At 38.5% G+C, this 72089-nt stretch overlaps 2 protein-coding genes and 1 pseudogene across 4 annotated transcripts in view; 1 reads left to right on the plus strand and 2 right to left on the minus strand.

The window, feature by feature from the left end:
• The window catches only part of LOC143568608 (disease resistance protein Roq1-like), an 8496-nt gene extending 4474 nt beyond the window's left edge, over nucleotides 1–4022 (plus strand). The window contains exons 4-5 of one of the 2 annotated variants that reach the window (XR_013141597.1): nucleotides 1443–3726; nucleotides 3967–4022. Coding sequence is in view for 1 of the 2 variants with exons in the window: in XM_077054724.1 (XP_076910839.1) it covers nucleotides 1443–1964 (522 nt within the window). In the remaining variant the exon portion in view is untranslated. Of the gene's footprint in view, nucleotides 1–1442; nucleotides 3855–3966 lie in introns of those variants that run through there. The other variant, XM_077054724.1, reaches the window with a different exon arrangement.
• A 1791-nt stretch (nucleotides 4023–5813) lies between these two features.
• Nucleotides 5814–11861, minus strand: LOC143568609 (uncharacterized). Its single transcript, XM_077054725.1, has 11 exons — nucleotides 11695–11861; nucleotides 11388–11609; nucleotides 10464–10559; nucleotides 9673–9761; nucleotides 9434–9562; nucleotides 9236–9350; nucleotides 8687–8771; nucleotides 7880–7989; nucleotides 7606–7757; nucleotides 7223–7319; nucleotides 5814–6164 (listed from the first exon to the last, which is right to left on the minus strand). The coding sequence occupies exons 1-11, from the start codon at nucleotides 11773–11775 to the stop codon at nucleotides 5871–5873; spliced, it is 1470 nt and encodes a 489-aa protein (XP_076910840.1). The 5' UTR covers nucleotides 11776–11861; the 3' UTR covers nucleotides 5814–5870.
• Nucleotides 11862–30576: 18715 nt separating this feature from the next.
• On the minus strand, nucleotides 30577–54923 carry LOC143568607 (protein TRANSPARENT TESTA 9-like; annotated as a pseudogene). Its single transcript, XR_013141596.1, has 21 exons — nucleotides 54557–54923; nucleotides 52542–52593; nucleotides 52338–52414; nucleotides 52079–52212; nucleotides 51897–51993; nucleotides 51691–51748; nucleotides 51446–51554; nucleotides 51234–51357; nucleotides 50224–50410; nucleotides 49829–50125; nucleotides 43838–43926; nucleotides 43695–43765; nucleotides 42553–42663; nucleotides 42300–42365; nucleotides 41116–41253; nucleotides 40888–40993; nucleotides 40740–40811; nucleotides 39169–39227; nucleotides 38906–39065; nucleotides 31976–32142; nucleotides 30577–31326 (listed from the first exon to the last, which is right to left on the minus strand). The product of XR_013141596.1 is annotated as a protein TRANSPARENT TESTA 9-like (transcript).
• Between the last annotated feature and the right edge of the window lie 17166 nt (nucleotides 54924–72089).

The following is a 72089-nucleotide window of genomic DNA, read 5'->3' on the forward strand; positions in this document are numbered from 1 at the left end:
TTTATTAAATAAAGGTGTGTTGATTTTTTTAATCTCAACTATCATCTTTTGGTTGCTAACGATCCCACATTTTATCATATTTGTTTCCAACGGTCCGCGACTAACAGAATTCTAACACCATTAGTTGAAAGTCGTCGAAATAACGTTTTTTTTTTTTGCCAACTCAAATTTCCGGAAAACTCAACATTTTCCGGCCCAAACATCTTTGTAACCTTAGATCGGACCATTATGAACCTTTTTCTAGTAAAAGTCCACAATATTGAGGTCGCTAGAACCCTAGAACCATCATCGGGATCGGTTGGTGGTGCTCAAGTGGTGGTGGTTGGTTGGGGGTGAGTCAATTGGTAATTGGTGGTGGTGATGTTCAAGTTGAGTTTTCAGGCAAAAAGTTTGGCTTTTCCGGAAATAAACCTTTTTCGGCGGCCTACATTATTGCGTTAGAATTATATTAGTCGCAGACCATTGGGAACAAATACGTTAAAAGATAGGACTGTCAGCAACCAACTCGTTAGTTGGGACCAAAAGCGACCAAAAGTTGATAGTTAGGATTAATAAAACCCAATACACCTTAAATAAATCTATATTTTAATTATTTTTTTAATAAATAAATCAATATTAAGTGCTTTTCTTTTTTTCAGCTTGCCACATTTTTGGTGTCAATTAGGGGGTGTTTGGTACAGAGAAAAAGAATGGGAAGAAATGGAAATAAAAATGGGAGAGAAATGGAATTGGAGAGATATAGAAATGGGTGGAGAATTGACAATCATTTCCTTTGTTTGGTACAATAGAGAAATGGGTGGAGAAACGGGAGCAGAGACGTGATTAGGGTTCCGCCTCGGCATCATCATGGTGGAGAAATGGTGGCTCAGAGACGCGTCGCAACACCGCGAACGGAGTAGAGCGTCATCATCATCGCCGCGCAACATCAACACCGCGATTTAGGGTTCCGCCTCGCAACACCGCCTCGCGATTTAGGGTTTCGTTTTGGCTCAGAGACGCGAACGGACGTGGCTGCGGCGTCGGCCGCCGTGCCGGACGTCGGCATCATCATCACCATCGCCGGTCGGAGCATCATCATCATCATACGCGAACGGAGTAGAGCAGAGACGCGATTTAGAAGCATAGAGAATTCCATTTCTCTTCCAAATGGAGAGAATTGGATTTCTCTACTTTTTGCCTACACCCAATTCTCAGAGAAAACCAATTCTCCGCCTAATTCTCCCAAACAAGAGAAACCTAATTCTCCACCCTCAAATCTCTCTACCAAACACCCCCTTAGTGTTTTTATTTCACTTGAAATGCGCTAATGAGTGTTTTTAATGTGTTTTTGTTCATGATTTAATAATTACACTTCTAAACATAAATGTATATAAAGTAATGCTATAAATCTATTGTAATGCCATAACACATAGTTCATCTTGTTTTCTGCTCATGATATATAGGTTCCGAAACTCAAATTCATTGGCCTCACTAACTGTGATTTAAAAACCTTTGACATTGGGTTGACTAAGAATCTCGAGAGATTACAGCTTAATTATTGTTCGCATTTGGTAGAACTTCGCATGCCCATTGGAAGCTATAAGCTCAAATCCCTTAGTATTGCTTGTTGTAAGCTGATCACTACCATGGATCTTGTGGGGGCTCAGAATCTCGAAACACTAGAAGTTAGAAACTGTGATGATTTGGTAGAACTTCGCATGCCCACTGAAAGTTCTAAGCTCAAATCCCTTAGTATTGCTTTTTGTAAGCTGATTAGAACCTTGGATCTTGTGCTGGCTCAGAATCTCGAAACACTAGAAGTTAAAGAATGTGATGATTTGGTAGAACTTCACATGCCCATTGAAAGTTTTAACCTCAAATCCCTTAGTATTAGTATTGCTTGTTGTAGGCTGATCAGTACCTTGGATCTTGTGCGGCTAAGAATCTCGAAACAATTGAAGTTAGAGAATGTGATGATTTGGTAGAACTTCGCATGCCCATTAAAAGTTTTAAGCTCAAATCCATTAGTATTGCTTTTTGTAAGCTGATTAGAACCTTGGATCTTGTGTGGGCTCAGAATCTCGAAACAATAGAAGTTATAGAATGTGATGCATTGGTAGATCTTCGCATGCCCACTGAAAGTTTTAAGCTCAAATCCATGTGTATTGCTTTTTGTAAGCTGATCAGTACCTTGGATCTTGGGCAGGCTCAGAATCTCGAAACACTAGAAGTTAGTGCATGCCATGATTTGGTAAAATTTCACATGCCCATTGAAAGTTTTAAGCTCAAATACCTTGGTATTTCTTTTTGTAAGCTGATTAGAATCTTGGATCTTGTGCGGGTTCATAATCTCGAAACACTAGAAGTTAGAAAATGTGATGATTTGGTAGAACTTCGCATGCCCATTGAATGTTTTAAGCTCAAATCTTTTAGTATTGCTTGTTGTAAGCTGATCAGTACCTTGGATCTTTCGCTGGCTCAGAATCTTAAAACACTAAAAGTAAGAGAATGTGATGATTTGGTGGAACTTCGCATGCCCTTTGAAAGTTTTAAGCTCAAATCCCTTAGTATTGATTGTTGTAAGCTGATCAGTACCTTGGATCTTGTGCGAGCTCAGAATCTCGAAACACTAGAAGTTAGAGAATGTGATAATCTGGTTGAACTTCACATGCTTGTTGAAAACCCCAAACTTAAAAGACCTCCACCTCCAAGATTGCTGTAAGTTGAAAACCCTTAACCTTACACGAACATGGAATCTCAAGAAGTTACATCTTTTTGAGTATGGGGATTTGCTAGAACTTCGCATGCCCATTGAAAGCCATGAGCTCAAAACCATTAGCATTGGCGGTTCTAAGCTGAGAACCCTTTATCTAGGGTTGTCTCCATATCTTGAGCATTTATATCTTCATAACTGTTATAACTTGGTAGAAATCCATGCTCGTGTTGGTTGTTTAAGTGGTAGTGTCATGTTGAAACCATGTTTGGTTAGCCAACGGTTTCCTTCAGATGGTTCACTAACAGAGTTACATATATTTGCGAGGTCCTTAGGTATATGCCCATTGCACCCTGATAATAATATGCCTAAGTTCCATTTTGAATGCATTTATAAGGACCTTCTTCTCTCATCGGCCCAAAATCCTGCGAAGCTCATTTCTTTCAGTCCATGTGCTTGCGCAAACCTTGCAAGTTTATCAGGAATTATTTGTGGTGTACAATTAAGAAAGCTTACACTCGAAGGTAGTATTCCAGAGGTGCCCAAGGAGGTTGACCAGTTAAAATGTTTAGAGGAGCTAAGTTTGCTGTCAACAAAGATTGAACATTTTCCGGATAGCATTTGTATGTTGAAACATCTGAAGTTTCTCCGGTTAAAATCTTGTTGGTTTCTTAAGAAGTTACCTGAGGATATTGGCAGATTAGAGTGTTTAGAGGAGCTGCACTTAACAGACTGTAGATCCTTACGAGATATTCCAAACAGCATCTGTGAGATGAAACATCTAAAATGTCTTCATCTCACAAATTGTATTCTACTTGAGAAATTGCCTAAGGAAATAGGACGCTTACAGTGTTAAAAGGAGTTAAAAATAGAAGGCACAGGCATAACAGACTTACCATCCAGCATTGATCAGTTGAAAGATCTGGTATTCAAGTTCTAGTTTGAGTCATATGGTTTACGCCTGCATGTACTTGAAAACTCAATATACATGGTCTTCTGGTGCGTTTAGCACTCGGAACTCAAAATTATTAGAGGTACTTTCTCACTAATTTTTCTGTATCATATTGATTTGTTTTTGAAATTGATAAATACTTAACTTATATGAAGAAAATGAGTTAAGATTTAAAAGAAGAACAAAGAAACCTGCAATCTAAAGCAAAGACAGTAATATTTGAAATCTGTTTTAGAGCAAGAAACTGCCAAAAAGTGAAATGCTTTTGTTTTATACTTATGGTTGCATGTAGTAATAATTATTATAATTTTACAAAATTTAGGTACTTCAAATTAGTCAATAAGGTGGCATATTGGATTCATGAACCAAAGGATCACAACTCAGTGGTTTGGTGTTGGCTCAATCAATGGATCACCTCCCAACATACCTCTAAATGATCAAAGCTGATCAACAGGTTCTTTTCCGACATCAATGCGGATAAATTCCGACAATATGATTGACTGATTGTTTAATCAAGGTATGATCTCCTCTTAGAAGGTGTACTGCATAACTACCTTAAATTAATGTAGAATGTAAAGTTTGATAAGTTAATTTATAGATTTAAGTTAACATATTTTACTTCTGTAGAAATTCGAACTTTGTTCTTGATGAAGACGCGTGAAGTTGATGCAAGGTCGTTTAGTGGTGTCAAGGTGTGTAGTGAAGGTTTTACTTACCAGGTTGTTGAGGTTCTAGTCTCATTAGACATATGTTTACTCACATAAATATGCTAAGAATTCCATTCAAATTTGTAAAATTTGTTTCTGTCATAGTAATTGGTTACAGAGTGAAGAATGCACGTATAATTTGTATTGGTTCAGGGTGTAATGATTTTATCACCAACACCCATGCATGTTACCAATCAGATTGAAGGCATCCACAGCTTGTGTCTGCAATAATCATAAATCATGCTATTATATACTTTTCGAATATATTACGTTGTTTTGTTTTCTAATTCTAGGGTTAATTGCTAACGCAAGGGCTTTTAGGGCTGAACTTGAATAACCTCAGAAAACGCGACTATCAAATGTGAGGTGCTGTAAGTAGTTCCAATACTCCAATGACCAATGAAAGATAGTGCTGGAGTATTTACCGAAGTTCAACATCTATGGCCTTTACTTTTCAGGTTATTGCTAAAGATTTGTTAGATACTAATCCCTTCCATGTAAAGTGTAGGGTCAGATATGACAAAGTATGTTTAGTTAGTAAATCTCGGTTACGTAATTAGAAGGGTTGAATTATAACCCATCACAAAGTTGTTAAGTGACGTGGTTTCAATCCTTAGGGCGAAACGAAGATATGAATGAACAGATGTGTCGTTCCTATCGCATAGATCCATCATGTATATATACATTCCCAGATCAGTAAAACTAACACCTTTTTGAAAATTGGTATTGTTATTATTGTTTCAGTCTTCTTTACTTAACATATGTCTCGGGCAACAAGATTGTCATAGGTAAATAATAGTAGTACATGCAAGTTTTGTCTTCTTCTAAGGAAGAAAGGAACACTAAAGCCAATATGAGCTTGGAAATTTGTCATGGATATTGGATATAGCAAGTAGGGTTCAAGCTGAGAAGAGCCAAGCCTAAACCAGCCAAGCTACCTAAGACTAAGAGCTTCTCCACATTAGCCCTTTAAGTGTTTGACCTAACTCCTATATGGTACACCAAAAATTTTCAAAGTTTCTTTTATTTCCTAAGAATCAAAAACACAAAATCTTATTCGATACATTCTCCCGACATTTCATGCAATTCTTTGTATTTCATGATCATGTAAGTTGTCAGTTCTTCAAGATTATTAGTTTGGGACAACTCCACAAAACAAAGAAGCAAACCCATGATATTATGATACTAAACACCCCATAACTCGATAAGCCTAGCGCAGGTTACAATTAATGAGCCAAAATTTATCACTTTAAAAAAAATAACAATTAGGTTCAAAGCAAAACAAGTTTATGCTAAAATGAGTATTATTAAGTCAGGCCTTTATAAAAAAATTTAAAAAAAAAGTATGGAAATAAGTTCAGCTATCACATGGTATAGATTATAAACAAAAATAACTTCAGTGAAGATGATTACTTGACATATACTAACATCCACCAGATTTATAACACAACAAAATTTAAATGCTTCTAATTCAAACTGAAACAAAAGAGCATGAAAGCATATGATAATAAAACAGTTTTTAAGTCCTGAAAACAAAGAGCATGACACCTACTAAAATAGATAGAATAAGAACCAACAGTGCAGCAGTGATGCTAACATTACTCGATTTTTCTAAATGCCTCTCAGAAACCGAACCTTTGTCATCACTGTGGTTGTTTAAGGATGATGTTTTGAGTTCTGTGGACAATGGCGTTAACGTCTCCCAATAAGAATTGGTTGACAGTGTTACAGATTCTCCTTCTGGTTCCAAAATCGTTTTTGTGTCGGTTGGAGCTTCCATTGACATTAATTCAACACAATGGTCTTTAAGAACCTAGAAAACATATTGACAAATATCAACATTAATATATTTTTAAAGTCTTCCTGCAACTAAAGTGTTTGTCCATTTTTTTTAACGTTAAAAATTATTAAAGTGAAATATAGGATTTTAAAACTATATTATTACAAAAAATAATCTAATAGTTCTTAACATGGCAATTTAAGAAGTTCGATGCATTTATATAAATTTTGGCGACTTTCCATTTGTTTGACCCGTTCAAACCAGTTAAATCCTTTATCTTAAGTTATTTGACCCGTTAAAAATTGAACATAACCCAAATTGGTGTAAATCATCAGTTTATGTAATAATGCCGAAAAATATCACACTTTTTTCAAGAATGATGGTTTGTTGCAACAAAAAGCCAAGTACAACGGTTTAGAAAGGCAGATCATTCTTTAACAGAGAATACTGGGGATGAGATTTTTTTCCAGAATACCCGTATCCATTTATTCGGTACGGGTACCGAGATTTACTGATTTTAGGTACAGGTACTTTCGGGTATAGGTACGGGCATTACGGGTACTCGGTACCCATTTAGAATATTTAGGGACTTTTATTGGGTTTCCAGCACTCATGACTTAACTACCCGCACTTTTATCATCAGGCGGCTCAAGGTTCAAGGTTTCAAGCGGGCTTTTCAGAACCTAATTGTCTTATATCTTCCAATCTCCCATCGATCGATAGAAAAATCTCATCCCTAGTTCCAGTCGATTATAAATGGATTTTATATTATGGTTGATTTGTTTCATTTTTAGTTTTGGTATTATGCTTTGGTTGTGTTATTACGGTTTTGGTTGTGGTATTACGGTTTTGGTATTATAGATAATTGATTGTCGGTACCGAACCGGTACCAAGTTTAGTAGAGCTTTTTTTTAAAAAAAGAACAAAGTGGTACCAAAGCAAGTACCGTACCCAAAGTACCCGTACCATAAAATTCGGTACGGGTACGGGTACCCAAATTTACTGATTTTCGGTAGGGGTACTTTCGAGTACGGTACCAATCTCATCCCTAGAGAATATCAATACTTTAGGCGTATAATATAAATACAGACCTCAAGTGTTTCAGAAGGTTGTATGTAGTCACATATATATGTATCAGCCAGCCAGGGAACAAAAACTCTCCGAGGGAAAGAAAGACAGCATCTTTCTCTGTTAACAAAATAATCAAAACATCTTTTAAGAGATTTAATTATCATATCATGTCACAATGCAACAAATATGAGTACAAAACTGTACCATCTCAATATAAATCTATATTTTTAAACAAAACAATTTAGGAGTTTTTATACATTAAATATACACTTCGGTTAACTTCCGACCTGCATTCTTGTTCAACAGTTAAAGCGTGACCAAAATCAACCCATCATAACCAAAAACTTCTTCAATACTATTAATATTGATCAACTTGAATGTATTAACATCACAGCTATCTGACCTGAATGACTGCAGTTGAAGCTGTGGAACAGGAATCGGTGTTGAAACTTCATTCACTGCTTCCCCGCTACCATCTGCAACTGAATCCATTTGACCATCGGCCTCGTCACATACGACATCCAATCTGCTGTGTAGGCTTGAAATAATATCTCCCTAAAAAAAGTTTTTTTAAAAAACATAAGGAAAAAACAAAAAACCATTACAAGAAAAAAAACAAATAAGTTAAACTAGACCAACAGATTGAAAAATTAAACTTGTAGGCCTGTATCATATACCTTTATATCAGCCAAAGCTTGTGAAATTGGTTCTTTGGAATTCGAGTATGCATAAGAACAAATCGAGCCACTAAACACCAGAATACCAACAACCTCATCTTCACTGTATGCTTAAGAAGACAACAATTACATGTTAGAACAATGGTAGAGACGTGTTGAGTTCGGTTGACTTCCGAACGCCTTCTTGACCACTTTTTTTTTAAAACCACATATAGATAAAGATTTAAGGGTAGGGATCCTAAGAGAACCACTTGGAAACTGAAAAAAAAATGAGAGCCTTTGCAAACCACTCATTTCTCTTCAGCAATTTTTTTTTATTTCTATTTTTTTACAAAAAAGGGACTTTTTTAGGGGTTTTTTTTTGTTTTTTATTTGTGCACATATGTACATTAGCATTTCTCTCCAGTTACATAAATAGTGCACGTATGTACATGATCATTTTGCATAAACTGTACATTTTGCTCTCCAGTTGCATAACTATGTACATTATCATTTATATACAAACGCACAAAAAGAAGAAAAAAAAAACATTCAACCGAAATAAGGTTATTAAAAAGAGTACGCTAGAAAATGAGTGGTGCGCATGGTTCTCAATTTCAAATCGGTTCTTACCAATCATAATCTGCCTTGAATATTATGCAAATAATATTCTAAAAGCTAGAATACAACAAATGAGGAGGTAATGATGTATGCATAATAAATACATATTGGTTAATTATATAGCACGTGGCCCATCGGCCCGTTTGGTATCGTCCCAAATATAAGTAGTTCACAGAAATACTAGAGTGATTTGGAAAAGTTAGATACCTTGTAAAGATGTCTGTTGCGTGAAAGGGATAAGAAATTCAACTTCATGCACACAATCGGATGTGTATTGCTCATCCACATTCACCTAAATAAGATTGACAAAAAAAACTTTTTTTAACTTTTTTGAGTTGAGAAATATGTGTCACACTCACGCATTAAAAGTCTACAGTCTGAAATAAATGTAAATGCTTTGCACACACACACACACATATATATGTGTGTGTGTGTGTGTATGTGCGCGTGCGCGAGTCACGTATTTGTAATGAAAATTATACTAAATAATAAATTTGACAATCACATGGTCAAAAATCCATTGCTATGAGAATCTATCATGTTTAAATTTTCAAATCAATATCAAAAAAGGTAATTACATTTTATGAATCTTATGTCATAATATCAGACATGCTTATCAAGATCTGTCAAGTAGTCACATTTTTTCTGGTTTATAATTGTTGGGCCGACAGCGAAGGCAAAAAATTTGGTGTAACAATGTATTATGCATAACTGCAAAAAAAACATATATCTTCTCTAAAGCTAAACAAAACATACCAATTTTCCATCAATTAAAGCCTTCGCCTTTTTAAGTTCTTCACCATGACTTGATATTATGTCACGAACAATTCCAGCAAAAGTTTTTGAAACACTGTCACGAGATATTGGGAACCTAAAAACAGGAAAATTTTATCAAACTTTAATTAAGAAAACTTGCTTAACAAGTAGCGAAATAACAGTAATACGTAAAGTTACCTTATATCGAAATTGTAAACGCATTTAAACTTCTGAAGGGTAGATAAAACTCTCCCCATTTTAAAATCACAAGGACGTAAGCTGCTTGAAGTTATATTTGAAGACAATGAGCAGTTTTTACATGTCCATCTAAGCAAAGATTATACAATACCATGTTAATACAAAAAGTTAATAAAAAAAACAATAATTTCATTAAGAAAGTAGTTAAAAGAGTAAGTATAAATTATAAAACCAACTACCTTCTTGGACTATAACTTATGTGAATAAGCAGCCTCTCATCCCAAACAATATCTCTTATTGGTGCTGCATCTGCAACCCCTTTTACAGTCTGCAAGAGCAATTAAATCTCATTAGTAGAAGTGGTTGTGTAAACGTGTAGGAGTGGCATAAATTTACACAAGCGATTAGAAAATTACCATAAAAGTCATGTTTACTAAACAATTTCAAAAATAGTCATCCTCATTCTAAACTAATCAGAGTGTGCCACATCAGCCAAGTCGTCTAAGGCTTAGCCTCCGCCTTTTGGCACTGGAAACCATAAAAAGTACTCTTCTAATCACTCAGAGAGCGGCGCGTGCCACTTGTAGGCTAATTTAGCTTACTAATCCACCTCATTAGCCCACACTACCACGAGTCGACACGTGTAAGCTTAGGCTATGGTTCCTACTTAGTAGGCCACGTATCTGAAAGCGTAGGCGTGTTTTTTGGTAGGCAAATTTAGCCTACCAATTTACGTGGATTGGTAGGCTAAATTAGCCTACACGTGGAAACTTGTCACTCATCAAAAGGGTACTTTTCATGGTTTTCAGTGTTACAAAGCGGAGACTAAGCCTTAGCTGATGTGGTACGCTGTGATTGATTTATAATGGGGATGACTATCGACTATGAAACAGTAGGCTAAGTTTGAGTTTCCCTAAATTATATACACACACACACATACATATGGCATCTAGACAACTGCAAAAGCAGCAAAGAAAATAGACACGGTATATTTTTGAATAAGATAAAAAAGGTAGAATGAAATGTAAACCTGGCAAAGCACTAAAGTTGAATTCTTGAACAAGTTTTCATTTACCCATATGTAAATGCCAACTACCTTCATACCACCAACTAGCATTCTTGAAACCTGTTCACCATTCCAAAGTATATTCAGATTCAGATCACAGAAATCTCATAAATATATACATGGTCATCTTGGTTTTAACATGTGTGCATCACAAACGAAAAATGCGCGATGCAATGTGATTCCATGACGTGAGGAATCGAGGATGAACGCATTTCTGAGTTAAAGAGAGTTTATGCATACACTACTTGTACCTTAGCTAAAAAGACTTATTTTGGTCATAAAATAAAATTTCTTTGGTGGTACTAAAGCTTTGTTTTTGTTAACTTATTTATTTAATCTCTTCTTTAAATGTTTAAAAATTAATAAGTTAAAATAATATCTACAAATAATATTTTAGTACTTTAAAATAGCAAGCGCCTCACGCATTATGCATCACACATCCGCTTTTTGGATCAAAACGCGTCAATACATAACCAATTATAAATAAATAAACAACATAATCACTTGTTGGAGTAGGATTATGAGGGTTACCATGGTTACAACTTACATACAGGAATGAGTATTTGGTACCCACTTTTCTCAAATTCCATATTTTCGGTATTGATACCGTTTCGTTTTCGATATTCCCTACCAACTGAAAAATCTAGAGTTTTTCCGTACATTTTTTCGTGTTTTTCTACAGAAACTAATACGCCTTTTGAGACATTTTGTATGTTTTGATTTTTGTATTATAATTTCCTGATTACAAAAACAAATTTAGTTACGAATAAATATAATACAATCTATAAAAATCAAGAAAACATAACCAAAGCAGGTACCAACCCATCCATCCAGTACATTATTCGGTACCCAGTTTTATTCAAATTCACTAACAGTACAACAGCAAACCTGACGGGCATGTTCCGCGACCCATTCCCTATCAATCTCCAACACCGCCCCAGCATTCGACTGCGACTGCGATTTCGACTTCGACCCGCCTTTCTTCTTATCTTCTTTACTCTCCACAACCCACGACGCGGGTTTCCCGGCGTCGTTTACTGGTGTGGGGACTAGATCAAAGACAAAAACTCTATCGGAATTTGAACTTAGGTTCCCAATTACTAACCCTACCTGTTGGAATTAATTAATCGGTATGATAATAATAGTAATAATAATAATATTGATAAACGAAGTGTGTGTGTAATTGGGTGGTTACCTGGGATGAGAGATGAGATTGATTGAGACGGTGTTCGATGGATGTGAGGTGGCTTTCTTCTCCGGTCACTGTTTTCACCATGCTTTGCTGTTGTTTGATTATTAAGGACGGACAGAGACTGAAATGTGGGATCGGCTGGGGGTTTTAGGACTCAACCGATATAAACTAAGGTGAAAACTGTTTGTTTTTTAACGTCTGTATACTACTAAAATAAACTAGTAGTGGGGTATGAAAGGTGATAGTGATGGACAGTGAAGGTAGACGAGGGTGGTAGGTGGTGGACGTTAGTGGTGAGAAATAAACTTTAAAAACTTATTTTCAGACACATGTTTTTAATTAAAGTTAGAATATTGTGTTTCACAATTAAAGTTAACAAAAAAATATAAAACTAATCTTACATATTTTATCTCCTGAAATATATGTTTAAAAGAAAAAAAATGTAAAAAAATTAATGAAATACTTATTTTTTTTTTCAATGTTTAGTATTAAATATAACAACATATATTAAATATAATATATATTTAAAAAATGATGTTACATATGATTTTTACAAGGTTAAATGGGTTTTCATTTTATACATGTGCATATAGTTCATAGCCTCATAGGTTACATAAAGTAGTGGGTATTATAGACTTTAGTATTTTATATATTTGATATATTAAAATTTGGTTGGTTATATGAAACTCTTTCTAGTTATATATATAGTAATCAAACGTTATTTCTTTGTGAATGAAGTTAGACGGTGAAGAAACACTAAATGACCCCGGCAGATTATGGATAATCCTAGGTTTAAGTAGATGTTTCCCACGAGGGTTAGGTCCGGCAAAGATGGTTATTCTTGTGATGACCTGCAAAACAGACACCGTGAGCTCGTCACTAAGAAGGGGGGGTTCCTCCTTGTGACCACCCTCCGGCGTGAGAATCAGACTAGATTGCTCTGAATATAAGTGTATATTAAGAGAAATAGCTAGAGAAGATAAGATGATGATACCGTTCCAAGGTGTTGGCGTATTTATAGCCGAAGGTAGGTTTCCAAGCAGGTACGGCCAGCTGTATAATATTTCTTTTCCACCAACTACAGGCTATGTACGTGCCACGATGGGAGTTAGTGGGTAGGCAGCGGCTGATAGTGACATGGCCGGCTGTATATTATTCCTTTTCCACCAACTACGGGCTATGTACGTGCCACGATGGGGGTTGGTGGGTAGGCAGCGGCTGACGGTGACATTTTGTACTGGAGCATGCTCCTCCTCGTACTATTGTCGGTGAGCTATCACCTTGTGATTGGTTCATGGGCTGCTTTGGTCAGATCTTGTCTATTTTGTCCATACCTTGGCAGGTATAGTACAAAAGATCTTCCAGAAGCGTACGGAGTGGCTCTTTTATGCGGGAATATTCCCGCCTTGCTTATTCTTTCTTCAGGTGACATTGCTGAAGTATGAGTTAGTGCCTTACGCGTGTAGCCCTACTGTTAGTGCGGGTAGCCTTCCTTCTTGGCTTGTACCCATAGCTGCGGGAACAGGCAGGGTACTGTACCAAGGGAGGCTTTCCTGCGGGAACAGCTGGCTTACTGCGTGTAAGGTCTTCATCTCTCTGAGCATGGTGGGTCATGCGGAACCAGTTGGTCTTTGCGCAGACATACCTCATCAAGGTGTGTCTTGCGGGTCCAACTGGGCTTTGCGGGGACCTACCTCTTCAAGTCCCCCCAGTCCATTGTTCTTCTCATTAATTGTTAATGAGGTGAACTTTTGGACTTTAAGCAAGGGGTTTTTAAAGAGGTTTTTGTTTTTTAAGGTTTTCCATGGGGATTCTTCCCGCGGGTTTCCTAATGTCACTTGCAGAAATTCCCGACTTTTCTGCCTGATCTTTGGTTATGATGCGGGTAGGTGTTTAACCTCTTCGCAAGTCGGGAGCGTTGAGTTTCATTTGTATAGGCTCTTCACGAGGTTTTGGTAGTTTTGGACATAGTGATCAGTTATGTTAAACCACCAATTCCGCCTTGAAGTTTCATACAAGCTAGTTCTCAACGTTCCCGCCATGCGAAGGTGTGATTACCCTTTCCGCAAGCATGTCCATAAGATCCTTCTTGGCTTCAATTCCCTGCAAGTGCTAAGTATGTGAAGGGTTTCGCCTTGACACTGTACCCACACTTGTCTTATGGTTTTTTGCTTCCCAACGTAAGGGGGTATATTCCCTCTTATTTTTGAATCTTTTTGAATCTTTTTGAATCTTCTTGAAATTTGAAAAGTTGGTGAAAGGATAAGAATAGTCCAAACGGTTGAAGTGACGTTGGCGTCTCCTGACGGTTTCTTCTGACAGTTTCAGGACGTGTAGGAAGTTATGGTGACGTGACAGTATATGGTCATTCCAGACGCTTTTTCAGGCGCGTGGGCGCGAGTTTTCGGGCGCGTGGGCGCGAATTTTACGGCACGCGTCCTGTCGACAGCTGTTGCCAGCTTACTTTCCACGTGTCGTCGTCTCATTGCGCCTGCGCTTTTCTCTCTCCCCCGCATTAAATTCATCGCATTCATTGCGATGAGTATATAAAGGGGGGAGAGGATGCATCTCAACTCACACCTTCACCTCCTCCTTCTTCTTCTAAGCGATTTCCGGCGAATACTTTTAACTTTTTTTTTGTCGAGCATTCTCCTGAAATCGTTCTTCTTTACATCCAAAACATGTCTTCCATTCATGATCCTGAGGCTACTGCCGAGGAGTCTGATGTGTATTCCGAGAACGCGACGTCTACGTCTGACAAGGACGATAAGAGTACTGCTGGCGAGTGTCAGTGTGCTCTTTCCGTCGACCTGTATCAGTACATCGTCAAGAAGTTCATGCTCGAGCCCTTCGAGCCTATGTTTCCAGAGCCTCATCAGACGGTGTATGATGCCCCCAAGGGCAAGATAGGGGTATATGCCGCATTCTTCATATATGGGAATCTCAGATTCCCATTGACGAAGTTTGTATACCGTGTTTTGGAGAAACACGGTGTACACTTGACGGAGGTACACCCAATGGCGATCGCTAAGGTCCGCCATTTTTAATGGGTGTGCCACATTCTGGGTGTTGAGCCCCGCGTCGACCGCCTGATGACCTTCTACTCTTGGAGGTGCATCCAAGGCTGGTACACCTTGGTCACTCGGATCAAGGGTTTGAAGATCTGTGCTACCGAGCGCAGTCTTCGATCTTGGAAACGGGAGTTCTTCTATATCTCTGCCCGTGTCGTCCCTATGCAATGACATTCAAGAACGGGAGAGCACTCCCCAACCTTCACGCCTCCAACTACCAGGAGGCGGAATGGTTTACCAAGATCTCCCGGATCCAGACTCCGGTTTACCGCTTTGCGGAGTCTGGGATGGTGATGCTCGGGATGAGCCGGGTATGGAAGGATGCCGGGGCAGAGACGCCGCAGATACCCATCGTCCTCGAATACGGTTTGAACTCTATCCCTTACGGTATGCTCCGTCTTATTTGCCAATTTAGGGTTTTTGTTCTAACCATTTCTTTCTTTTTTATTTTCAGAGGGGAATAACTTACAATCACTTCTGCAACCGCGGGAGAGTGGTGGTCCAGCTCGGCTGGGTGCTCGTGATCTTGACGAGAACGAGTTGCCCATCCTGGAGCAGACGGCGGATCGGTTCGTGGAGGTCTACCCGCCGGGCCACAAGATTCTGAGCGCCACGCGGCTAGGTAAGGGATTCTTTAACCCCCGCCCTCTTCATGCTCAAACCTCTGCTGGAATTCCTCTAATTTTGTCATCTTCTGATGAGAAATCGGCAGATGGTCCTTTCTTCGTGAGGAAGAAGAAGGCTGCCGGCGTGAAGGGCAAGGCGAAGGTTACCACTGCCGATCAGGGGAACCGGTCTGATTCGGAGACCGAAAGCGAGGAGGCGGCGGGGAACCCTGGTGATGGTGAGACCACTGTCTCGGAAGTTGAGACAGCTGTCACCTTCGAGCAGCCCAGTACGACGACGGTGACCGGCATGAAGAGGCCGGCTCCATCGGGTTCGTCCCCGCCTGTCAGAACCTTCAAGCTCAAGAAAACCAGTAAGTATAAATTTCATTTATCTTAACTGCATTTCTTTCCGCCATTATATTTAATATCTTGTCTTCATGCAGGCGTGGATGCAACCGCATTCCAGAGTGGTGCGGGAAGGAGCAGTTCTGGACCCACGACGGTAGGTTTGGTCAACCTACCCGAGGCGATGACCCAGGCGGCTGCGCCTGTTTGCAGTATTGGTTCAGTTGCTCATCCCGTTGAGGCAACTGTTCCAATTGTGACGTCATCCCCGCCGGCTGTCAGTGCCATCTTCACCGCATCCTTCACTGAGCCGGCGGTGATTTTTCCTGCAGGTTCTTCCGCAGGGACGGCCACGATTGTGAGTTCACCTCCAGTGAGTTCACCTCCGTTGGTCTCTACCGCGGCGGCCTCTACCATGCCTCCTCCGGCGCCGGCGACTACGGCTGGTTCCTCAGGTATGTTCAGGGTTGGGGCTTCTAGCCAATCTTTGCCTCCTTCCCATCTCCTTGACCTTTTGGATAGATATCCCTTAGGTTCAGGTGATGGGTTTGGTGGCTACCGGCCTGTTGTCGACCCTACAGGTGCGTGGGGTTATTTTGGCCTATTATCCCTTTTATGATTTTTTTTCTAACTGTTTTTTTTTTTTTGCAGTTCGTGATTCCAACGAGGTGTATGCTCCACGGTGGAGTATCCGCCGGGGAACGACCCTCCGTACGGCTGCGGATTGTGTTGAATGGGCGCGCCACGCCGCCCCTAGCGGTGCGTTGGGGGAAGCAATGGCTAGCTACTAGGAGGGTAGGCTAACCAACGAGCTTCGAATTCTCTTTGCCCGGATGCAGCCGCGCGTCGAGTTGCTCTGTCGTGAAAACGACAAGTTAAAGACGGCGCGTAGCCTGGAAGTGGCTCAGGCGCGAGCTATCCGGGAGGAGAATAAGAGACTTGCGACTATCGCTGCGGAAAAGGAAGGCCTTCAAGGACCTCGAGGTTGAGGTTTAGGCCCGGCACGAGGCCCGTTCCAAGGCTACCCAAGCTGTTAACGAACAGCTTAGGTTGGCTAAGGAAACTGCACGGAACGCAACCGAGAGGGCCACCAAAGCTGAAGCCGTTGCTGAGCCTTTGCGCACAGAGAACAAAAAGCTTAAAGCCGAATTAAAAGAGCTTCGGCAGGCTCATGATGCTTTGGCCTTGGAAGATGCCAAGAAGCTCCAAGAGCTACTGGACCAGAGGGGTATGCTTGACCGCACTGAGCGTAAGCTGAAGGGCGTTGAAGAGGCTGCAGCCAAATATGTGTTGCTTGCCAACCTTAACAAAAACGAAGCCGAACGCGCCTGTGATCAAGCTCAAGCTGTCCTCCAGGAAGCTCTGGTCACCAAAGAATGGCTTCTACGAGAAGCGTTGTCGCAGGTATGCGTAGTTCCGTAGTTTCTTCACGCTTTTCTTTATACTTAGAAAAGTTTTTGATATATTTTTATTTTGTAGGTTGTGCATCGGGTTCTCACGAACACATCTTATGACGATGCCGTGAGCGCAACCCTCAACGCTTCTCATGAGGATGGGGAATAGGCTGGTTTCCTGCTTGGTCTAGGGTTTTTTGAGAAGGGCATCCCGCCTTCCAACTTCCCTCTTTATGACGTGGACACTGAAGCTGCTTATGACCAAGCAGTGAACCAGTATGCTGCCTTCCCGCATCCGGTGGTGGAGAAGGTGAACGAGATTGCTGCTGCTGATGATGGGCTAGCTATTCTCAAGGCTTTCCTTGAACCGCCACAGCCAACTGATGGTGCGGGTTCAAGCGGGTTTGGAGGGAGTGGTCCTGAAGCTTGAACCTTTAGATCCCTTCCCACCTATAGGATAGATTTAAATTTTTGTAGGCGGGTAGATGCCCAGCCATTCTTGTAATCTTTGAATTTTTATGGAATATAAATGTTTTTGTTAATGCCTTGCCTTGTAAACCTTATATGTTTTATTCATGTATATTTTAGTTTAACTTAGCAACTTTCTAAGTGTTTTGGATAAGTTAACCTGTCAACGTGGTAGATAATAAGTTAAAGTTTTGCTTCCTCTATCCTGATTGTGCGGGTAAGACCGTCACTTTCACTTAGTAGGATGGCCAAACTTTACCTATGTCTGACCTGCGTGAAGGTTTTCCTCATCTTTTCCTTAGAAATTTTTACCGTTTTTATGTTTATGCGGGTTTTGCCGCCTTCCACATGCAACGACTTACTTCTTCCCATACTTATTTATGCGGTGAATACCGGCATATCAGTGTGGAAAGTTCATAAGTATAAAGGTAAGGCTATCAACACAATGTGATAAAGGAGAATCATTTCCATTAGAAGTGGCTCTAGGCCTTTTCTTTACAAGTTTGGAATTGATCTACATGTAACATTTGCGTAATTGAGCTCCATTCCATGTTCTTGGGATGGGGGTGCCATCGAGCCTTTCGAGCCGGTATGCGCCTTTTCCTAAAACTTCTTTGATAATATATGGCCCTTCCCAAACCGGGCCAGCTTTCTTGGGCGCTCTTGGTTCGAAGCCTCGTTGTTACGCAGTATGTAGTCTCCGACATTGAAGTTGCAGAGTTTTACCCGCGTGTTGTAGTACTTTTGCATTTGTCGCTTATAATTTTCTTCACGCGCTGCGGCTAAGTCTCTGCGTTCTTCGGTTAGCATAAGGTCTAACCGTCTTTCCGCATCATTGTCTTCTGGTTGAGTCAAGACCCTTGGTGAGGGTAAACCAATTTCGACCGGGACCATGGCTTCAGTGCCATAGGTAAGGCTGAACGGGGTCTCTCCCGTACTTGCCTTTTTCAGCGTTCTGTTTGCCCAGAGGACGTGTGGAACTTCGTCCACCCAGCCGGATCTATGTTCCAAGAGTCTTTTCTTTATGCCATCGACGATGCTCTTATTCGCTCTTTCTACCTCACCATTACCCTGCGGGTGTGCCACTGAGGTAAAGGTGTGGGTGATTTGAAGTTCTTCCAGCCACTTTTGTAGCTCCTTGTCAGCAAAGTTGGTGCCGTTATCGCTCACCAAATTATGTGGAAGTCCAAAACGACAAATAATAAATTCCCAAATAAATTTTTTGATATGTTTTGCGGTTGTTTGGGCTAAGGGTTTTGCTTCTATCCACTTGGTGAAGTAGTCGATGGCTACCACTAGAAACTGAACGTTCCCTGCTGCTGTGGGAAATGGGCCTGTCACATCGATGGCCCACTTCTGGAATGGCCATGAGGAGGTGACTGGAACAAGTTCATTCTTCGGGCGATGCGTGTTGGGTGCGTAGAGCTGGCAAGACCTACATTTTCTGATGTAGGCCAGCGCATCCGTATGCATCCCCGGCCAAAAGTATCCCGCGTTGTTTAGCTTAGCTACAACTGCGCATGGACCTGCGTGTACTCCACAGATGCCTTCGTGTATTTCCCTTAGGAGGTAGTCGGCATCTTGGTTCTCCACGCATCTGAGGAGTGGGCCAAGAAAGTTACGCCTGTAAAGTATGTTATCAGCGAGTTGATGGTTCAGTGCTTTACAGCGTATCTTTCTTGCTTGTGCTTTTGACTCTGGTAGTATACCCGCTGCAAGGTAATTTATGATTGGTGTCATCCACGTTTCCGTACCGGTTTGGATGACACAAATTTCCTTGTGCGGGACTGACGGTGCTCCAAGGAGTTCAACGCGGATGTCCTTTCCCAAGTGGGTGAAGGCTAACGATGCAAGCTTGCTTAACGCATCCGCAGATTTGTTTTCGCTTCGCTTGATGTGCGTGACTTTGCAATCGTTGAAATCGCGCATAAGGGTTTTTGCTTGTGCGAGGTACAGGGCCATTGTGTCGTTAACAGCCGTGTACGTCCCGTTTATCTGGTTGGCTACTAACATGGAATCTACGTGGGCTTCCAGGTTTTTCACCCCCATCTTCCGCGCAATTCTTAACCCGGCCAGGAATGCTTCGTACTCCGCTTCGTTATTCGTAGTTGGAAAATCCAGTCGAATAGCGTAAGTGTACTCTTGGCCTGCTGGGTTGGTTAATTTCAACCCTGCGCCTGAACCCTCGATGTTGGCTGCTCCATCAATGTAGAGTTGCCAGACATCATCAATGTCCTGTGCTGGAGAGGGTTGAGCCTCTTCCTGGCACTCTTTCTCCCGCGAAGCGAGGACTTCTGCAATAAAGTCGGCCAAGACCTGGCCTTTTATGGCTGGTCTTGGCTTGTACTTTATCGCATATTCTCCCAATTCTATTGCCCATTTGGCTAGGCGTCCTGACAACTCGGGTTTGCCTAGAACGTTTGCAAGTTTGAAGTTGGTGAGAATGGTGATTGGGTGCCCTTGGAAATACCGTCTTAGCCTGCGTGAAGCCTGTACGAGCGCTAAGACTAATTTTTCCAAAGTAGAGTACCGGGTTTCTACATCTGTTAAGACGCGGCTAACATAGTAGATGGGCATCTGGATGCCTTTTCGTTCTACTAGCAGGACTGCCCCGGTTGCTCTATCTGTGGCGGAGAGGTATAGGATTAACTCCTCCCCCGCTTCTGGTGCTGTGAGCGTTGGGAGTTCGATCAAGCGTGACCGAATCTCTTGAAAAGCCGCTTCCGCTTCTGGCGTCCAGCGAAAGTGCGTTTTCTTTAAACAATTTCTCAATGTTGACACGAATGGGAACGACCTATCCGCATGATTTGCCAAAAAGCGGTTAAGTGCGACTAGTCGTCCATTCAGTGTCTGAGCTTGTTTGATGGTAGTAGGTGATTCCATTTTGATAATGGCTTCGATCTTTTCAGGGTTCGCTCTGAAGCCATCTTTGGTAACGATGACTCCTAAGAACTTCCCTTCTTCCATTCCAAAAGAACACTTGCTCGGGTTGAGCTTCATGTTTATCTTTCTGAGCGTGTTGAAAGTTTCCTCGATGTCTTTCAACATCGCTTCTGGCTCAAGGCTTTTGATGACCAAGTCATCCATGTAAACTTCCAAGTTCCTCCCAATTTGGGCATGAAACTCTTTGTCCATCAGGCGTTGGTATGTGGACCCGGCATTTTTAAGTCCGAATGGCATCATTTGGTAACAAAACGTGCCATCGGGCGTCCGAAATGCGGTTTTGTCCTGATCGTCAACGGCCATGTGGATTTGATGGTATCCCTTATACGCATCAAGGAAGCATTTAAGGCGAAACGGTGCTAACGAATCTACCTTAAGGGTCAATTTCGGGTAACGGGTAACAATCTTTGGGGCATGCTTTGTTTAGGTCTTTGAAATCTATGCACATGCGCTATTGTTTGTTAGATTTCGGTACCATGACGGGATTTGCAACCCATGTTTGATATCTACTAACGCGTACGATGCCCGCGTCTAGGAGTTCCTTGACTTGGGTTCTACACGCGTTAGCCTGTTACGCCCCCATTACTCGACGCTTTTGTATGACCGGCGTAAAAGCCGGGTCACACTTGAGCTTATGCTCTGCCTTACTTCGAGGTACACCAGTCATGTCAGCTGGTGTCCACGCGAAGATGTCAGCGTTTTTCTGTAGTAAGCGTTTGAGTAAGGTGCGTGTGGGCTCGGTGATTGTTGGACCAATGGTAACAGCCTGGTCAGGGTATTTGCCATTGAAGGCCCATTCTTCTGGTTCGGTAATGGTTGGTTTAGCCATCTTTGGTTTGGGTATAGATGAGACAGATGCGATGCATACCTGGGGAATACCGGTGATCATCGCTACACCCTCAGCTGTTGGCCACCCCATCATGCCGTGGACTGAAGACACCACGGCATTGAATCTTGCCATCCCATCTCTCCCGAAGAGAATGTCGTATGTGTGGTGTGGCTTCCTCATTACAACGAAGTCCACGTCTTCTATGCGGGAGTATTTCCCGTCTGTAAGAGTGACGGGGAAAGATAGGATACCCAGGGGGGTGTTTGTGCTGCCATCGAACCCTTCCACCGAGCCGTAGACCGTTTCCAGGCGTTCTTTGTCTTCGTCGTCTAGCTTGTCGAAGAACTGCCTGTACATGACCGTTGACGAAGCGCCGTTATCAGCAAGAGTGCGGGAAGTGATGTAGTGCCCCAGCTGGCTTTTGATTACTATAGGGCCTTCTTTGTTGGGCCCTCCTGGCACTCGCGGGAAGCGCACTTCAGCTTCCTTCCACGCACATGGTTCTGTCATTTGTCGTTTTCTTCCTCTGACGTTGCCATGAACCATGTGGATGCTGATGTCGACGGGCTTTCGTCCGTTGCCCTTGTACCGATTATCATTCCTCCCTCCGTTCTTGATTGATGCCACGAGGTGTGTAAGTTTTCCATCTTTGACGAATGTTTCGATAATATCCTTCAAAGATGTACACTCCTCGGTGGTGTGGCCCTTTGTCCCGTGGAAGTCACAGGATTTGCTCTTATCAGCGTTATGGCGCTGTCGGATCATTGGAGCTTTTGGCCATGGGAGTTTCTCGGTGGCAAATATATCTGTGACGCTTTTGGTGAGTGGCGTCCATCTAGGGTTCCGGTTTGATGAGTGCGCGTTGTCCCTTCCGCCTAATAGAGGGCGAGAGCTGGATGAGGTGTCAAAGTTTATCCTTGACTGCCAAATACCGAGCTTCCTCTTTTTATTTTGCCGGGCGGTACGGACGTTGTTTTCTCTGGTCCTTTGCGTGTAGAGGTTTGTACTCTGGGGAAGATTCCTACCCAGTTGCGTCTCCGTTTCGGAAAAGCGCTTGGCTGCCATCATGATGGCATCCCATGTGGATGGCATACCGTCTTTACCCGTGAGCGTGCGGATAAGCTCTGGGTATTCGGCGCCCTGGATGAAAGCGGCGCGAACAAGATCTTCACTTATGGTGCCCAGACTCAGCTTCTTTGAGTTGAAGCGAGTGATGAAGTCTAACAAAGATTCATCCTCCTCTCTAACGCAGTTAAGGATCGTCCACTGCTCTTCAGTATATTTTCTCTGTTGACTGAAGTGTTGGCTGAACTTGTGCTGGAAGTCCGCCCAATCGTAGATGTGGTGGACCGGTAAACGATCAAACCACGCCCTGGCAGCTCCGACCAGCGTCATCTGGAACATATAACACCACGTAGGTTCCGTCCAGTTGCTGACGGTTGCCCCCGCTATGAATCTGTTCAAGTGATCGTCTGGGTCGGATATGCCATCATAAGTGCCGATGTTGGACATCTGTTTGGCACTCTTCGGGGCGATTGCTTCCGCAATGTCCCTTGCAAACTTGGACGTTCCCGCATTTGCAACAGTTGGCCTGAAGGTTTTGGAGAAGTCACGTGGGTTTCCCCCCGCGTTCCTTGGTTTAAAGGTTTCTCCAAAATTTCTTCTCGGCTGGAAATCCGTTTCTTTACGCTTTCCTTTCGCCCTATGACGAGGGTTTGCGTCGCTGTCGGACTCCTCCCAGTCATCGTCTAAGTACTCGCAATCATTGCTCATGTTGAGCTGTTGTCGAGTGCTTCCGAATTCGTCATTAGCCTGTTGGAGTGAACGTAAACGTTCATCCAACTCAGCTTGGAATTCTTTCTGACGTGCTTCTGCCCACGCTTTAACTTGATCAAGTGTTTGGCGGGGGAGCCTCGTCTGTTGTTTCTCCAACTGGGTATCAATGAATCCCATGGGAGGATTGTTTACTGCACTTGTCTCGGCTTGGGTAACCGGGGTAGTGTTCGTAAAAATTGTGTACTCGCCGGTGTTCCCCCCAGTAGCTGGGGTTGCGGTTACCGGAGTTTCTTGGTCACTCATTGGCCTTGGCATCGGAGTAACCTTAACCATCCTTCCAAAGGTTTTGAAAAAACTGAGAAAGAATTAGTTCTAGCTTTATGCACGGATGGCGCCAATGAAGAAACACTAAATGACCCCGGCAGATTATGGATAATCCTAGGGTTAAGTAGATGTTTCCCACGAGGGTTAGGTCCGGCAAAGATGGTTATTCTTCTGATGACCTGCAAAACAGACACCGTGAGCTCGTCACTGAGAAGGGGGGGGGGTTCCTCCTTGTGACCACCCTCCGGCGTGAGAATCAGACTAGATTGCTCTGAATATAAGTGTATATTAAGAGAAATAGCTAGAGAAGATAAGATGATGATACATTTCCAAGGTGTTGGAGTATTTATAGCCGAAGGTAGGTTTCCAAGCAGGTACAGCCAGCTGTATAATATTCCTTTTCCACCAACTACAGGCTATGTACGTGCCACGATGGGAGTTGGTGGGTAGGCAGCGGCTGATAGTGACATGGCCGGCTGTATACTATTCCTTTTCCATCAACTACGGGCTATGTACGTGCCACGATGGGGGTTGGTGGGTAGGCAACGGCTGACAGTGACATTTTGTACTGGAGCATGCTCCTCCTCGTACTATTGTCGGTGAGCTGTCACCCTGTGATTGGTTCATGGGCTGCTTTGGTCAGATCTTGTCTATTTTGTCCATACATTGGCAGGTATAGTACAAAAGATCTTTCAGAAGCGTACGGACTGGCTCTTTTAGGCGGGAATATTCCCGCCTTGCTCATTCTTTCTTCAGGTGACATTGCTGAAGTATGAGTTAGTGCCTTACGCGTGTAGCCCTACTGTTAGTGCGGGTAGCCTTCCTTTTTGGCTTGTACCCATAGCTGCGGGAAATGGCAGGGTACTGTAACAAGGGAGGCTTTCCTGCGGGAACAGCTGGCTTATTGCGTGTAAGGTCTTCATCTCTCTGAGCATGGTGGGTCCTGCGGAACCAGTTGGTATTTGCGCAGACGTACCTCATCAAGGTGTGTCTTGCGGGTCCAACTGGGCTTTGTGGGGACCTACCTCTTCAGACGGCATCTTGACGACACTGTGATATAGGACTAGAGTGGCTCATGTACGCACCTAATCATGTGGTATGTTATGACAGTTTTGAAAATGTTATATTACATCTATTGTTCTTATCATTCAATTAAAAAGAACACGTTTGTGCACACCAACTTAAGTCCAACACACATACTAGTCCTATGAAAAGCAAACAAAAATTCAAGTAGCACACGTCATATCGATCAAATTACATAACTTTGAAAACTATACAAGTGGATCTAAATGATAGTTTCACATATATTTAATCACCTTATTTAACGTTATTGAAAAGACCACGGTTAACACTTAATAAATACCAAACATGTCATTTTTAGAATTTGGTGCCGGCGTGATGTTGCAAGGACAGCAAATTACAATACTATACTCGTTTATGTTGGTTTATCAATCAAGTCATATCATGATATAATGTATTATAATGTGTTAAATATTATTTGTATTTCATGTTACAAATTAAGTATATAAAAAATAGATGTGTTTTAAGTATACCTAAACGTAAACTTGCGTCTATTGAAAATCAATATAATTAGGCCCCACATGTGTAATGACATGAAATGTGCCTATAAATACACTTTTTTCTTCATTTAAAATAACACTGACACTTTCATTTCATTCATTAATACCATGTGACATGTATGGGTTCGGTGTTTTGTGCATTCTTATGCTGTTCTTGGGTCATCGATGCGAATTCTTGTTTTCTATCTATTTTATCATGTTAGTTTTACCATGTAATTTCAAGTGGGTATTAACAATATTTAAATTGTAGGTGTATCTATGGAACATGGTGGATATGGAACATTAGAATCTCCAAAACCAAAAGTTTGTAAAGCACATTGTATTTCAAGAAGATTATAAATATAAATGGTGGGTGTATGTGTGTGTATAAATTAAATAGCGGCCCTAGTTGAGCTTGATAAGTAAAGGTCAGTTAATCAAACTTATTTTAGGTCCAGGCCTTGATTCTAGTTTTTAACAAGTCGATCTCAAGTAGCTCCCACGCGTCTTGGTTCGTTTACGGCTACGACAACTCTAAATACAAACTATATGCAAAAGATTTAGAATAAAACAAAAACAATATCTGCAAGAAATGTGGTAACACCCTTTAGCAAGTTCAACCAAATAATAATAATATGTATGTGGAAAGTTATAAACAACACTATGGAAGCAAAACAATCATATACACAAACGGCTTCGGCTCAGCTTTAAGTAGGACCCGAGAACACGTTTAGCTAAACGGGTAATGCTCAAGTCAACCCAATGGGTTCACGGGTTGACCAATTCAATCCATTTTTAGGTTTTTAAAATTTGTTTTATATAATAACTTATTATTGACTTTTTAGATGTGATATAAATAAATAGTAAATTGTTTTAGGCCCGTCACTCGTGAGTCTACTCGAACTTGATAAGTAACGGTCAATTAATCAAACTTATTTTTAGACCCAAAAAATGTGGCACATTATTCTTATTGTTTTAGATAATCACAACTGCTATTATTATTATTATTATTATTATTATTATTATTATTATTATATGGTTGGTTGAGTGTATTGAGTTGACTTTAAGGGACTAAACATCAACATATAAAAGAAAATTGTTATAGGAACCAATTACACTTTGGTTGACACAAAAATAGTCAAAAGGGTTGGTGTATAACCAGAATTCACATGCAGGGTTGTAGGGGTATTTTGGTCACGGTTTTGGGATTTGTAAAAGACTTGTATTGGTTGACATATAAGACTACTCGCTATGGGGCTCCGTTAGGTGATATGGCGGGTGCCGTTGGGCGCCGAACACCGCCGTGGGGCGCGGAAGGATTAGGCAAAGCAACGGCCGGCGCGGACGAGTGAATTGTGTGGGCCCCCTCCCATTTCCTCTCTCTCAACCTCTCATACACAAATAAATATATATGTATATATATATATGGGCGCCAGTGGGCATTAAACCACAGCGGGGCTTATTGGTTGGGGCTCCGGTGGTTACGTGGCGCTGACGTGGCACTAGGGAGGGGCTTCGAAGCCCCTCACCATAGAGGACAGTCTAATAGTCGGACGGGTAACAAAAACCTAAAGAAATTAATACGTCTCATATAAAACGAAATGGCCAGCATAATGTGCTATCCACAGGTCATGTTGTCAAAATTATAATAAGTTAATATTCTAATTTTCTCTGGGATGATTTACTAAGCCATGTTGGCCAAAGTTAAAAAAATTTTATGTTGATACAGAACTCTCTTTCAGATATTTAAAACATTTTAATATTATAAGGAACTATATTTTTTTCTTAATAGAAACTGAAGGTTAATGTAACATGTCTGTATGATTGTTGGTGGGAAAAAGTAGCTTGATTCACCATGGCAGGCACTAAAATCGTACATTAGCATCCAAACAAAGGTTTAATTTGGTATTACTTAGCCGAGTTCAACGGGAGACTCCAAGATCAGCTAATGTAGTTTTTAAAAGATTGGGTTTTGCAATTTATAAAAAGTTAGCGGCGCAGTTTTATCGACCATACTTATACCAATGTAGATAACCGGCCATTGATTGGAGCGTCTGATTGCACACAAGGTTTTCAATAGTTGATTGCAATTATTGTTCAACTGTATTTTGTGTATCACTTATTGTAAAGTTAAAAATGTTCTTAAACTACTCTTGTTATAAGATGTTTTATAATATAGTTGTAAGAATAAATATATTTTATATATTTATTTATATGGTCATCATTATCATTTATATAATAATAGATCAAAATAATTAATTATACCTTATTATATACTTCCTCCGTCCCATTATAAGTGTCATACTTTGATTTTTCAAGTCTTTCTTATTTAATTTTGACCGGCAATATTTTTGTTTGTGTTATATATTACTTGATGTAAAATGCATGAATGGATTGGGTTTTAAATGTATTTTACATTGATATAATTTTCATCAAGTATTATATGACACGAACAAAAAAATTTACGGTCAAAGTTGCAAAAAAAAAGATTTGAAAAGTCAAAACATGACACTTATAATGAGACGAAGAGAGTATTAGCTTGGTAATTGTTGATGAGCCATATTACTCTTAATAGCTAATAAAGGGTTTCCCCTAGGGTGTATATATAGAGAGAATAAATTAACATCATAACCTAATCTCACACACATAAATAAATCATGTGTCTCATCTCTCTTCTAAACCGTGTTCCTCGCAAGAACCATAACCATCCTTAACTATACATCCGGAACTCAATCAAGATGACAAGCATGTCGACTACATCATACCCTGTTGCGGTTACTACTCTTCATGCTGTAACAGGTTCATAGGTTTAATATTTATCATGTTATATATTACTTACATGAAGAACTGATCAACAATAGTAAGTATAGATAAATATAAACTTAGTGATATATAAGTAAAAATATAAACAAATGATAACAAGCTAAGCTCGAGCTAGTAATATGAGGCTCATAACAAGTCCGCCTGAAGGATCTTAGGGGGTGTTTGGTACAGAGAATGGAAATGGAGAGAAATTAGAAATAGAAATGGAATTGTAGAGAAAGAGAATTGGTATGGAGAATGAGAATCATTTCTCTTGTTTGGTACACGAGAAAATAAACAGAGAACTCTACCATACCCAACCCCACCTCCACCCAACCTGACACCACTCACCACCGCAGCCCCACCACCACAGCCCCACCACCACCAGCACCAACACCACAGCACCACCACCACAGCCCCACCACCACCACCAGCCCCACCACCACAGCCCCACACCACCAGCACCACCACCACAGCCCTTTCTTCAACCACAGCCCACCACCACCGGCTGCCACCACCAAACCCCCTTCTTCAACCACAGTACACAAGAAATTAAAAAGATTCAAATTTTTGGAACATAAGATATAGAAAAAGGAGGCTCAGATTTGTCATCACTGCCTCTTTGGAGATTTTGTGGTGGTGGTTGTGGTGGCGATGATGATGATGATAATCAGAACCACCACTTGAAACCCTAATCTCCGTTCACCCGTACCACCTGCAACCTACAACCGGTTACCATCTCTGTGTTCACCACTGCGAACGGCGGAGACGGGGTGGTGGTTGCAGACTTGGAGACGAGGTGGCGGTTGCAGACTTGGAGACGAGGTGGCGGCCGAAGACGAGGCCGGAGACGGGGTGGTGGCCGGAGACGAGGTGGTGGCCGGAGACGAGGTGGTGACATGCTATGAGGAGGCTGCTAAGAAATGGATTTCTCTTTGTTTTAAAGAGAAATGGAATTCTCTAGTTTTAGAGAAATAGAAATGAAAAGTGGAAAACAAACAAAAGAAATATTTCTAATTCCATTTCTCCCCAATCAAATCCCTCTACCAAACACCCCCTTAAGTGAAATGAAAAATAAAGCCCGGGCATGGTTTTGTTGAAGCTCGATTTTTTATGCCTCTAATTCTATTAAATCATGTATGTTGTGTTTGAATTTAGATTAGCTTGTTGTCATTTATAACTATAATTGTAATGGTTACGGACGTGTGTTAGAACAAACTATATGGTATCGAATAATTATCGTGAAACAAAAGTTTCTAGTAAAACATGTTAAGTCAATTAAGTATTATTAAATTAATATAAAGAAAATTAAACAAAAACTTGAAGAAAAATGTGTTTAAGTTAAATTATGGTGATGAAGATGGAGACTCGAAGTTGAATGCCGCAATCACTTGTTAATTTTAATGAAGTAACCAAAAATATTGTTTTTACTGTAAATTATATCTTTTAACAAAATTGTTCTTTATGAGATGAAGTAGAAGTGCACAAATCGGGTATTAGAAAAACTCAGGTTCGGGTATGGAACCGTGTTCGAGTATGATCGGGTATTATCAATACTTGGGTCGGGTTCGGGTTCGGGTCGGATATAGAACCGGGTATATAGAAAATAGATGCGTTTTAGGTTATAGAATGCACACTATTTTTTATACCTAAACATAAACTTGCGTCTACTGAAAATCAAACTAATTAGGCCCCACATGTGTGATGATATAAAATGTGCCTATAAATACACGTTTTTATTCATTTAAAATAACACTTACGCTTTCATTTCATTCATTAATAGCATGTCACATGTATGGGTTCGGTGTTTTGTGCATTCTTATGTTGTTCTTGGGTCATCGGTGCGAATTATTGTCTTCTATCTATTTCATCATATTAGTTTTACCACGTAAATTTCTAGTGGTATTAAGAATATTTAAATTGTAGGTGTATCTATGGAACATGATGGATATGGAACATTCAAAACCAAAAGTTTGTATTTCAAGAAGATTATATATATAAATGGTGGGTGTATATGTGTGTATGTGTATAAATTACTAGCATTACAAAAGAGACTGTTTATACTAAGGAGCCCTATATACTATCAACACTCAGATAGTAGAATAAAAACAATAACTACTGAAAGTGTTTAGAATCAATGAAAACCCTTGATTCTAAAAGGTCATGCTCACTCACTAACATTTGTTGCAACTAAGTATGGGATACAGACTAAGAGTACGAAAATGATAAAATAGCCTTTGGCTTAGTATCATTGTATACTTGTGTATCAGATTCTATAGTAGAACGTCAGTAGTTTATTTATTATTAAATTAATTTACAGAAAAGTATAACAAAAATACTTCGGAAACAAAATGTGTTTTAGTTAAATTATAAAGATAGTTAAATTATAAAGATAGAAGACTCGAATGTGAATGCCCTAGGCAATCACTAAATTTTACTGTAAAATTATATCTTTTAACAAAGTTGTTCTTTATGACTTTTAAGTGTCTTTTTACAACTAAAATTTTAGCTATCATTTATATATGCACAAACCGGTTAACTGGTTATTTAAAAACCGGTTAATTTAATAACCGATTAGTAGTCAACGGTCAATTAACTGGTTAGGGTCAGGTACTAACGGTTTTCAAGCACAAAAGCTCTGGTATAACTGGTTTCGGATAAAACCGAACCAGTTAACCAGTAAATAACCCTAAAAATAACCGGCTTTTAAAAAAATTAAAAAAAAAAAAAAACTAAAACTGGTTTCAGTTAACCAGTTTTGTAACCGGTTACTAGGCCAAAATGCATAACCGGTTACTAAACGCCAGTTTTTTCTGGGTAGAAACCGGTTATAGTGTGCACCTTTATTCGTATATAGCCAAGTTAGTTTCAAAGATTAGTGAATCTGAAAAGTAACCACATTCAACCACATCAAGAAGGAAAACTGCCTTGGATCAGTTCTAAGCATATTGCATTGTAAACCAAATCGCGATTACAATTTACATTGTTCTCGCACAAGCAACAACAATTGAATACACCTACATGGATTTAACAAACACTGTGAAAGCCAAAAAAAACAATCTACTAAACAAAATACACGACAAAACAATATGTTATCATCTATATTTATATGTTTCCTATGTACCTTAGCCAAGGTTGTCTTATGGACATTTACAGACAGGTGGCTGGACGTTAGAACGCACACATGCACGACATTATTAGTATGATCAAAAGGCTTAAGGGTCGTGTTGACTGTTTGACCCGAATACTTTAAAGTGTTCAAATTTCTTCAGATAGTAATAAAGGTTTAAGCCTTCTTTCTACTTCCTTGCATTGCAAATCAATTTCTTCAAGAATCATGGTCAAAGCAGATTTGCAAGAGACTTCATCTTTAAATGCAAGGGTCCATCTTCCATCAACCAATGACTTTGATCTTAGTTTAAGATTGGCAGCGTTTTTGGCGGTTTCGGTTAAGGGTAAAGTAGATGGACGGATTCGAAGGTGTACCCATCTTGCATGCCTTTCGTCTATTCTTGGCTGTAATAAAAATGCAAAAAAAAATAGATAAAAATAAAGTAAAATACTTTTAATCCCCTCAGAAGATTGTTATGGACAGCTGGTAACTCATGAGCTAGTCGAGGTCGGCTCAATACAAGCTCAAATCAAGCTGAGTTTAAACGAGTTCTAATAATTATCATCTATAAATTATGATAAAAATTACTAAATATCGTATCTTATGTTTTATATGAAAAGCACAGTTACTATATATTTGTTTGCTAGTTTCTTGATCCCGGAAATCTTGTACTCAGAGTCACGGATAAAGTGGACTACCCAGCGCCTTTGATACTTGGTGGATGACCTTTCTAGTGGCTTTTTCCCGTCCCTTTTGGGACCATTCACCCTTTTCCCAACCAAGCATAGGTAGAAGCCCTCTTTCCCATACACAACGACGGTTATGTAATTATAGATATACATAATGTAATTAATAAATAATACTCGCCCAAGTCGAGTTTGAACTAGAAAACCTACTCACAAGCCAAGCTCGAGTCTTCGAAATAGAGCTCAAAACAAGCAAAGCTCGAGCAGTAAGTTAAATGAGCTTGGGCTCGGCTCAGCTTGTTTACACCCCTACTGGCAACAGCAGTGAATGGTTTAAAAGGTAAAATATAAGATTATTTACACTCACATTACATCCAGCCAAAGGCGCAACGACACGAACGGTTCCATAACTAGGTTTTTGAGGTAATTCCTCTGCAAGAACAATCCAACCAGAAGTCCCCATGGAAACTGCTAAAAAGCTAAAGTGACGTTCCTTCCCCCTCTCGAAAGCAATTCTACATGGTAGTGCATCAACTGAAAATTTTAAAAAAATATAAACAATCAACATTTAGGCATACACATACATTTAATAATAATATTGAACACAGGTTATGGATTTCTAACTACAATTCCTATGCTACTAAAATAAATAAATCAGTTATCACTAATACGAATCTAATAAACAGAACCCTACTACAAATTTAAAAAGACTAATATTTGTAAGATTAACTTCATATTAATCTATTTGTTTTATAAAATTTAAATATCCTATAATAACTTCTCACGGAAGGAATCTGCGAATATTAAATCCCTAACAAAAGTGGTGTTCGTTTAGTGAAACAAGATAACTTCTCGCGGAAGGAATCTGCGGATACTAACAAACGCAAAATAGAACTATTTGCAAAACTAGATAACTTTTGCATGAGAAAACCTTGAGAAACTGGTTAAAATCTCGCAAATGAAGTCTTGCGAAACTAGCTTAATTTTGCGAAACTAATGTGGTTATTCCTTTATGCGAAACTAAGGTCCAAATGTTCAACGACACTTTAATCCTAACGAAAGTTAGGCAGTTTTGTGAAAATTAATTTGCAAAGCTGATGTTCCTATGAATTTAGTCTGCGAAACTGAGGTGGAAGCTAATCTGCGAAACTAATTAATGGGAGAGGTGCTCCTCTTGCCTTTCATGATAAAAGTACTGCACAGGATAGGATACTTCATGAGAAATGGGAGAGGTGTAACTGAATGTCTCTTATGTTCATGAAAAAAACTCCATTAGTAAAATCATTAAAGGATCCAATCCTAATTCACCTAATGCCAAGACTTAGCAAATGTGAAGGAACAATTCAAGGGAACTTCCAAGGTCCATGCTAGCACTCTCATTCTGAAATTGTGTGAGTACATCATGATGATGAATGACATGGCCCGTAAGCTGTAGGAATTAGATATGGAGCTTAGTGACGGTTTTCTGGTGCACTTCATCATGACATCATGACTTCTCTTCCTTCATCATTTGAAGCATTCAAAATCAACTACAGTACACAGAAGAATAAGTGGTTGATAGCAGAGTTGATTACTATGTGCGTTCAGTAGGAAGAGCGTATAAAGTTGGATAGACTGAATGTGGCTTACATGATGACTGCTAATCCGAAGAAGAGTTCGGCTAATGGCATTAAGTACTAAGATGATGTTTTTAAGGTCCATAAACTGAATTCAAGTGCAACAAATACTGCAAATTCTGCAAAAAGACTAGTCACATGCAGAGAGACTGCTCAGTCTTTAAGGAGTGACTAAAAAAGAAAGGTAACCATCTTCATATGATACTTGAGCCCCTTAATATAAATGTTCCATCTAATACATAGTGGTTTGACTCTAGTTCTATGGCTCAATCTAGAAGCTGGAAAGAAACCAAAGACCACTTAAACTCGGGAATGGACAAGAAATTGTTGTAAAGGCCATGAGAACTTTAGACTTAATAATGAAAACTGGTTTATGTATTAAACTTTATGATACCTTATATATTCCTAAGATTACTTGGAATCTTGTATCAGGATCAAAGTTAGACATAGAGGGTTTTGTCACTTCTCAATGTCATGGCAAACTTACTATTTCTTTAAATTCTCAAGTGTTTGGTTGTGGTTATCTAGATGGTGGTCTCTATAAATTAGAACTAGATGATTACTTCTCTAAATCTTTGTTATCGTATAACTAGTTTTTACGCGGCGCATCGTTAAAAACTAGTTGTGCTAAACCAATCGTCGTCGGTCCCAAGCGTTGAGAAGGTCAATTTTGGCTACGCTCGTTATTGTACCGGAAGTAAAAAAGTAAAAAAAAAATTACAAAACTTGAGGTGGACCAATGGGGCAGCATCGGTCGGTAAAACCCGATCATTGGTAAAACCCGACCGATGTCGATTTCTGGTGTTTAGGTGGTTAATCTACTCGAATTTGGTCGGTTTTCGTCATGTTCGTTACGATACGAAAACTAAAACGACACATTCGATTTCGTTACATTCGCTACGGAATTCGAACTAAAACAAAGCGCGTTGAATTATAGATTTGTCACGATCGTTACGACAATAACAATAACAATAACAATAACAACAATAATAATAATGAGAACGTAACAAAGAGAAAACGAAAACAAGACATTGAAACTTAATCCATGTTGTGGCCTCAACGTTTAGGCCACATTTCACGAGAACGTACTTCTAGACTCGATAAAGATGAAGTTTTACCATTTATCAATTTCAATAGTTTTGGAAGACGTGCCAAACACATTAAAGGCAAAAGATAGCAATTAATAACAAGGGTGCCACCAGGAGCTCTAATTAGTTAGATATCATACTAATATTAGTAGTCCATACCGTGTCGCTAGAATAAGCAAACATACCTCATTTATCACCTTTATTAATGATTATTCACATTATATATACTTGTATCTCATTAAGGAAAAATCCGAATCACATAACTTTTAAAGATTATAAAACTGAAGTTGAAAAACAACTAGATCAACAAACTAAAGTTTGGGAGATCAGATACAAGAGGTGAATATTACGGTAGACATACTGAGGCTTTTTGTCCAGTTAATGAGTTTTGTAAGGGCCAAGGGATCGTGAACCAGTACACCATGCCAAGTACCCCTCAGCAGAATGGTCTCGCTAAGAGAAGAAACACGACCCTAGTGGACATGGTACGTAGTATGTTAGCCAACTCACGTTTATCTATATTCCTATGGACGGGGGCCTTAAAAGTAAATGTTCATATACTCAATAGGGTCTTAAAATCTGTCTGTAAAACTCCTAATGAACTCTCGACATAAAGGAAACCGAGTCTAAGATAAATGAAAGTATGGGCTGCACCAAAGCTAAACTTTACAATCCTTTATAAGAAACTCGACATGAAAACAATAACCTTGAAATATTCTATGCAGTCGATATCGCCTAGCGGTGATATATATTAGTTATCGGTCCCTTGGTAAAATATCGGTGCCAATAATATCGGCGATATTTGACCGATATATCACCGACATTCCCGATATCAGTGTTTTAAGTCTTAATTATCAATTTTTAGTGTTCTATGTTAGTGTTTTAAATCTTAATCAGTTCCTACTTGCTATGATTGTTAGTGTTTTGCAAGTTTCAAAAGGTAAATTTGTTAGTGGGAGGAGAGTATACAAAATTATTAGTGTTAAATTGCTATATATATGCATTTTATATTATATTAAAATTACCGATATCCCACCAATATCTCACCGCGATAAGGGATTTCTCAGATGTCCTTGACCGATATCCGATATTTTCCGCATTAACTACAAAGGTAATATTCTATTGTGGAGAATGGAACCTTCTTTATAAGAAGGTGGATATCTTCCTATCATAATGTGTTTTGGGCGCTTAATGTTGGTGGATGAGAGAGCTCCACAGTTAAGCGTGTCGGGTAGGAGTAGTATCAGGATGGGGGAAGTCTCCACCTGGGAAACCAAAAACAAATCAATGAGGCGATCGTGGTTTGTCACGACCAAAATGGACATCATGACGAGATAATGTTGGGTTGTTACAAATAGTATCAGAGGCAAGGCTAGACCAACGGTGCCAGGTCCCGCGAGGATGCTGGACCCTTAAAGGGTGAGGGTAAAAAGCTGAAGTGATCCCACATCGGTTGTGAAGGGGGGCAAAGGCTTCATTTCCTTATAAGTGACTTGATACCTTCACTATCGTAACGCTTTCTGGGCGCTTAATGATAATGGATAAGAGAAGTCCATGGTTAAACATGCTCAGACGGGAGTAGTATCAAGATGAGTGGCCGCTTAGAAAATCTCCACTAGGGAAACCGAAAACAAATTCGTGAAGCAATGGTGGTTCGTTCTAACAAAAACAGACAATATTATGATGCGATAATTTTGGGTTGTTACAAACTTATGACTTTATCGGGTATCCCGAGCATTTAAAGGGTTATCGTTTCTATTGTCTTCCCCACGTCACTCGTATTGTAGAAAGCAAAGATGCTCATTTTCTTAAGGATTACACGAACAGGGGGAATAGTGAAAACCCTTCTTATATTTTGCATGAAGTACAAGACAGGGCGAGGACGGACTTGTCCCTTACTCTAATTACTCTTGTACATGCTACACCACTTATCACTGCACCGCCCCTTACACTCTCGAAACCTCATGAGAATCTGAATATTCCTGAAGATGAAGGCACCTCAAACGACCCAAATCAAGACAACATTGAACTCATGAGGTCATCTAGGTCCAAAAGGCCTACTAATTTTGAAAACTATGTAACCTACTTAGCTTTTAGCTGAAATGGATGCCCAAAAGCTTACTAATCCAACCTTTGTAGCGAAGCCATTAAGCAATGACTAGTCTTCTTCTGAATGGAATAAAGCTATGATTTATGAGCTTGACTCCATGAAGAAATATGACATATGAGATTTGGTTTAATTACCCAACGTTGTTAAAACCCGTAGAATGTAAATGGATCTTCTAAACAAAACTATATTCGAATGGAAACGTTGAACGCTATAAATCTAAATTGGTTGCAAATGGTTTCATTAGAAAAAGAGAACTAGCTATCAATAGACTTTTTCGCATCTCTCTCGAAAGTATTCTTTAAGAATCATTATGGCCCTCGTAGCTCACTTTGATTTCGAGCTACATCAAAAGGATGTCATAACAACTTTCGTAAACAGTGACTTGCAAGAAGATGTGTTCATGAAACAACCTGAAGGTCAAGAGTATTTAATCTGCAAGTTAAAAGGTGGAATTCCAAGATTATCTCAAAAGGCCTATACTGAGCATGTCCTCACAGTATAACATGCCACACTGCACCGCCTGTGTAGCTCCAGTAGTTAAGGGAGATGTTTATCATTTCGATGTCCGACAACCGAGGTTGAAAAGGCGTAAATGAGAATGATCCCTTATGCAACAATAGTCGGGAGCCTTATATATGCTCCAGTCTGTACTCATCCAGATATCGCTTATATAACTGGCATGCTAGGTTGTTATAAATTGACTCATAAAAGGAGTGACAATGTGGAAGTGGTCTGTTATTCTAATTCTAACTTTTACCAAATGCAAAGATGATACAAAATCCACTTCGGGTATTTCTTTATGTTAGCAGGCGTACCTATCTCATAGAGGAGTCAAAAAAACAATTGACGACAACATCCACTATGATGGTTGAATCTACGTTCTTGTTTATAACACCACTTGCCATGGAATGTTGCTAAAGAATCTTGTCACTGGACTCAAAATCAATAATTCCATTTCTAGACCATTGTAGTTTATTGTGATAATTCAGTCGTCGTTAGTTTCTCGAACGGTAATAGTTCGACTGGTGTTGGATAAGTCTTGTTACAAAGTACTTGTTCGTCCGTGAGAGAATTGAGGAAAATAATATTTGTATTGAGTATATAAGTACCAAAAATATGCTTACAGATCCGGAGCTCCCAGCTAAATTATTCGAAGAACTTGTTTCGAAGATAGGATTTACTAAAGACCTTATTTAATTGCATATTTGCTCTTGCTTGCGTTTATATAGAAAAAATTTCCTCATTAATACTTTGTTTTTCTAAATATGTTTATGCATGCCTAATTGCATATAGAAGTTGTTATACAATAAACATTAAATGGATTAATCGTCTATTTGATCATAACTTGAGTTTTGAAATTGGATTGTTGTATGATTAATGGTAGTCTTGACTCTTGACTTTATGTTTAATTCAATGACTATATTTCTTTGCTCCAGTCTGAGTTTAAAACTAAAATGAGTATTAATTCTGATCATACTTACCTAATACCCGTCATAAATAATCCTTTGGCCTAGTGAGAGAATGTAAGATAACTTTTATATTAATCTATTAAACCATCATAATGTACAATCTAACCGAAACCCGACAAGTGAATCATGGCTGGTTAGAGATTTATGTTAAAGTTTATTATTGATTTCATCTTATTGGAATCAGAATTGATCAACAATATTCAAATATTAATAGTGGAGGGATGAAAAGTCTTCTAGAGTGTATTTATATCCTTACAAGTTACAACATCCTAAATTGTTTAAAACTTGGGAATTATACTACTAAGAAAGCAAAGGTATTGGTTAACCCATTTTGACCCGCATGAAGCCCAGGTTCAATTAGAATTAGCAGAAAAAGCAAATGAACCAAACAGATGAGTCCAAACAACTTGGCTCGACACTTTATTCAAATACAAAATAACATGACCTATATAAAACTAAATGTTAGACCCGATATATATAGCTATATCAAAAACAAACTGATTCTTAAAATTAACTAGAAATGAAATAACAGATCGAAATAGAAAAACAAATTCATAATTCAATTTTAAACAATTGATTGCCAATTTTTTTATTATTTTTGTAATTCCGAATTTGCACTTCAAATTATCTCTTATTGACTCGTTTTGCCACCTTTACAATGTATGACGCCTTAACAAAGGATCAGACAGCTTAGACCCTCTATAGAAGCTTTAGGAATCGGTGTGATTCAGGACTGACATTTATAGACTTATATATGCATGTAATATATTATAATTTATAATAAGTGATGTCCAAAATATGATTTTCAAATTGAAGAGGTAGTATGCGTTTTATATTTTGATACACATTTAAGTGACTTTCGATCAATTTTACCTGTTCTCTTTCAGCATTTTTTATGATAATATTATGTATTTGAACTGATTATAGATAAAAACAAACACACATATCACCCCCACTAATAGATAAACGGATTAAGTATGCAACAGTTATATAACTAGGCGAGCAAATACTAACTCAGATGTAACTCCGTGCTCAGTTTTGGACCAATAGTATTCAGACCAGCAGATTTTGCTCGGGAAACTTCTAGAAACTCAGCTGGAGGAAGAATAGGAGGCTGATCTGGTAAAGAACTACCGGCTGAGAAAATTTGAAGCTGATGAAGAAGCACAAACACCTAATTTCAAAAAAATAAAAATAAAACTTCACATTTACATTCACTAGTTATATATAAAATATAGACATGCAAATATGCAATAAGGTTTGAATCTGGGGAAAACCTTAACACGCTCGTACATCGCTTCACCAGCAGCAAGAGATGATTCAATGGGTATAACATCTATCAAAAAACCATGTTGAAAATCATGTTAGTACTTCAAATCCATACTTAAATTACAGGTGGAAAGATAGGCAATAGAGGTAGGGGTGAGCATAAAACCGAATTAACCGAACCGAAACCGCATAACCGGAAAAACCGAACCGAAGCATTAACCGACGGTTAATTTTTTAGTTTTTCGAAAAACCGATTTTTGGGTTTAGGTTAGGTTATCCATTTTAAAAAAACCGAAAAAACCGAACCGAACCGATTAATCGAACATATGTTTTCTACGTGTTTTTTTTAAGATGTTATGGCCAGAAACAAAACACCAAAAGAATCTACCATTGATGGTGATGAAGATCATGAAGATAATCAAAATTGGGTCTAAACTTTGAAGATGAAGATTCAGGAAGCCTTTGGTTTTTTTATTAAGAACGTTGTTAAACTTTAAACTCTACTACTTAACTTTGTATTTGTTTGGTTCCACATAACACGTGCCTATTTTTGCATTTTGAATTCAATATGTATGAGGTACTCAATTTTTTTGAATTCTATTTTTTTGTAATGTCTACTGACAATAAAAAAACGAAAATAACCTAAACCGAAACCGAAAATAACCGAAAACCGAATAATCAAATAACCGAAAACCGATTGGTTGGTTTTCTAAAATAATCGATAGCTTAGGTTTAGGTTTGGGTTTCACCCAATAACCGAACCGAACCGTGCTCACCCCTAAATAGAGGTGTGCATAAACCAAATTATAAAGCCAAAAAAAAATTAAAAATATAACCAAATTTAATCAAAACCGATGGGTTGGCTTTAATTTTTTTGGAAACCAAAATTAGTGGGTCAGTTTCGGTTGTTGATATTTGCATAACCAGCACAAGAGCCCGAACTTGTAGTTTTAGAAAAAACACAGTAACTGAACCGATCCAACACATATAACCGAATTATATCAATGTCAAATGGTAAAACTCAAATTATTCATGCTCAAATGTGTAATCACAACTTATCTAGCGGTTTAAAAAAAAATTCAAACCCAAACTTTTAGGCCCAGTTACATTATTTTGGGCCATTTTAGTCAGGGCCAAACATTTCAAGACCAAATTTAGTTCACGGTTAAATTACCCATAACTGAACCAAACTAACATTTAAAACCGATTAACCATAACCGACTTTACATAAACCGACCGGTTATCAATCTCCGATTAACCGAAAATTCGGTTATAATTACAGTTTTGGCCCAAAACCAACCCATGCACACCCCTAATGGATGGGTTGGGTAACGGGTATATTAAAAATGGCAACCCTTTTTGTTCGCTTAAAAAAACTATAAATAACTAATGCCTTAATACGAAAACAAATTTGGACGTTGTATGCATAAAATATAGATTTTCAGAGTTTCAAATGTTAGCTAACTTATTTAATGTGACCATTTGGGATAAAAACGCAACCCAAATCGACCTATGCATAAGCAACCCAGTCAAAATTGCACACTCTGGTTTAAATGATTGAGAATATTAGAAGTCATACCACTCGAAGATGATTTTCTTGTAGGGAAGAGTATGGACTTGGGATCCTTTCGAGGGGAGGAAGCCTCAATTACTACAATTAAAAATAACAAATGATTTTATAAAATATGATATAAAAGCTTAATTTACTTCTCATAGACATCAAGTACCTCTTTTGCATTTTCTCCACTCATCACATAGCACCTGTATGAGTAGCTCGGGCCAGGATCCTCTTTGCTCTTCAACAAGTTGGTTACAGCACTTAATAAAAGAATTCTGTAAAAATAAATTTACAATCAATTCTCTTCACATATCTTATTTTTCAACGTAAGGTAAACTAATTACAATTTTAACAAGCATTATGAATATAACTTATTAACACAAAATATTGAAGCTACCTTGATGGATTGAAGATGATGAGTGTTAAACTCAGTCTCACTGTATGGAAGCAATTGCCTCAAAAGCCAACCGCCATCCCATAAAGCATCTGCTGAAATGCTTGTTCGGGAAAAAAGACCAATCAACGCATCAAGTACCTTAAACCAAGAATATACAAATTGTCAGAATAAATATTACTTATGAAGTGTCTATTTAGGTTGTGTTCAAGTTTAAACAGATCAAGCAAAAAAACCTAAGCTAAAGAATGTTCTAAACGGGTTGAAAGACCACCCAAAGTATACTTTAAATGCATATAACCCCTTGAACCATTTCCTTCAACTATTCAGGCATGTGGGCCCGAGTTCATAGATATGATATAAGCATGTTGAAAGTCATCTTAGAGGTGGTGATTTCAACCAATTTACCTAAAAACTGGTTTATTTGAATTATGTTTCATCTTTAGCAAGTCAAATGGGCTAAGTTGTCATGTTAAACAAAAAAGGAAACGGGTCAAACAGGTATAACATAATGAAATAACCCAGTGGTTGTATTTGTATATTTGTACTGATAATTGGGTTTAACTTTAACATTAGTCAATATCTAGAGTTGGATATTACAAGAAGATACCTCTAGACTATCATCATCATCATCATCATCGTACTCAGTATATCCCACCAATAGCAATGCTATGGTAGGGTCTGAGGAGGGTAAGATGTAGACAGCCTTACCTCTATCCCATAGGGATAGAGAGGCTGCTTCCGGTGAGACCCCCGGCTCGACCTCTAGACTATGATAATGATAAATATAACTAGTCATATTCCCCCACAGGCTAAGGACAAGGGACGAATGTAAGTTTGGTCTTTAAGAGAGAAATCTTTGAGTTGGCAGTGACTTTGTAAAGAAACCAACAAATTGATCAAATTGTTGATATTTAACCTTGATCAAATTGTTGATATCTTTATAATGCCATTGTCAAATCAAAGATTCATTTCTTTACAACCCAAGCTAGAGTCGTTCCCCATCCTTAGCAGGCGAATAGATATTAGACTCGTGACTTTGACTACAATGAGTACATTAAGCATTAAGCTCAAGCATGCAAGGATTTGAGAAGACGAGAAAGCTTGCAAACAATTAACCACATGCTAACAAAACATATTGGCCACATGCTAACAAAAAATATAAAGAGCAGGGAAAAGAAAAGTACTAGACATCTATGTACATGTGGGCTTTCTCCAATTTCCTGGTATGAACACGACACTTCATATTGGTCCTGTTAACAACAATGGAGGTGTCAAAAAGATCCCAATTTGCAAAAGATGTCACTTTTTCATGTATATGATCATCTAGGCAACAATATTTATATTTGATACCCTTCATTCTTATGCAAATTTTAACTAACAAATTTTGTTGATCACAATCAAGGTTAACGAGGACTCGAGGAGTATAACGTATCATACCTTTAATCTTTGTAGGTAAATATTGAGTTCACCATCACTCCCATCCTTCGATGTACTATTTACTGAAGCAAAAAGTTGTTCATCACCAGAGTCCTCACCGACCAGGGCTTTCTGCAATCACAAAGTATACAAGGCATTACATTTTCACTAGTCGAAAAGAAGTATATAATACTTCTTTTATCTATGGTGTTAAATGCTTAAAGCCCAACTTTAAAAAGAGTCAATATTAAGTAAATAAGGCCTAAATCAATTTAACGGGACTAAAATGATCTAAAGATGAACTCTTACTACATCATGTTAAAAGATACACTAAATAGATTAAAACAAAAACATAATTAATGTACTAACCCTTTATTATATGGCAATGTAATTATGTACTTACAATTCTCCACAAAACAAGTGAATAATAAAAAGGCATATAAAGCTGTGCACTCGGGCACATTGAATTGCGGAAAAAGTAAACATTCTCAAAAGTTTTTAAAATAAAACCAAAACTTTTAGATAACCCACCCCACGCAAGAAGAGAACTTACAAGAAAAGTCCAAATATGAAATCTAAGTATTTAAATAAAATAGAAAGTTTGACTAAAACTATAAAAGTTTAAAAGCATTGATGCTTGTACGTTTGTGCTTCAAAAACTTGTACCACACGCACAACTCGGATTTAAACGAAATTTGCATCAGTACGTAGATAAAAATAAGCACATAACACAGTATTTTCAGAATTTTATGAAGTAATAAAACATCATGTTTTAAAAGCTATAACAGAAAAAGAAAAAAAAAACAATGTGAATGTTACATGTGGCATGATCTAATTGGGAATAAAATAAACATAGTTAAAAATTGAAGGGTGTAGTAAGTTCATGTGGGCTGAAACCGCACCTTAAGAAAACAATACATTAATTAGCTTGTACTATGTGCTTTAAAAGTTTTCTTAAGAGAACAGTAAAACTCACTCACAATCAACATTCGGAACTTAATATATATATAACATGTGAAAAATCTAAGTAAAAAAATATTCATTTTCCCACCACTGTTATAAAAGCATAAACAGTAAAAGAATGTAAAGTTATCAATCATTTATTTAAGAAAACAAAATTAAAAGAATGTGAAAAATCTAAGTAAAAAGTTAGCAGAACAAACCAGCAAGAGTTTCTTATGTTGTTGACGTTGTGGAAGGATTCCAAGAGCATCTAGCATTGATTCATCAAGCTCTGAAGTTCAAAAAAAATATGAGAATATATGTAATCAAGCAGAATCTGACAACACAAATAATAGCATACAACCTTTAGTTTGCAAAAATGTGGCCAATACACTCAAAGAACCAACCACTTGCATATCATCTCCGCTTGTGATGTAAGACATCAAAGCATCCCTGTATAAGAATAAGAAGTAGACAAGTGTCTTGTAATCCCCATACACGTTTTACAAATCAGTAAAATCATAACAAGAGAAAATGATGCTCGCTTTTAGCTATGTGACAATTACTAACAAAAACCAAAATACTGAAGTAACAGCCATTATCAGATTTCCATTATACCATGAAAAATATGTTTGTACTAGTTTCCTTCTCTGCCACATCGTTACAAATTTAAGAAACTAATACTTGTAGTGGTAACTAGACCAATCATTCAAGAAGAGTAGACAAAACTCAAGTTGAAGTTGTTAGTTGTATTTAGTTAGGGTTTTAGCCCATATAGTTGGCTAAAGCCCATGGGCCTTTTATGGGTTGATAGCTAGGGTTTATTTGTGTATAAATAGATGTAGTTGTTTATGTATTTCTCACACCTTCAAGTAATAAACATTACTTCACTACAACCATCTTATTCTTCACATGGTATCAGAGCTACGGCTCTCGATCCAAACCCTAGCCGCCATCTGATCCGAACCATAGTCTGACCAGCCCGCTACCAGATCTGAAACGAGCTTTAACCTCGTTATACCTACTGTTTTGTCACGAAATCTTTTTTCGAGACACCTCCTACCATCACCGCCGCCACCATCGTAACCAGCAACCTCCGAAACATCATCCGTCAAAAAATCGCCGCCAGCCGCCACCTGACGCGCCGCCACGCACCGCCACTGTCGCCCACGCACCGGCGCGTGTGGGCGCGTGACTGGGTTTCCGGTCACTGGATTTTTTCCAGATCTGTTGTTTTTTACTTCCGAAGCTTCCTGTGTTGTTAGTTTTCTGATACGACAACTTTTTCCGTCTGTCTCGGTTATTGTGTTCGAGTTTTGCTCAAACACTCCAGCTACCAGATCCAATGGAAGCCAAAAAGACCACTGAAAGTCAGATTGCTCCAGGTATTATCAACTACTCTGCTGTCCTTCGCATTCCCGTTAAGCTTGACTCAAAAAATTGGGGTTCGTGAAGTCTCTTTGTCCAAAAGGGTCTTGAAAGTATGGAAAAAGACGACCATCTCACTAAACCACCCCCGGACCCGATTACCAAAGAATGGAAAATTGATGATAGCGGAATCCTAATGGCCCTATGGAATGCTATGGATACACAAATCCTTACTATTGCTCAAAACTTTTCCACCATAAAAGAAATGTGGGATCACCTCTCTTCATCCTTTTCGGCTAAGGAGTCTATCTCTCATGCTTATTCTGTGGTTCAAGCCTATGGTCGGGCCGAGCAAGGTGATTCTACATTTACCGACTATTTCACACGATTCTGCAAACTCCGAGATGAGCTTCGCACTATGTTTCCACCTACTACTGATTTGAAGATTCAGGAGGAGCGAAACGCCAAGATGGATGTCATGACCTTCATTGCCGGGATATCACCTAAGTATTCAAGCGCCCGACCCCTACTGTTGAGCAACTCCGCTGCTACATCTTCAGTTGCATCAACCTTTCACCTGTTACGGGAAATGTATGGTCCTGGTGCAACTCTACCTCCTACTGATACATCGGCTATGTATACATCTACTGGTCGGGGTACTGGTCGAGGTTCTCATATGACCCACAAAAAGGGTATTGGACGGGGCGGTGGTCTTGTTTGTCACTATTGCAAGGAACCAAGTCATACGAAATGGGACTGCCCGAACCGCCCTCCTGGAAGTCAGCCACCTCCTCGTCCCAAAGCTCGTTTGGTTGCCGCTGGTGAGACTTCAGATCCAACCGCCACTCCCACCTACACAGTTAGCGAAGAAGACTATTGTCGTCTCCAGCAGCTTCTAGCCTCTTAGACTCCTGCTCCTGTTCCTACTCCATGTGCCAATACGGCCGATTCAGGTACGCTTCCTAGTCCTTCATCTTGGATTATTGATTCGGGTGCCACTCATCACATGACTGGGAACTCGGGTATTCTGTCCAACCTTAATAAAGTCTCCCACCAACCTGTTCGACTGGCTGATGGGTCTTCGTGTCCTGTACTGGGGGTTGGATCCATTAACACCTCATCCAACTTAAACCTCTCGTCTATTCTATATGTTCCTAAATTTCCCGATAACCTTTGTTCGGTAAGCCAACTTACTAAACAACACAATTGCTCCGCTAAATTTTATCCTACTCACTGTATCTTTCAGGAACTAGGGACGAACCGTCTGATTGGCACAGGTTCTGAATCTGGAGGCCTCTACTGCTTAATCTTCCCGTCAGGTCCTACATGTTCTACAGCAACTGCTTCAGTCAAGGAGGACCACTGTCGATTATGTCATCCCTCTACAGCGGTTATGAGGCAAATGCGTCCAGATTTACCACTTCCGTCTTTTAATTTTCATTGTGAGTCGTGTCAACTTGGTAAACATACCAGGCGTCCCTATCCCCCTAGAGTGTCTAATCGAGTCAGTTTTTGTTTTGAACTTTTGCATTCTGATGTATGGGGGCCTTGCCCTACCAAATCTACTTTGGGTTTTGAATATTTTGTTAGCTTTATTGATGACTATTCTCGCACTACTTGGATTTATTTGATGAAATCTCGTAGTGAGGTTTTTTCCATATTTCAAGAATTTAATGCTTATGTTCAAAACCAATTTAACACCACCATTAAAACTTTCCGATCCGATAATGCTAAGGAATATTTTTCCACCGACTTTTCTTCGTACTTAAAAAACAACAGCATTATTCATGAATCATCATGTGCATATACATCTCAACAAAATGGTGTGTCCGAACGCAAAAATCGTCACCTATTGGATGTTGCTCGCACACTCATGATCCAATCACGTGTCCCTCATCGTTTTTGGGGAGATGCCGTTCTCACAGCTGCATATCTGATTAACCGTATGCCCACACCCGTTCTTCATGGTAAAACACCGTTTTCTGTACTATGTCCCACCGGTACTCCTTTTCCTCTCGCACCTAAAGTCTTTGGTTGCGTTGCCTATGTTCATGACCATCGTCCGAAAACAATCAAACTTGATCCCCGAGCCCTTCGTTGTATCTTTGTTGGTTACTCACGGGTTCAAAAAGGGTATCGGTGCTATAGCCCTTCTCTTCACATATGCTAGGCGAGGTAGGGGTCAAACATCAGCGACTCTTGATTCACACCCAGGCCACGACCCCGAAATACCCTCCGATACTCCGTCTACATCTGAGCAATCCACACCTCTCACTAATACATCCTTACCCGATCCAACAACCTCTGATACACCCGTTTATGATCCTCCTGGTGCCCCATTTCCCGATATACCTATTTCCTTTCGCAAGGAACCCCGGAAATGTACTCGTTACCCAATTCAGGACTATGTTGCCTACACCCACCTATCTCCTGAATCTCATGCGTATACCACTACCCTTGATTCCTACCCGATTCCCAAAAATGTGACGAGCGCTCTCGCTCACCTAGGATGGAGACAGGCTATGGAAGATGAAATTGGGGCTCTAAAGTTCAATCATACATGGGATCTTGAAACACTTCCTAAAGGGAAGCGTATTGTTGGTTGTCGTTGGGTGTTTACGGTTAAACTACACCCAGATGGCTCCTTACACCGCTTAAAGGCTCGGTTGGTTGCAAAAGGGTATTCTCAGGCATATGGCATTGATTACGATGAAACCTTCTCTCCGGTTGCTAAAATGCCATCTGTCCATATTTGTATCGCCCTTGTTGCCATTAATCATTAGCCGCTCCACCAGCTTGATGTCAAGAACGCCTTTCTTAATAGTGTTCTTGAGGAGGAGGTATATATGGAGCAGCCCCCAGGGTTCGTTGTTGAGGAGGCCTCGAAAGTTTGTAGACTACGTCGTTCATATGGTCTTAAACAGTCACCCAGGGCATGGTTTGGTCGATTCTCTAGTGTTATGGGACAGTTTGGGATGACTCGGAGTGCCTACGATCACTCTGTCTTCTTTAGACACCGGAAAGGAAAGAGGATTATCGTAGTTGTTTATGTGGATGACATTATAATCACAGGTGATGACGAGATCGGGATTACCGAACTCAAGCAGTTTCTTCAGTCTCAGTTTCAGTTTCAGGTCAGCGACTTAGGTCGATTGAGGTATTTCCTTGGCATAGAAGTATCCCGCTCTCCACAAGGAATACTTCTCTCCCAACGAAAGTATGTTCTTGATATGTTAACTGAATGTGGCTTACTGGGTTGTAAACCTGTTGATACCCCAATGCTTCCTACAAAGAAACTCCTCCCAAAGGAAGGAGATCCAATGAAAGATCCTGAGCGATACAGACGGTTGGTTGGTAAACTTAATTATTTAACCGTCACACGACCGGATATCTCCTTTACTGTCAGTGTTCTGAGCCAATTTATGGCTACACCATACACCGGTCACTGGGATGCTGCCCTTCGTGTCTTAAGATATCTTAAGACCTCACTTGGCTTGGGTATATTATACTCCGATCAGGGTCATTGTCGTGTAGGTGCTTTCACGGAAGAAGGAGATGGTCGGATATCAGGGTTCTCAGATGCAGATTGGGCAGGTTGTCCGATTTCTCGACGATCTACCACCGGATATTGTGTGTTTGTTGGAGGAAATCTTGTATCATGTAAGAGTAAGAAGCAACACACGGTTTCCCGGTCGAGTGCCGAATCGGAGTATAGAGCCATGGCAGATGTAACATCAGAGATGACATGGGTTCGTCGTCTTTTCAGAGAGCTCGGGGTTGTTTCTAATGACTTGATGAGGTTATACTGTGATAGTCAGTCAGCCATTCACATATCCAAGAATCAAGTATTTCATGAGAGGACAAAACATATTGAGGTCGACTGCCACCTTATCAGAGATCGAGTAGTAGGCACACAAACTGATCCTCCTTCCATTCAACCAGTTCATGTGAAGACAAATTTTCAGCTAGCAGACATTCTAACTAAACCGCTCCGAAAAGCTCAGATAGATTTTATTTGTAACAAGTTGGGCATGATTAACATCTATGCTCCAACTTGAGGAGGAGTGTTAGTTGTATTTAGTTAGGGTTTTAGCCCATATAGTTGGCTAAAGCCCATGGGCCTTTTATGGGTTGATAGCTAGGGTTTATTTGTGTATAAATAGATGTAGTTGTTTATGTATTTCTCACACCTTCAAGTAATAAACATTACTTCACTACAACCATCTTATTCTTTACAGAAGTATTTAAAGAGCTCGTATCATTTTTCAAACTACAACCGTATCAAATGTACTCGCTCAAAAAGCTGAAACCACTTATCAATATTTATGTTAACTTGATAAATCTAGAGGTTCACAGACTTGTTGACACTTTTATCTATTTAAAGTCGCATCCAAGCTAGTAACAGGTATTGGAATTTGGTATGTATAGCAACTTAGCAAGTAGCACATATTTTCATTAAACCCATAAATTAAAGGGTGACAACACAGAGATACATATACCAAGTGTCATATATAATCAAAAATTTTATTATAGAAAATGTTTCATTAAATACACTGTCATCAGAAAAATAAGACCTGGTGGACAATCGAAACAAAGGATAAAAACCAGAGGCGGTATATTCAACCTGTTTATTATCTCTAATAGGTAAAATCAGAAGAAAAAACTGCTGTGAAAGTAACAGGTCAGATGAAAACATGTAAAAAATCATCCAAAGAGTACTTTTTAAGCATAAAACCTAAAACTCACTTCATTAAAATTATTAGATTACTATTGTAATAATATATACACACTCATTATGTATACAAAAAATAAAAAAAGGCTAAAAAAAGCGTTTTGAGGTCAGCCAACTTGACCATGACTATGTGTTTCAACTCAAACATGCTTTCACCGTTACCCAGCCCACCCATTTTTCCACCTCTATTCAAATGGTTGTGCAGAAAAACATAAGGATGCCATCACAAGAATAAGTATTTTTAATAGTAAATACCTTAAAACTGAAGCAGAACGGCAGCAATGATGTGGACCACTTGATGAAGTAGATAAACTCGGAATAGAAATCATCATGCTACTAGAATCCAGATTTCCACTTGGCTTCTCATCATCTACATGGCTCTCCTCATCATGGTCCACCATGAATCCATTGTGCTTAGCCTCAAACTTTGGCGGTAAACGATTCAACCGAACAAATTAAGGCAGCTGCAACAGTATTCGCTAGATCTTTAATCTTAAGAATCCGCAATATGCAACACAGCAGATAAAGAGAAGTGACTGAGCCGAACTTCCTCTGAAATAACAAGATTCAATGTTTAGTAAATAACTAAATAATAGTTTTTAGTAGAGGTGTATGATAACAAGAAACATATAACGAGAGAAAACATATACATCGGAAGCTTCAGCTCTTAATGAAGGAAGAAGCATTGGGAATATGAGAAGTTTCAACATGCCGTCTGTAATTAATGCCCCGACATCTGGAATGCCAGCAGATACAACATCACTAAGATAGTATAAATTGTCTTCAATTTCATCCACTGCAGAGAGTATCCTAGAGGTTAATTCTGAACCCTGGCTCCTGTGTCATAGCAAAATATAATGGCCGGTTAAATGAAACCAACATATCATGCAAGATGTATAATGGGCCTAAGCCCAAGACCGATCTTGTGCCCAGCCCAAAAACACTGGTCCTTCTAAGCCTGGTTAAGTCCAAATGGTTAGGCCCATTCCCAGGACTGGTACTAAAAGCCTGGTTCTTTAAGCCCCGTGAGTAAAATTATTTTTCTTTTCATATAATATATGTATTTCTAACTTCTGGGTGATATATAATGTTTTTTATGAGTTAAAAGTTTAAAACTTTTTTACACATGATGTAAGCTTAAATTTGCATACTTTTATACTTCGTACAACATTCTTGCTAAAATTAAATTGTCAACTTTGAATTATTGAATTTAGAATGTAATGCTTTAACTTAAAACATTTTTGTAGTAATAGTCTAAAGTTATAAAAGGAACAACGGAACAGCTTAAAAGTATAATTTATATATGAAATAAGTCAGCTTTTAAATAGATAACACGGCAAAAAGATTTGGCATGTAAGAAGCGCTGGGCCCATATGCAAGCGCACAAATCAGGTTTTTGGCCCAAACCGGTTCAGGTTAAAACCGGATCGGGTTGGGTCAAAGACAGCCGAACACGGTTTTCGATGAAACCGGTTAGGGCTCCAACCTGATTTTTAGGGGAAAAGATCGGACTTGACCAGTTTGAACCCGAGTTTAACCGGTTCGGTTTGTTTGACCTGATTCAAACTGGTTTCAAGAAGGAACAGGATTTAGCAACTACTTTAGGCCTCCTTATTGAAAACTATCAAACTAATAATAATTTAAGACAAACGATACGCACTCTGTAATAGGTGATACCAATCCATTTAAGCTAATGCAGTGTTCTCTAAAGAATTTAACCAAGTTCAAGAAGTAATCGCCATGAGGGGTAGTGGCAATATATTTATTAACATATATGTCTCCAACTGCAGAACAAACATGAGTAAGAATTACTGTAGAATAACACCAAGGGTAATTTGGGGAAGCAAATATATAATATTAAAAAGAACTAACCATGATAGATATTTAATGTCAATGCACGAACTGCGGTGCGAATCATGCCCTCTTCATGAAAAGCAAATCGAATTGCCTCAACATATAGTGGAAAAGCAACTATTTCCTCCTAGATACACAGAAAAGATGAAAATATATATTGGTACAAAAAGAAAGCAAGGGGTAGATAATATACATGCACACACACAACACACACACACATATATATATACATACACACATATATAGAACAGATACAAACTTACCTTTTCAGTCTTAACAAGCAAAGATATAGTATTTTTGTTTAACTTCCCACTGATTGCTCTTCAAAAGATGCAAATTCAAATCAGTCTCGGAAAAAAAAAAGATAAAACTCAACAGATAAAGCATTTAAAACTCAACAGATAAAGCATTTTAATAACAGAAAAATATAACTTTTGAAAACCAACAGATGGGTGTAAATATAGCTAACCTTAGGAAGGATATATAGTATGACAAAAGCTCTTCATTCCGAAAGTCAAAAGGATAAGTTATAAGAAAGTTTATATGTTCATTACTAAACAAATAATCTGCACATTTACCAAAAAGATATTAATTGTTGACATATAGAAGCAAATAAACAATTTAAAAAAGGAAAAATAAAACAATTCTTACATATTGAGTGATCACTTTTCAAGTTCTGAATCATAATGCTCATTGTTTGAAGCAACTGAACTGAAACAATCACATTCTTACTAATCTTCAGTATACGTACAAATTCCCCCATGACCTGTTTCTCCATAAAAAACCTGCCAAATAGGCATCATTAAACATGTATCTTGTTTAATATTGTATAAACACAAACGTGTGACGATGTACAGCACAATCATAAAAAGTATAAATAGAGTAAAGGTCAAGTTCTCAAGAACCGCACTCGAAGAAGTTCAAGTCATGCTGGTCGCCATATGTTATCAACTCTGCAATAGATCTCAGTGCCTCAATCACAAAAGCCTATTGCAACATAAGCAAAGTTAATGTCACTGACATTATTCATCATTGTAACAAATATATTTGCTGTTTTATGAATTCAAAAACAAAATACATAAAATTCTAGATGATGGAGTTATGGATCTTTTACCTTGTTAACGTCATTAACAACTTGAATTTTCATCAGCTGGTCAGTTAAATTTCTGCAAAGAATGTTAATCAATTACAGGGTACAAATATCAAGATTGTTTAGCACACCATAGATATGATTGATGTTCAGTGAACAAAACAAAATCGTACATTCATCATCGCTTACTAAATAATTACATGTATTTTATCAAATTTTGATCTTCTTCAAATTTGGAAGTTACAACTCTATGTGCAAGGCAGCCACACAAGTACTTTAAGTAGTTACTACAGAATAAAAAATAGGGATGAGCAAATGGTACCGTACCGGTACCGCAATGAGCATTTCAATACAAGTACCGGTACCAAGCTTTTAAAAAAATCGGGATCGGAAAATTCGATACTGATATTTTCCGAATTTTGCCTACAATACCGGTACCGAACTAAGCATTTTCGGTACCGGTACCAAGTTTTTGGAAAATTTGGGATTGGTACCGAGCTCAACCCTAATACAAAAGACTTAAATTATCATTTTAAAAAAGTAAAACAATAGTCTTTAACGCTTGTGCTATCTTATATACATATACTTCCATAAAAAGATATTTTATTTGCATGCCAACACTCCAATAACTAGGGTTTGGAATTTGGATAACTGTTTTGTATTCTCTTCCCACTATTCTACTTTTTTTCGTATTTATAGTTTCATACACACTCGTCCTCTAATATAATTAGTTTCTCTTAAGTATTTCTCAAAATTCTAGCCTTTAGTTTATAAGTTTGTAGCATATACATAACAAAAGTATCTGATTGATATTCATGGATGATTAATATGGTTTAAAAGTTAAGATTATCTTGACAAGTTTCTTCTTCAATTTAAAATTCTATGTGCTATATTCATAGATGCATTTGCTGCACTGCAATTCTAGTATTCTTTTGGCAATGCTGATCATGATACTTGTTAGTCAAAGCTTTCTGTACCCTATCAACCTAAGCCACTAAATCATCATAACATAAATTTGCCCTAAACAGTTCCCCCAACCCTAACAACTAACCTAAACAACCAGTAATAGCAACAACAAAAGAATCTGATTGAGCTTTAGTTCATATTTATGGTTTTATACACGCTCATCCCCAGCTTGATTTTTGTTTCTGTTTCAGGTACCTATCTCTTTTATTCAAACATAATTAGTTTCTTGTTAAGTACTCCTTAAAATTCATAGCCTTTAGTTATTAAAAGCCCACGTTTCTTGCGCCTAGGCCCATTTTTCAGGCAAAGCCCAATAAATGGGCTTCTAGTTCCTAGGCGAGCGCTTCGCCATTATCTACAGCAGGTATAATGAGAAGATAAAATCCGAGAAAAAGAAACACAAGGAATGCTAGTGAAACTTAAATCTAGGAGAGGTCAAACAAATTACATTGAACATCTTGTTAATCAAGTCTTGGAATTACATTTGAATCTTGACTATTTTAGAACTTTTGGCACTAATTAGATGATATTAAATGTTATATAATAGCTTTTATTTATCTATTTAAAGAATAGTATTATTTTCCATATACATAATATACTTTAAAAAAAATTATTTAAGAGCGTTTTTTTAGGCCCTCGTCACTTTTGCACTCTACGCGCCTTAATTGCACATAGTGCATTTGATGACTATGGATCGAATTAAAATTATCTTGACAAGTTTCATCCTTATGTTATAACGTTACATCCTTTATGCATATATGCATTAGCCACACAGCAATTTTAGTATCTAAGACAATGCTAATCATGATAACTATTCCAACCGATAAAGTTTAATCTAGTCAAACCTTTCCATACCCTATCAACCTATAAACATCACATGCCCTATCAAACTAAAGCACTAAATCATCATAACATAACCGCAAGCGTTCAACGTTACAATTTTGCACTAACCTAAATCTCCCAACCCTAAAACCTAACCTAAGCAACCACTAACAACAACAACATTCAATCAAATTTCAAAATCAAATTCAAATTCAAATCGAACAACAAGCAACAACAGTTAGGTAATTTACCTGAGTTCATCCAACGTAAACCGATCTCTAGCTCTCCAAAACGAAAACCACATGTTTCTCCAAATCAAATCAACTCTCACAAGTAGTCTAAATTCAACATCCTCATATCATATATAATATCAATCTCACAATAATAACATTCCACCTCTGATCACTTCAAATCACCGTAAACTCTCAAACTACGTAACTATAAGCCCTAATTACGGCCTAATTATGACCTAATTTGAAACGGTTACCGTAAACCTATCGAATTGAAGACGAAGAAGAGCGTATGATTATCGATCGAGTGTGTGTGAATTTGGACGGTGAGATCGCCGATTGCCGATATACTTTCTTCCGGTTAAAGGTTAATAATAAGATGATTGTGATATTTATATGTGTAGTTGACACAACAAGCTTAAAGGCATGAGCTGGCAAACGGGATGGGTTATTTATTGGGTGGGTCGGGTTTTTATTGGTATTATGGGCTTTGATTTGTTGTCTTGTGAGGAGTTATTTATAACGACCAGTTGGAGTGCATAAATCGGGATTTTTAAATATGCGATTTCGAGTATGGAAATGGGTTCGGAAATAGTATTAAAAAATCGAGTATTGGTAATACTCAGGTCGGGGTTCGAATATTTTTTCTAAAAACAATACCCTATGCTACCAGGTACGCCATATCCTCAGACGGGCGCACTCATGATGTCTCGGTATGGCCAACCATGGCAGAGAAGCTTACAGTGGAAAGCTTCTCTAGGGGCGATTTGGAGAAGGCCGCTGGTTAAGACCGATAACGGGGTTAGGCCTATTGTCATAGTGGCGATTTGGAGAAGGCTTGTATATAAGGTAGTTGTAATGAGTTTTGGGAAAGAGATGGCAAATTACCTTTGTGATTTATAATTCAGGGTGGGGATCCCAAGTGAGGCGGAGGCGGTGCTTCATAGCACATATAGGTTTCTTTATATTTACCACTCTAATGGGTCATTGGCCTTGCTTACAGACTTACGGTCGATTTTTCTAATGCTTTCAATATGGTGGATAGGACGACACTCTTGCAGAAGGTTCGTGCCAGATGCCCATCTATACGGACAACCGGCTACGGCTACATTATATGTAGGGAACAATTTTATTTCGTCAACCAAACAATTGGATCCTTTAGGACCCCTCTTATTTGTGTTAGCTTACACCCCCTCATTTATCGAGTACGAGATTGTTGCAAGCTATTATTCCATGCATGGTACTTAGATGATGGCACGATTATAGGAGATGCCATTGAAGTGGCTAAAGCCTTAGATATTATCAAGTCTAAGGGACCATATTTGGGGCTTAAGCTCAATATAAAAAAAATTTGAAGTCTTCTGGCCATCTTGCAATGGGGTAAAAGTAAAAGTAGGTTGTAACATCACGTAAATTACGGGCCAAAAATGTCAAGTTTCCAAAGTCAAGGGACCAATTCTGCCATTTTCCAAACTCCAGAGGCGAAAATGAAAAATCTGATTTCTTGACCCATCGCGCTACGCGACAGGTTAAGAAAGACACCCATCGCGTACCGCGATGGGTTGTCTGATAGGTATTGACACGTGTGCCACGTGGCACACGGTGGCAACGCCTGCCGCCACGTGTCACCACGTGGCAACACGTCCGCCACGTGTCGCCACGTGGCTCGGCGCCTGCCACGTGTTGCCATGTGGCAGGTCTAGGGTATGACTGGGCAGGCCTACATCGCGGTACGCGACGGGCCAGCATGGGAACCCATCGCGTACCACGATGGGACCCAATTTCAGCCCTATAAATAGCAGCTACGGGTTCATGCTATTCTCACTCCAAAACACACACATTACTCTCTCACTACTCTCTCTCAAAACCTCGTAAAGCGTGCCATCGATCTACCTCGAAACCGTGCCCCGTTACCTCGTTTTCCGTACTCATCATCTCGAAATACGTACCACTTTCCGACAACGTTCCAAGTGAAGAGGAGGTGTTGTCCCGACGTCCCAATGACTACCTCGAAGTACGTGCTATAAGGTGTTGGTTTCTCGATAAGCGTGTCAAGGGTTGATTAAGCGTGTGTTGATAAGAAGGATAGAGTTGAAGTGCTGCCCGAATGTGAAGGGTATTTTTTTTAAGCCAAGCAAGGTAGGCATAATGCCCGATCAAAATAATAATAAAATATTGAAAAGGCTTAATACCCTAAGTCGAAATTATTCTCGATAAAAAGAAATAAATAACAAAGAAAATAAAGAAAGAGAAATAAAATATATATGAGTATATATATGTGTATAAATATTCTTTGTTATAAAATATATTAAGTATAATGAGTATACTTAAATAATAAAGAAATGAATACGTTTCTTAAAGAAGAAGAAACGTCGGGTTTTATAAATAAACTAAAGGTTTATAAATTACTATTAAAACTAAAGGTTTTAAAGTAAAATGAAATAATGAATTAAAGGTTTATCGAGATAAATAAGACTAAAGGTCTTAAGTCGGATCGTGTATCCAACTAATGAATGTTATACTCGTACTATAGGTGCGAGATAGCGAAGGAAAGACTAACGGACGGTGTTGGAAGCCGATCCTATTGAAAAGGTGAATACGCCCCACTTTTATAAACTTATTTTCAAACAAACAAACGTGTTATGTGTAAAACTTTACATGAGGCTATGTGTCTCTAAAAACATTGTAAATAAGAGTATAAACCTAGCCCTCAGGCTGTGGTATACGTTTGTTTGGATCCTTACATATGTGGTATGCGGTGGGCACATCGCACCACGCCTGGTCACGACCTCCAGCCAAGATGGGCCGAACCAAAGTATGTTCGAGTAAGAATGACCTTGTGTATATTTATGGTACCTAAGTACGTCGGAACGCTGCTGTGTTCTGCTGAGGTGACCTAGTGTAGAGACTCGAGTTTATAATGATTGTTTAACTTGATTATTCCTAAGCCAAGATGGGCTGAGGCTTACGTAGTCACGAGGGGTAATTAAGTAAAGAAAATATTTTTAGCTTCAGCATATTCACCAGCATTCGTTGCTGACGTATTTTATTAACATTTTGCTGGTAACCAGAAATAGAGCCTAGGACGAAAAAAGCTCAAGTATCCGATGGCTCGGATAATTTTGTGTAAATATTAAAATATGATGTTTTGTAAACTTATAAACAAGTAAAACTAAACGAGACTTTCGTCTCGTCTTTGTAATGTAAATATTTATAAATATGATCCTGATGTTTTATAAAGTCTTCCGCATTTACCCGCAACTCTGATTTATTTACAAATATGGTACCAACTATGGTTCACACTCCTAGGCCTAGATTGGGGGTGTGACATAGGTTTATTTCCTAGCGGGATTAGAAGGCCAAAGTTGGGTATGAAACTCCTTAGGGGTGTAACAATTGGCAAAAATAGGCAACTAATATAACCGTGACTATGTAAAAAAATAATTATATAAATAAAAGTATTTTGTTGTCCAAATTGCAAAGTTATGAGAAATATATTACTAAATGTTCGAGAAAAAATTAAATTTGTTGCGTAGCGAACACTGCGCGAAATAACCGTTTGCGACAATTTAAAAACTGAAAGGAGTTCAAATGTGTCAGGAACAACTCGAAAAATTATAATATTTTTGAAAATATTAGAAATACGTTTTATTTTTAGAAGGCTTGAATCGCGAAAATTAGAAAATGAGTAATCCAGAGTCAGTAACGAACTCTGTAAGAACCAGACACCAACTAATTAAAGAAAATTAGTTTCTCTAGCTTATGTTGTCAGGAATTTGATTTCGTTTAAAGTTTGACAAAACTTACTAAAAACAAGATTTGGTTGATTATCTAAAATTCGTAATCCGTTAAACCGAAAATTTAAAACATCATTTTAAAACCCAACCCTTTTCACCCTTCCATTCCCCTAATCGTCCACTCCACCTCTCTTTTCCTCCTGTTGCTACAACGGGTATAACACACTATGAAAGTATCGTGGTTCAAGAGTATGATCCTATCGAAGCTTCCTAACCTGCTAAGAATCAAAGAAAACACAATCGTTAGTCTCGCCATGGGAGGGGGCCTCCTACGATCAACCTCCGGCGTGATAATCAGTGATATGATACGAGACAGATATAGTAGGAGTGTATAGAGAGATTTTAGAGAGAGTAGGATGAGTTAGAATGTGTCAATACTTTTGGTGAAATGTTCAATTTATAGGCAGTTTGGAAGCTACTCCGGGAAAGCTGAAGCTTCTTGATGCGTGCTGTGTAGCCTGTATAAAATATGATAGATTGGATATTTAGATTTTGCACAAGATCATGTTTTAAATATATAAAAGTGATTTCTACAAAGACTAAACACACACAAAATAGGCAAGTGTACCTATCGTATATGTAGAATACTATTGGTAAGAATCAAGTATCGATCCGTGGACACAAAGGTTTCTAATAATAAATCGTTGTTTTACTTCAATCGGAGGTTTTAATCATTTTGAGGTTAATTTTTGAACTTTTTATAAAATATAAATAATTATATATATATAATATATAGGTGACCAAGATAAGAAATTCTAAACGAGTTGTTCAATTATACGAAGGTTACCATCCAAGATCAAGAATCCACTCCATTTTAGCATTGATAATTAATATGTAGACATGTGATAAACTTACCGTAGCAATATATGATAGATAACTCCTTAACCCAAAGTGAGCATCTTTGGAACTAAGGAGATGATATGCGCATTTTAAAGTCAACCCTTTCCTAATGTCATACCATCTCAATGATGTCAATTTAAGTTGGCAAGTAGTTTCATTAAGTAGAAAGATTAGGATTGACTTCAATTTCTCGAATACCAATTCTAACAACTTCGGGTGATTGTAGTTCATCACACAACCTCCCCTTGGTTGATTTAAGTAGGTTATGATTACACATTCCATTAACATATGGTTTCTTTAGCTAATTTGATATCCTAAGCAAAGCCATTTTCGGATTACCAAGGTTTAGAAAAATACACCATAACTTATATCTCATCATTTCTAAGTACAATATAAGGATCCATGTTTCGATAATGTATCAAAGTATTTCTATCTTTCAAGAACATGAATTGATCATGAACGATTGCCAAAGCGATTGACAACCACCAAATTTGAATTAGTGATTTAAGATGGTGAAACATTTCTCATCAAAAGATAATTGTAATATAACCATGTACTTAACTAGACTACATCACATGTCTTGATTAATTATTAAGTAAAACAAAGCTTCTTCATAGATTTTAGATGGTAAAAGAAGTTTAGCTCATAATGAGCATTATGATGAACATTAAGATGATTGATAATAACAAATACATGATTAAACTTGGAACAATCTAACCAAATGTAGATGAATCCTTCTTCTTAATGATGGGGATGATGGTTGATGATGATGATTAGTGGTGATGACCTCCAAACCTTCAAACTCTTCACTAGATCTTCAAGGTGGGTGTTAGTGTGTGTTTTTATAAGAGGGAATCAGATAGAAATCTTTTCAAGACACACTTGATGAATGCAACATGAGCCACTATTTATAGGCAATCTGGATGGTGAGGCACGGCCCCGTGCTTGATGAGCACGGCCCCGTGTATTTTTATGACATGTGCCAGATCTGTTTTGTCTTTTGTTTGAGTTGGCAACGGCCCCGTGGTTAGCAGACACGGTCCCGTGCTTTTTAGTGACATGTGCTCAATTCTTCTTTGTTTTTTCTGCATTCCCGTCCATGGCCCCATGCATGCTGAGCACGGTCATGTGCTTTTGTTCTCATATTTTGTCTTTTCTTGTTCCATAAGCATGGGGGCTTGTTTCTTGAGACATGGGGGCGTGTTTCTTTGTTTTCTTCTGTGTTTTTGCTTGTTTCTTCGTTTGAGGTTTGGTTTCACCTGAAATTACGTTTTATTATGATAAGTAGCCTTTTTTGCTATGTTATTAGATAGAAATTGCAGTTTTTAGAGATTATTTGATGCTGAAAAGATGTATATTTCTATGTACATCAAACATCCCCAGACTTGAACATTGCTTGTCCTCAAGCAATCGTCTTATAAATGTTCTCTAAAAACAGCAAATTTAGATTATAGCTATTCCTTAAGCGAGCTCCAAGAAGATGAAACAAAATAACCAATCTTTATGTTAGTGATAAATAAGAGAGAACTTTTGTTTTTATGAGCTTCTGTTTATGCAAAACGTCACGTTCTCGCAATGTTCACTCACACTCGGTTTTTATATCTGATCATACCTGGGATGTAGGTATGTGAACACTCTTAGCCAAAATGCAACCTGTGATAAATAAGCTTGTAACAAGTTCAAATCTCCACCTTTTGAAGGGTTGCATAGATCAGAAGGTAAAAAAAAGGGTTCCGGTTTAGTGTGAGTAGGGATTGGTATTTTGTGGTGGTTCAAGGTTTAATGGTAAATACAACTTCCGCTGTTTTTCGGGAGTCTTGAGATATCTTCAATGGTTAGCTCCTTTTCTTCGATTTTTTTTAAATACTATATACCTAATGACTCTTTTAAGGTCAGATCGTCAAGACCAGTTTTATCGAGGATGTGGATTAATTCTTCCTCAATCCTGTTATGAATATAACTTCCAACTCTAATGGATCGTTCGGCTTTGAGCCTAATAGCCCCCATCCTCATTAGTTCGGTATATTCATGCTGAGATTGAGTTTGACTTTTTCAACATCTTCCTTCGTGGGACCAGTTTCCGCAACCTAAGCATCGTTCATATCTTTTGCTCTTCTCTTCATTGTGTTTTTGGAAATTCCACAGAATGGTGGCCTTTGTTCGTTTTGGCGCCACTTTTTCCTCACCTCATTGCTAAAGAGAAAGATTCTCTCCCTAAGTTCTGGAGGCAACCTAGGTTTTGTGAAGTGTATGCAGCAAAGGAAATTGAAATCGAAAGAATGCATTTCCAGTTCTTTAGGGTCTGCCGGTAAAAGACCAGTGTTGTATTTTACCGGTTCAAAATGGCTAAGGTGATCGGATTTTTGGGTTTTGTAATTTTGGTAATGGGTTTGTGTAAATATTACCTTCTTCTTTATACAACGCTTCGTGCGGTCTTGAAATGAATAATTGCGACAAATTCTAAATCACACGAAACATATGACTCACTCAAAGCTTCCGAAAAAATATTTATATGGCATGAGGTTTATCTCACAGTAACGGAGGAATTGGGTATTAACGCCATATTTTGCATAAACTTATTCTCAATATTACAAAACTTCTTCTTACTTTTCACTTTTATGTAATGATTGGTTATTTGCAAAAAATTTTCTTGGTTTTCTTTTTAGGTTTAGATTAATCTTTGTTTGCTGCAAAATATATTTGTTTTAGAGATTTTTATAATTAGTTGTCTGTACCGTTTCGGATCGGATCTTAATCAATCATGTCATAACTCACACAAAATTAATCATGTTGACAAGAGAGTTAATGACGGGTTACTATGTTTAGAAAGATGACCGTTTGTTAGAGGCGGAATCAATAACAAACATACGGTTGCAATGAATATTCAAAATACGAAGACACACGGAGGATTCACTCAAAAGATTTCCATTTATATAACGTTAATCATACAAAAGGATAATCTATTAGGGTTTAGGAGGAATCCTAGGACAGCCGTCACACACACAATATTCTTTTAATTAATGTGTCGGTCTTATCCGTATTGTCTCGTATTTTCCGTCTTTTTGGCGGCGTGCCCTAATTATTCTATTTATAGGCCTGCCAACCTAGGACAGGCTGTCATTCCTTCTAGAAACCTTATCCGATAGTACATATTCAATTTACATATTCAAAAATTATACTAAGTGTAAAACAAGTCTTCCGGGTAGGCTTTTCATTAAACTTCAGTCTCCGAGTACGCAGCGTACTCGGCCTTCCTTCAGACTTGGTAAACATAGAAGTGTACTCGGAATCAGTTTCCGGGTAGACTTTACTTAACAAATATTTTACTAAGTAAAATATTCACCGAGTAGACTTCAATCTTCTTGAATTTATCAAACTTTGCTCGACAAATCCTTACGAGCAACCTTGTTCTTCTATGATCCTGTTCGGCTCATTGTTAGTTAAACAACTTATTGATAAGGCGTACTCGGGAGTACATACCTTACTCGAGCCGAACCTTACTCGATATAACTTAGAGATATTCCATCAACTCATCAAGTATACTCGGACCATAATTATTAAAGAATACCTTGCCCGGTCTTCCAATTACTTGGCTTCTTGGACTTGGTTGACCAAACCTTACTCGGAAGAGTAAAATACTTGGTCTTGAAGAACAATCCTGCTTGACAAAGTGAACCTTACTCGGATATGCCAAATAGATGAACCTTACTCGAAACTCACCAAAAAGCATACCTTGCTCGGATATCCACTTAAGAAGATTATTTGAAGTAAACCGTGCCCGGAAGGCAAAATCTCGTACTCGGCTAAGTAAAAGCTTACTCGAAGGTCCAAGGTGTACCCGGGTTCAATACTTAGCAGTTTCTGAGGAGGTTGAGAAGATTTCGATCTTCAATATTCTTTATTTAGGTCAAATCTCCTCATTTGGGTCAAACTCTTGACCCAACAATCTCCCCCTAGATTGGAACACCTCAGCTGACCCAAAACATTCTATGGTTACTTACACTTAGCAAAATACACATCAAATTTCATAATTGAATTACATAAGTAAAAATTACATAATTAAAAGTTTGTCCGAAGACATTACAAAGCAAGGCCTATTTTCATCTATTCTGTCTCTTCCTTTCATTGTAGGCTGCTTGTCTTCTCATTTGTATCACAGATGCAGCTCTTTCTCTGAAGATATTGAGAACTTGGTAGTGAGTGTGTCCTTCTGGTATCACCAAGTCTCTGATGTCAGCTAAATCTTCATTGTGCAAACAAGTAAGATCTGCAACTCTCTTGATCACGGCCAGCACCTTTCCATCAGAATTCATCAATGCATACTGTCCATTTTATGTGTATTCTACTTTAGCAATGATGCCATTCTTATGTACAGTGTAGTTCAGCCTCCTCATTCTTCTTCCCATACTCACACAAGTATTCATGTTGGACAGTGGGTTTTCATCTCGGACATACATCTGATAGTCTCTTTCTGCAATGTCCATCTTCTTCACTTTAGCTGATCTTCTAGCTTTGTGCATTTTTGCCACACCCCAGCTTATGTGATCTCTTAAGAATCTAAACCCATTTCCAGCTTGTTCATACAGGTATTTAGATAGGTCATTCATTTGTCTCCCTGCGGATCTGCTTCTGTCCCTGAAATCATATAAGTGAAGTGACTCCATTCTTCTTAGTTGTTCTTCGTTGTATTCTCTGAAGTCACTTCTTACAACAATCTCCCGTAACTGCCTACTTTCCATTATGACTTTCAAAGAATCAGTAACTGAGTCATAGTAAAGCTCTCTTGGTAGATCCACACCAGACTGTGGTCCATATGATCTTTGTTGTGAGGAGCTGCTTGACTCACCTCTTCCACCATGACCTCTCCCTCTAGGGAATCTCTGATGAAATGGAGGTCTAATAGGAATGGACTTTCTTGGCTTTTCAGGACCTAAATTAAAGAATTTTCTTTATGTGGCCTCCACCATTTCAGTTGGTAAATTTTCAAGCTCTCTCACATTCACCCCATGCTTGTGAAGCTCATTCAACATCTTTGCCATTCCCACTGTATTTGCTGATCTTGCTGGTACAAACCTGCCATTTGCATAATACCTAGGGTTTTCACCCTCCCTTAAGGCCTTTTCCCATTCTGCCTTCTAGATATAAAATAAGTCTTTCAGATCAACCTTTTCCAGGGCATTGAAATCAGCTTCAGTCATGCCTCTTTGATGTATCATTATGTTCCTGAGGATGTTTATCATTTTCTCATTCTCCCATGGCAAGAACTTCTCTTCATCAGACTCAGGTTCAGGCTGTTCTGGCTGAGGGATAGGAGCTTCATCAATTTTCTCTAGTCCTTCTCTTTCTCCCTTACAGTCCTGATCCTTCTTCTCTTCACAGGTGGCTCACCATCAGTTTCTTTCATAATTGAGCTCTCAGTTTGGACCCTTTTCATCTCTTTCTTTTTCATTTTGGAATATTGGTCAAATACTGCCTCTTTGCTCAAGTTTCTCACAACCTCAGGCTTTATGCCTTTCTCAATCAGATAACCACACATTCCATCATACTTTTTCTTTAATTCTTCCAATTCAATCTTATCATCTTGTTTCACAAACTTTTCTGCAACTATCTCTTTCTCACTGTTATAAAGATCTTGAATTTGTTCAGCAGTGTATTTTTCTAAAGCAGCTTCAGGATAGCCTCTAACCTTCAAAAAAGTTTTATAGTGCTCAGTATTTTTCTTTCTTTTCTCAACCCTCTTTAGGACTTCCTCTGCATTTATTTCAATTATGCCCCTTTGAATATAAGTCATTTCAGCTTGAGGGGTCTCAGCATTAGAGCTTGTGCCAACTTTTTCACCTCCTTGATCAGGGTGATCATCACACTTTCCATCAGACTCCTCAGAGTCATCCTCCCCATCATCTGATAGATCATTCATGGCATCTATCTTTGGTTCATCAGAGGCAGGATGCTCTGGTTCAGTAACATCAACATCATGAACCTCAACCTCAGGGACATCAACATCAGGGACCCCTGGTAATTTTTCTCCTGGTTTCAGTGTTTTCAAGGGGATTGCCCTGATTGGTTCATCTCAGTCTGTTCAGCAGATTTCTTTCTTCTTTGATAGGTCTTTTCATATCTTCTTTCTCCCCATTTACTAGCAGGGTTCTTTTTCATATCCTCCTTAACCTGTTCTGCCCATTTCTTTGCAGCTGCAGATGTAATTGACTCCCCAATCTCTTCAGGTATAATCATGTCAGTGTTAAGATTGGTTGATGGTTCAGCAGTCTGCTCTTGTTGCTCCTGAAACTTGTTAACCACCTTTCTCAAAGAGTTTTGTTCATATTCACCAGAATTTCAATAACCTCTTGATCTGCCACATCTTGAAATATTTCTTTTGCTACATTGGCTTCATTGATCAATAGGTCCTGCTGTGCCAACTCTTCTTCAGTCAAGGAATGGGCAATTGCTTCCATTTCCATTGATTCTTTAATAAGTCTTTCTTTCTTAGCAAGAGCAGCAGCAGCAGCAGTATCTACAAAGGATACATCTTTCTCAAAATATACAGCAGGCTCATCCTCTGTTGCTATCCCTTTGCCTTTTTCTTTTCTTTTTCTCAACTGCTCTTCATTCTCTTGCTCATCACTAGTTTCATATTCATCAATTTCTTTGAATAAGTCTTCCAATTCAGAGTCATGTTCTACCCTCTTGGAACTGGCTTCTTGATCATCAATTTGCTCAGTGTGTTCTAGTTCCTCAGTAGCAGCACTCACATTCACATTCTCAACAGTCAGTTCTTCATCAATAATCTCAGTCAGTTCTTCTGTAATTACATTTTCATGATCATTTGACTTTTCATTTTCATTTGTTTCCTCTCCACACACCTCTTCTTCATCACTAACATCATAATCATTTATAATCATTTTCAGACCATCAATATTTTCAGCACTTTCAGCATCAGTCACATCATTTTGATTCATATTCTCCCTCTGTTTTGGGGCAGCTGAGGTCTTCTCAACCTCCTGCACCAGGGTTTAGACGTGCACAAATCGGGTTCAACTGGAAAACCCGAACCGGTTCGAAACCGGTTTTTTCACACCGGGTTGTAAAATGGAACCGGTTCCAATCAAGAACCGGTTCGGTTCCCGACCCGAACCGATGCCCAGATATGCTAACTTTTAAGAACCGGGTAGGGTATGAACCGGAACCGGTTTTTACGTAAAAACCGTTTCCACCGGTTTTTTTGAAATTTAAATATTGTAGCCGTTAGGAACCGGTTCCAACGGCTATATAGCCGTTTTTGACCGTTGGAACCGGTTTTTTAACTACAAATAGGTTATTTTCTTACTATAAATAGCAAGGTTTGTTTGTGTACTTGTTAAACCAATTCCAAAACTATAAAACACACTCCAAACCACAATTAACCTTAAACCGACAACAAATGGCAACTAATGATGACGTTGTTATGGTGATCGAAACAACAAGATGCCCCGATGTTTGGTTTCATTACGATTTGTGTCTCATGACCGACTCACATGAGTTGGCACGTTGCAAATATTGCTCGAAGTTTCTTAAAGCAGGGTCCAACTCGACATTACGAAAACATACGAATAAGTATTGTCGAGAGAAAAGAAGGTTGGAAGCTAAAAAAACGGAAGTGGGAGAGTCGTCCAGCTCTACAACCCAAAAATAAGTATTCCCGGATTAAAACGACGGACTTTGTTTTTTATGTTTTAGTTGTTATGTTTAGTATCGTTTATGTTTTAATAATGTTTGTAATAGTTAACGGAATAGTATTTTAGTTTGTTTTTGAGTTTGGTGGTAAAACAAGTGGCGGAAACAAGTTATATATTGGTTTGGGCATCAAAAACCGGTTCCAACGGCTATATTACCGTTGGAACCGGTTCCAACGGCTAATTGGTGTTTAAAAAACCGGTTCCAACGGCTATATTACCGTTGGAACCGGTTCCAACGGCTAGTTTGACTTTTGTTTGACCCTTCAAAAAAAACCCGTCGGAACCGGTTTTTCCAGGTAAGAACCGAACCTGTTCCAATTAAGAACCGGGTAGGAACCGGGTTGGAACTGATACTGACATACAAATAGGAGAACCGGGTACGATTTTCGGGTACAAAAATACCCAAACCGGGTATTGTACCAACCGGGTTGGAACTGGAACCAGTTCCGGTTTGGTTCCACCAGTTAGGTTCCGGAACCGGTTTTTTTGTGCACGTCTACCAGGGTTCGAATCATTAATTCAGCATCAGCTAACCTTTTCAACAATATTTCATTTTCACTTGTTAGCTCTTCATTCTTTCTACTCAACTCAATATTTTCATCCCTAACCTCCTCAACTCTCCTCTTCAAGTCATCATTCTCCAACATTAGTTCAATATTTCTTTGAAGTGTGTTATCTTGTTGGCTTGAGGGTGGTGTTGTAGGGAATGGTTCATAAGTGGGTTGTTCAGTGATGGATGGGGATTGTGTGTGTTGTGTGGAGGTTTCTGGTTGGTCTAAGTTGAAAGATTGAGGTGGTGTTTGATGTGGTGAGGTATGTGGTGGTGATTGTGGTAGTGTAGGGATAGGTTGTTCAAGTTCTTCATGTTGCTCCCCCTGTACTGGTGCCATAATCTCCATATCCAGACCATCTCCCCCATTATTGCCATCTACATCATCATCAGAGTCTCCTTCAGCACTCTCCTTATCACTCCCTTCTTCCTCCTCTGAGCTCAGCTCAGGCACAGGCATAACAGCCAAATCATGGTTTAATAACCATAGCAGAATTTCAAATGGAATACTTGCATCAAAATTGTTAGAGACACCAGGATTCTTTATTCTCTTGTAGGCATCGGGATCTTGCAGTTTATGGGTGGTTCCAATTGTTGGTAAATCTTGTAGTGTGTTATTGAATATGATCTGCAGGAATCTCGGGTACTGTAAAAATCTCTTTCTTTCCGGTTTCTTTAGATTCCCCACTAGCCCATCAAATATCATCTTGGAAAAATTAAATGGCAGATCATAGATTGTTCCAACGGTGGCATTTGCTAGATCAAGACTCATCAGAGTCCACGATCCCTTTCTAGGAGCAAATCCATGTATGATGTGATGAATCAGAAATCTGTACAACATTGGAAATAAGCCCTTCTGAAACTGTCCCTCATGGACATTTCCTTGATACCCCATAGTTTCTCTGAAAATCTTCAACAGATGCTTTGTATCGAAGCTGATGTGATTGTGATCATCATCATTTAGTCTTAAACATCTTCTGATCAATCTTTCAGTGATCTGTATTTCCTGTCTGGCCACGGTCGCCTCGATTCGTATTTCATAACCGTCTTCAATAAGATCTGCTGATCTCCAGAAATCCAAAGAGTGATTTATGTAGATAATCAGGCATTCAGTGAGTGCAAAGCTAATGTTTGACCGTGCCATCCATACGATCATCCGAGCCATCGGTTCATTTTCTGGTGTTACTTGTAGTAGTGCGCACATATTGTGCTTTGGCTCAAACACATACTTCGGCTCGTTGTCTGCCATATCTGTAAAACAGAAACAAACATATTCAAAGTGAAATTAGACATAAAGTTTAAAACTTTAGACAATTTCAAGTTATAAAAATGAAGAAGAAAGATAGAAATCTTCAAGAACCTATTCTTCGACAAATTAATAACCTAAACACATAAACAGAGTGTTAGTACTCGAATACATAATCAGGTCACAATAACAATCTAATCATGATCGGAAAACATAAAATTTTATGCTTACCGAGTCGGAAATTAGTGGCTGATAAAAATTAGGGTTTGGATTAATCTTGAATTCGATAAGTCGGTTATTTTTCTTAGTAAGAGAGAGTTGCAGTGGAAGGAGAGAGATAGAGGGAAATAATGTAGAAGAAATTTGCCTAAGTCCCTCTTTTATACATTTTGAAAGTGGGTTTTAAATGCTTTTTGTCTTCTTGTGAATTACTAGCTGTCAACCAGTAACGTTATCCACTTGATATATTAAAAACATTTAATCTCATTTAAAATCATAAGACCTTACTCAAAAATTTAATTTAACCAAAGTCTACTCGATCTTCTTCCACTAACAACCTTACTCGGTCAAACTTTACTCGAAAACTTTTCATTTTGAATGTGAAGTTTGCCCGAATACTTCTCTATTTAAACCTTGCTCGATCAAGTAAATTAATTTAAAGTTAAGATATAATGAAGAAAACTTACCCGAAATACTTGATTTCTTGAGAAATAAATCGCAAGACAAATAATCAAATATAGTTATCAAATAAACATTCTTACTAAGAATCAATTAAGATCCTCCAAAAATTTCTCAAATTCAAATTAAAACTTATCTAGCATGAACCCTAAAAATCATAATCACTAACATATTCAAACAACGTATTCATTCAAGTATGAATCACTTAAACAATTTCATTATACCAACTTACATAATCAATCAACGCATTCATTCAAGTATGCTTGTATGAAGATTGTGCTCGAGCACTCTGTCAAATGTAAAGTGTGCTCGGACAACAATCTTGTGCCAAGTATACTCGAATAACTTTCGTATAATACAAAGTGTGCTCGAAACCAAATTCTAGCAGACAGTGTACTCGGAAAGTTGGGTTTTGAAAATTACCAAGTATATTAAAGGAACACAAGTGTACCCGAAATATAAAGTGTGCTCGGAAAACAAAGTTTGCCCGAAAACACTTGTAATTTCAAAGAAATCATAAACACATATATCACAGAGCATGGTCGGAATGAAATTAAACACATAAACATTTAAGTGTGCAATAGTCTAAAATTTCATAGAGGTTGCTCGAAAATCCTAAGTTAGCATAATGCTTGCTAGGATAAACACATTCAAACATCAGGTATGCCCTTGTTCGAGGGAACTTATAATATCAAACCATACCCGAAAAATGACAAACTTAAACAGTATCATCTAAGCATGCCCGGAAAGATTAAAAAACCTTTCCTAACAACATATTCACTCAAAGCTTACTCGGTACACTCATTTTAAGTGCACAAAGTTTGCTTGAAAACACAATCAGCATATTACATGCATAGCTTATTCGAAGCTAACATAAAATATGCATAGCTTACTCGAAACAAGATTTTCTTGTTAACAGTTAGCTATTTCAACACATATCTCAAGACTTCAAGCTTGCTCGGAAAGTGAGTGCAACAGTGTAAACACTTCAAAGCATGCCCGAAAATCATAAAGTTAGTCAAAAATGACTAAGCTTACTCGGAAAGGTTGAAAATTGTCAAACCTTACCCGAAACAACATATTCACACATAATCAACTGTTCTGTACTCGGAAAGGTTGTAGTTCAATAACCTTACCCGAAAATACATATTCAAACAGTTTGTGCTCGAGAAGGTTAGAAATCATCCAACCTTACTCGAACTTACATATTCAGACATAATCAACTGTTTTGTAATCGGAAAGGTTATAATTCAATAACCTTACCCGAAAATACATATTCAAACAGTTTGTGCTCGAGAGGATTAGAAATCATCAAACCTTACTCGAACTTACATATTCAGCCTATTTTAGGCAAAATGCAACACTTTTTGACTTAAACCATTTTTCAAAGACATTTCTAAGTTATGTATCATTTCAGAACATAGTTTAAGAGCAAATGGTGCATTAAGAGATCAAATTTCAGTTATACTTCACTTCAAAACAATTTCTTTTATAAACTGAAAAGATCTCAGGAATGGGATCATATTGACTAAGTAGCTATCTCATTACTTCACTCTTAGCATTATTATGACAACTTAGATAAGTTAACAGCAGGTATAAACTTAGCATGATTTTCATCTCTTTGGTGATATGATTAAGATTCAATTTGAGCATAATGCAATAATGGTCAACACTGTGCTATGATGCCTCATATCTCTTCTCAAAGCTTATTTGGCTTTCCCCAGATCACCCCAATTTGACTCCAACCTCCTGTATTTGGTCAAAAATAGTTTTTGTATGACAGAACTTATTGTAATTTTGCAATTTTGATATTCAAACATGTATAGAGGTTGAACGTTGGACTTATAGTTAGCAACATGCCTTTCATTCAAGATGAGACAGTTTTTGTCAACATCTTTGTAGTTCTTGTTGTAACCCTCTTGTTTGATAAAATATCTAAAACATTTATCAACTTTTGGTTGATTTATTCATTCTTCCCCTTGTTTTTGATATTTTCTTAAATTTTCTTAAAGCATGTTCTTTGTCATATATAAAAAAATGTTTCATTTTGGTTGACCAAATAACAACAGGCTTGTGTATGACTGGGTAATCACTTTTCTGCCATATCATTCGAAGAGATCTATCTTGAGACATGCAAAACAACTATGCATCTCCACATAAAGATTAGCATTTTCATTATGTTTATATCACCTTAGATTTTACATCATCATGGGAAAACAACCATACATGTTAATGACTATACTAAGGCCTTTTTAGCCTATTAATTCCATATGATCAGCGAAGTGGTCAATGTACTATCATTTCCCATAAATACAGTTTAATATTCAATCACCCCAATATCTCTTCATTGTCAGGTTAATGGCTATCCTGTTTGACCAAAAGTGGTCAACAGGACCAAACATACATGAGAATATATGTCCTTTCAAAGTCAGAGTTATTGACATAGTTTTAAGTGAAGGAATAAGAAACAAGTCATAATTGCCCCAAATGCATTCAGTTTTCAGGTCAATGGCTATCCTTTGAATCTAAGAGATTCAAGGACCAAACATACACAAGTGCATGTCCTTCCAACTGGGCAAATGACATAATTTTCAGCAAAAACAACTGTGGAGATCTTTTCCTTTAAAAAAAAATCCTTCTTTTAAGCTTCTTAAAAGCTTGAACTGAATAATCTTATCATATCTCTACACCTTAATCAACTTGCTCATGTTTTGACCAAAATATAGTA

Source organism: Bidens hawaiensis, unplaced genomic scaffold (genome assembly GCF_021521415.1).
Source record: "Bidens hawaiensis isolate Kalapana, Puna unplaced genomic scaffold, B.hawaiensis_p1.1 tig00024026_1, whole genome shotgun sequence".
Taxonomy (NCBI): Eukaryota; Viridiplantae; Streptophyta; class Magnoliopsida; order Asterales; family Asteraceae; genus Bidens; species Bidens hawaiensis.

Coding starts and splice junctions, on each gene's coding strand:
- LOC143568609 (XM_077054725.1), bottom strand. CDS start 11,775: ATGGTGAAAACAGTGACCGGAGAAGAAAGCCACCTCACATCCATCGAA. Junction 9,762..10,463: donor CAACTTTAGTGCTTTGCCAG/GTTTACATTTCA, acceptor TTGCTCTTGCAG/ACTGTAAAAGGGGTTGCAGA. Junction 9,351..9,433: donor GTTTACAATTTCGATATAAG/GTAACTTTACGT, acceptor TCCTGTTTTTAG/GTTCCCAATATCTCGTGACA.